Genomic DNA, 72,089 nt, shown 5'->3' on the forward strand with positions numbered 1-72,089 from the left:
TAATTCTTTTAAAAATTTTAAATTTTGTATTGCTATGTCTTTTAGTTCTGGCTGTGCACCGCCCTGAGTCCACTTGGAGAAGGGCGGGATATAAATTGAATAAATAAATAAATAATAATAATAATAATAATAATAATAATAATAATAATAATAATAATAATAATAATTCTCAAGCTTCAGCCAATGATTCTTGGAGATTTGAAAATGCCTCCAAACCTCTCAGCCTTTGAAGGATTAAAAATACAATTTTTGAAAGAATAGTTAAATAACATGTCACTGCACTTCCCTGCACTCTTTCAAGAGTCTCAACATCTTTTTTACATCGTGGCAACCAAAACTGGATGCAGTATTCCAAGGTCAGGCCACACTTAACAAGGGACGGGCACACTCCTCCCAACGTTGCTGCAGCCAGCTGTCACTGATCGGAATCTTTGTTCTGTTGCTAGGCAACTAACCTAACGGAACCTCCCTTCTGCTCTCCTTCCTCCATGAGAAGTCAACACTTCAAGAGCCAAAATAAACAGCAAAGAGGACCAAGGAAAACTTTGATTTGTCCCCTTATGGATATCACAGGATTTAGTTAGAACACCATTAACCTTAAGTTCAGCCTTCTGACACTAAATTTTCAGCAAGGCTCATATCTTTCAGAACATTAAGCAAAAAAGGCCAATGCAAATGATCAAAGGCTTTCTCTGCATCTAAGAAGAACTATGCGACTTGTATTTTGTTATGTTGTTGTAAAAGTACTATGACAACCAACACAGTTCTCACATTGACTTTTGTCATTTAATAAAAAGCCACATTGATCTTCATGAATAAACTCTTGGAAAATGTTTTTAGACTACCAGCTAAATTTAATCTGAACACTTTATCATTACCATTCATAAGTGAATGGTGATTATAAACATGCAATCAGCATCTCCCTGTAGGCGATTCTCTACAACTCTGAGGAAGATGCATCCTGAGGGTCCCTCATGGCCCCTCCAGATGCTCCAGCCAAATTCTCCCCTGAAGCCACTGCTCCCACTTGTCCCAAAGGCTCCACTTGGGGAGAATCCAGGGGTGAAATGGTACCAGTTTGGCCGGTTCACCCAAACTGGTAGTAAAAAATGCTATTGGTTCGCTGAACTGGCAATGAAAAAATGTAAAAGAAAAGTTCCGATGATCAGCTGAGTGACGCACAATCGTCGGAACTTTTTTTTTTTTTTTTTTTTACTTTTTAAGCATTTTTTTACCAGCAGTTCGGGCAAATAGGTAGTAAAAAAAATGCTTTAAAAAAGTGAAAAAAGGACGCTCAGATGATCGCATGAAACAACTGTTATATTTCACATGACTGTAGTGTGGACAGTGAGCTTACAAAAAATAGAGAGCTGAAAGCTCCATTAATAAAAATGCATGTATTACCAAAAATATTATTTTTATTTCAAACTATACCAATAAAACTGGAGAAAAAATATTTTGAAGAGTTGAAGAAAATAACGTGGAAATATGTGTGGCAAAGAAAGAGAGCAAGGATTAATATAAAAATGCTACAAGATGCAAGAATTAGAGGTGGGTTTGGCCTTCCAAATTGGAAATTGTATTATCAAGCGGCAGCGTTAAAATGGATTAAAGAATGGATTTTATTACGGAATACAAGATTATTGACATTGGAGGGTCATGATTTACAATTGGGTTGGCATGCCTTTTTATGGTATGAGAAACAAAGGATACATGGATATTTCCAAAGACATTATGTAAGAAATGGTTTGTTATCAGTGTGGGAGAGAGTAAAAGAAAAACATTATTTAAATATTCTAATGTGGCTTTCTACAATAGAAGCAGTGACCGGAGACTTCCGGTTTGCGAGCCTCGGCCACGGCGGTGTTTCTTTAAAGACCGCCAGCCCCGCCGCCTGTAGAGCCGCCCCGCGATCGAGGAGCAGCTCGAAAACTCCAAAATCTTGAAGATTGAAGGAGAAGAGATAGCAGGGTACAGGTCGAGCCCCTGTAACCCCCCAGGGAATTGTTTCTGGGGAGGAAACAGGCGTGGCTCCCTTCCAACCTGCTTAAACTCCGGGCGGCGTGGGACGTTTCTGCTAATTAGCAGAACAAGCCGGCAGCAGCAAACTTTTAAAGCGAAAGGAACTAAACTTAACAAACAGCGGAAATATCAACTTGAATCCAGAAACTTGAGAATTGCAAGTATTAGTGCTTTGTTGACTTTCTAATTCAAAAGAGAAAGTGAGTGAGTGAAAGTGATTTGAAAAAATATGGCGCCCAGCATTTGAGTTAACGAGCTAGTGAAAGTGGATTTGTGAAGCCTTCCTGCTTTGCTACAAAGTTATAAAGCTGCTACAAAGTTGCTCTATCTAAAGAAAAAATTTCTTTTTCTAAAATTTGACTTTGCTTTACTTCAGTTTCACTTGATTAAATCTGGGGGACTTTTTTAGAAGTTTCTGTGGAAGAGGGAAAGGAAAAAGAATTTCCCTCTTCAGAAAAACTAGCTTACGTGGCACGATGGCTTCAAAGAAGCAGGAAGGGAAGGCAACAGGGGGGGGGATCCCCCACACACAAACATGAAACGCAGCTTCCCCCTGCTCAACAGTTACAGACTCAAAAAAGAGAATTTGATGTGGGAGATTTAAAAGAATTCATTTCTAAAACTCTGGATGATAAATTTCAAAAATCTCAACAGGAGATAGATGACAAACTTCAAAAATCACATCAGGGGATAGATGATAAACTTCAAAAATCACACCAGGAATTTATGCAGGAAATTAATGAAGTTAAAGATATGGTGAAACAGAATCAAAATAAGGTGACCAAAAAAATATCAGAAGTGGCATCTGGCCTGGCAGAATTTATTGGGAAAGTTGATTTTAAAGTTGAAGAATTTAAATCAGAAGTTAATGTAAAGATGAAAGACAATGACTATAAAATTGCTGATGTTGACAATAAAATGCAGAGAGTTGAAGATGAGATTGTTATGATACAATTCAGGGCAATGGAGTTCGCTATACGGCTTCGGGGAATTCGAGAGGAGGAAAGACAGGATTTGAGACAAGTCTGTTCTGAGGCCTTGGCTAAGATTCTACAAGTTAATCCTGATGTGGTTTTTCATAAAATAGACAAAATTTACAGAATGAACTCTTGGGTGGCCAGACAAAGACAATTACCTAGAGATGTGGTCATATATTTTACAGAAAGAGAAATAAGAAATGATATCCTGCAAAAATCCTTTTACACTTCTGTACAAGTCGGGGGCTCACGAATTGGAATTTATAAAGAATTACCTCCTAAAATGTTGAAAGCTAGAAAAGAATTTGGCTTTCTTGTTAAGGAATTGCAAAATTTACAGATACCCTTCCGGTGGGACGCACCAGCTGGGATAATTTTCAGATACAAGGGAGAAAGATGCCGTTTGAATACCGTGGAGAAGGCACAACACTTTTATACTACTATTCTTAAGGTAAGAACACCATCTCCACGTACATCTACAGTTTTGGAGATTAAAGAGAGTGAAGAGAAGCAACCTCAACGAGAATTGCAAGAACAGTCCAAGCAGGAATTAGAAGGAGTGCAAGGTACAGAAGGAGGTTTTTTGGATGAGCCCTTGCTGGAATCTTCTCCAATTTTGGACTCGGTTCGGATGATTGAATTTAAGGATCAACGTATAACTAGAGCTCAATCTAAGTTACTTAAACAAAAGCAACAACAACAACAGGAAAGACAAGACAAGGAGGCAGTTAAGAGTACTGCACATGAGATCGGAGCTATGGGAGGAGCAAAATCAAAGCTTTCGGATGACCTTCAAGTATTTTGCTCTGTGCTCCGAAAAGAGGCTGATGACCTTTAAGTGTTTATCTTGGAATGTTAATGGGTTGAATTCAGCACAGAAAAGGAAGAAATTATTTACATATTTGAAACAATTTAATAATGATATAATTTGTTTACAAGAAACGCATATCACAACTCAAGATCAAAAATATCTGATAAACTCCAAACTAGGAATACATTTTATATCTTCAACTTCGCAAAAAAAGAATGGTGTGGTTATCTATGTAAATAAAAAATTAACAGCTAAAGTTATAGAAACAGATGAAGATGGTAGGTTTGTAGCAATTGAATTGCTTACGGCAAAGGGCCAAATTCTTTTGATTGGAATTTATGCTCCCAATCAACAACAGGACTGTTTCTACAAGATGCTACATACCAAAATACTGCAATGGGATTACAGATCTATTTTAATTATGGGAGACTGGAATGGAGTAATTGATTCTAAATTAGATAAAAAGAGTTTGGCAAAGTCTAGAATCAGACTACCACAGACCTTTTTTGACATGAAAGAAGATATGGAACTAAAAGATGTTTGGAGAATACATAATCCAAAAGAACTGGACTACACTTTCTTTTCTGATAGACACAGATCCTTCTCTAGGATTGACTTTATCTTGTTGTCAGATGATTTACTTGTCAAGACAAAAAGAACAAAGATTTTTCCAAGAACTTTGACTGACCACAGCCCAGTATGGATAGAAATTGAGATGGATAAGGTTGAGAGACGTTCCTGGAGATTAAATGAGAACTTGTTTAGATATGAAAAAAATACAACAGAACTTAAAAAGCATCTGAAAGAATTTTTTGAAATAAATCTGAATAAAGGTACCCCAATTGAAATTGTCTGGGACGCAAGCAAAGCTTATATGAGAGGGGTACTTATCTACATGAACTCTAAACATAGACTGTTTCGACAAAAGAAAAGATCTGAATTGGAAATAGAAATAAAGAATAAAGAACAGTTACTTATTAAAAATCCAACAGATGAAAGAATAAGCAGTGCTATAAAACTTTTGAAAGACCAATTTCAAATGCTTATGGCGGAACAAGTTGCAACAAACTTACAATATGCGAAGCATAATACATTTTGCAACGCTAATAAACCGGGCAGATGGTTGGCTTACACATTGAGGAAAAAACAAAGTATACGGACTATAGATAGTATTGATATTGGAGGGAAAGAAAATTTTCAACAAAAATTAATTAAAGAAGCTTTTGTGGACTATTATACCAAATTATATGCCAAGGAGGAGGTGCAGAATGGACTTATAGAAAAATATTTAAACGATAAAAGAGTTACAAAAATTACTGATCAACAAAAGGAAAGGATGAATTATCCTATAACTGAGGAGGAGATAATAGTAGCAATTAAACAGTTAAAAACAGCCAAAGCTCCTGGTACGGATGGTTTGACTGCAGTGTATTACAAAACCTTGCAAGCTGAAATGGTGGAACAACTTAGAGACTTATTTTGCAATATTCAACAAGGGGGTAAAATACCCCCATCATGGACAACAGCTTACATATCTTTGATACCAAAAGAACAAGTCGGTCCTAAAAAAACCAGAGAATTATAGACCAATATCTCTTTTGAATACAGATTATAAAATCTATGCAAAAGTATTAGCCAACAGGTTGATGCCAGTAATCCAAAAGGTGATTCATGAGGACCAAGCGGGATTTATCGAGGGCAGACACATGAAGGACAATGTAAGGCAAGTAATAGATTTATTGGAATATCTTGACAAGAATAAACAGATTCCTGCAATGCTGGTCTTTTTGGACGCAGAGAAGGCCTTTGACAGAGTTGATTGGAATTTTCTACTAAAGACTTTAAAAAAGATGGATTTTGGGGATCAATTTATACTGGCGATTTCAGCAATTTACCAAGAGCAAAAGGCACAGATCATCATTAATGGAAGTTTGACAACAGAGTTTAAAATTGAAAAAGGAACAAGACAGGGATGTCCGTTGTCCCCACTTTTATTTATTCTAACACTAGAAGTCTTGTTAAATACAATACGGGACTCTAATACTTTGAAAGGAATAAGGATTAGGCAAGAGGATTACAGAATAAAGGCATTTGCAGATGATCTGGTTGTTACCCTATCACAACCAATGGAATCAATAATCCTGATGAAGGACATTATACAAGACTATGGTAAAGTTTCAGGTTTTAGACTGAATCCAAAAAAGACTAAAATGATAGTTAAAAACATGACACAAGATCGTAAACATGAGCTTGAAAGGAGGGCAGGTTTTGAGACTGTACCTAAGGTAAAATATCTAGGAGTTCAGGTTGCAGAATCAAACATGAAATTGTTTCAAAATAACTATGAGGTGTTGTGGCGAGAGGTGCAGAAAGACATGGAGACTTGGAAAAAACTGCAGCTGCTTTACTTGGAAGAATAGCAGCAGTTAAGATGAACATTTTGCCAAGATTTCTTTTTTTGTTTCAAATGATTCTGGTGCTTAAAAGTGATAAACAATTGAAAGTTTGGCAATCTGGAGTGAATAAGTTTGTCTGGAACGAGAAGAAGCCGAGAGTGAAATTGAAAATTATGCAAGATGTTCCAGAAAGAGGAGGTCTTAAACTTCCAAACCTACAGTTATATTATGATGCAGCAGCTTTAACTTTAACAAGTGATTGGTTTGGAAGGAAAAAGACTGGAATACTGAATGCAGAAAGTTTTGATCTTGAATTTGGATGGCATGCTTACTTATTTTACGACGACAAAGTAGATAAAGTATTTAAAAGTCATATACTTAGAGACTCTTTGATGAGAGTTTGGAAGAAGCACCGATTCAAATGGGATTATAAAATACCGCTATGGCTGGATCTTGGTCATACTTTGTGGAATACAAATATAATGTCACTCGGGGGGGGTTTATATAAAGAGGTTCTTTTTACAGATGCGGGTAGATGGCAGCTGAAGACATTGCAGACACTGTTGGACGAAGGGATTAATTTAACTTGGTTACAATATAATCAATTACAACTGAGATGGAAAGAGGACCAAAAAACTGGTATTATGTTGCATGAGGAAGAATTGGTTAGACATATAAGAGAGAAAGGTCCAATGCATATCAAAAGGCTTTATAATGTTTTGCTAGAAAGAGATTCAGAAACTGAATTAGTTAAAGACTGTATGATTAAGTGGGCACAGAATTTTGAAGAACCAGTGATGCTGGAAACATGGGAAAAAATTTGGGTTCAGAATATTAAATTTACACAGTCGCAGAACCTGAGGGAAAATTTCTACAAAATGTTTTATAGATGGCATTTAGATCCCAAAAAGTTGTCATGTATGTACCCTAATGTTCAGCCAAAATGTTGGAGATGTGAATGTTTGGATGCTACATATTATCATGTCTGGTGGACCTGTAGGAAAGTTAAGGCTTTTTGGATAAAAATTTGGTGGGTCATGCAGAATGTTTTGAAGAAAAAAATTCAATTTTCTCCACAACTGTTTTTATTGGGTATAGTTAAGGGTTTTACATTGGGTGAAACAAAATTGATATTGTATATGATAACAGCGGCAAGATTGTTGATAGGTAAATACTGGAAGAATGAAGCTTTGCCCACTATTGAGGAATGGACTTTGAAGATGGCCAGTTTTGCAGAGATGGCGAAGATTTCAGTATATTTAAAAGACTGTTCACAAGAGACTTATGAGTGGGAATGGAAAAGGTGGATAGAATATGTTCAGAACAAATATCAAACTAGAAAGTATCAAATAGCTTTTACTTGAAAACAATGTACTAGAAATTTTTTAAAGTAATGAGATAAAGAGAAAAATTATACAGGGGAGGGAGGGGCTCAAGTTTATATATAAGTGTTATATTAGGGTTCTTCATGATTATGAGTATATTATAGGGAAGTCTGGGGGGAGGGGAGGGTTAGGGAGGGTTAGGGAGGTTGGGAAGTTTGGGGGGGGAGGTGGGGGGGAAAAAGGGGTGAAAATGTAATTGTAAAACTTTTGCAATAAAAAAAAAAAAAGAAGCAGTGACCTACCCAAATATTGTGTACATGGGGAATATTGTGAGATATAAAGACATTCTGACAGATCGGGGAGAGCTGAAACAAAAACAAGAACTAGAGAGTCAAGGGATTGAGATAGATTGGTATAGAAGATTGCAAATACAATCAAGATATGAAGCAGATTATAGACCAGTGATGGCTAACCTTTTTGCCATCACGTGCCAGGAGAGGGGGTGCCCATTTCCCAATTCTCGCTGGGACAGGAAGTGACATTTTTTGCTGTCCCCAGCCTCCAGAACCTCTCTAGGAGTCTGTAGGAGACTCTCTATGAGTCTCTGGAGGCCAGGGACAGGAAAAAATGTCACTTCCTGTCTCACCAGGAGTCGGGAAATGGGCCTTTCAGCCTTGTAGAGCCTCCAAGGGAGTGGGAAAGGCTGTTTTCGCCCTTCCCAGATACACAGAGAGGATCTGGAGCCAGGTAAGAAAGAAAAATGGGCCTTCCCCACCTCCCAGGCCCTCCAGAGGCAGGAAACAGCCTGTTTCCCTACTTCTGGTGGGCCCAGAAGGCCCGAAAATCAGCTGGACGGCGCGCGCATGCACCCCAGAGCTGAGCTGGCGTGCCCACTAATATGGTTCCGCGTGTCACCTGTGGTCATAGACAATGTGACTTTAACTTAGGGAAATCTGAACTGGATGAAATATTGACAGGAACAGATGAGAAAATGATTAAGAAACTATATAATTATTTATTGTGTATTAGACTAGAAGACAAAGAAGTAAAAGAAACAATGATAGCATGGACAAAGAATTTTGGATACACCATAGAATTGGATAAATGGCAACAACTTTGGGAAAGAAATGATAAATGAACAATGGCAACAGCCTATAAAGAAAACTTGTATAAAATGTTTTATAGATGGCATATGCCACCAGAAAGATTAGCTAAGATGTTTAAAGATAAATCAGCTAAGTGTTGGAAATGTCACCAGTTGCCGGGATCATACTATCATATGTGGTGGTTGTGTAAAGAAGCAAAACAATATTGGGTGAAAATACAAACATGGTTAGAGGGAATGTTGCAGCAACATATAGAGTTAAAACCAGAGATATTCTTATTGGGAATTTTACCAGAGAATTATAGTAAAGAAGATACATTTAATTTAATTTAATTTAATTTAATTTAATTTAATTTAATTTAATTTAATTTAATTTAATTTAATTTAATTTAATTTAATTTAATTTAATTTAATTTAATTTAATTTAATTTAATTTAATTTAATTTAATTTAATTTAATTTATTTAATTTAATTTAATTTAATTTAATTTAATTTAATTTAATTTAATTTATCAAATTTCTATGCCGCCCAACTCCCAAGGGATTCTGGGTGGCTTACAGCAAAAAAATAATACACCAAAGAACATACATATTTGATTATTCATATAATAACAGCGGCTAGAATTGTATTTGCACAAAACTGGAAAGCACATAAAATCCCGTTGGAAGGAGAGTCTTATTTCTGAGCTTGTTCATTCCTGGATGTATGACAAATTCTATTACTAATTGGTTTATTTTACTAATTGATGATTATGTTGGAATTTAACGTCATTAACATTATACTCTTCATATGTTTATTTCCTTCAGTTTTAAATAGCCTTAATTGTCACATTGATTCAAAGGAAGAATACAAAACACCAATAACTGCAATGAAAAAATTAAATTTGATAAGCCTAAGAAACAATTTCACTGTCATTTCTCTACTTTTATCATGAGATGTTCCTTAGTGTTTAGATCTGGCCTCAGAATAATAATGTAGCACTTTGGGAAGAAGATGCAGCCCAGCAGTCCAGCACTGGAGGCCAAGATGGAGAAGACCTGAACAATCACCATGGACTTTCCTTTGGTGCTCAGGTAGGTGGGCAAGAAGGAGACCCAGACACTGCAGAAGACCAGCATGCTGAAGGTGATCAGCTTGGCTTCATTGAAGGCCCCAGGGAGATTCCTGGCCAGGAAAGCTACAGTGAAGCAAATGGCAGCTAGGAAACACATATAGCCAAGGCCAACATAAAACATGGTGACAGAGCCTTCATTGCATTGAAGGATGATCGCTCCATGCTGGGAGTGGAGGTCAGAGTCAGGGAATGGGGGAGAAATTCCCAGCCATAAGGCACAGATGAAAATTTGGCCAGCAGAACCAGAAAGGATGATGGCATTGGCCAAGCTCTTCCCCAACCATCTTCTCACTTTGTTCCCTGGTTTTGAGGCTAAGAATGCCAGCACCACCGTGATTGTTTTGGCCAGCACAGATGACACAGCTATTGAGAAGACAATGCTGAACACAGTTTGTCGGAGAAGACAGGTGGCTTTCCTTGATCGTCCAATGAAGAAAAAGGAGGACAAGAAGCAAAGCAAGAGGGAGACCAGGAGAATGTAAGAGAGGTCCCGGTTGTTGGCTTTCACAATGGGAGTTTCTAGGTATTTAAGGAATATGATTAAAATGAATCCTGTGAATAGGAACAAGAGTAGGGCAATGGACACCAGGATGATGCCCAGAGGTTCTTCATAGGAGAGGAAGATTATTCTTTTTGGGATACATTGGACTCTGCTCTCGGTTGGATATTGATCATCTGGGCACTTGGTGCACTTTTCAGTATCTGAGAAAACAGAAAGTAATATTTCTTTTCTTTTCACCTTTCAAGAAAGATCTTCTTTGGATGTCAGATGATACTGACCAACCATGGCAGGTGCCAATATTGAAAAACCCAAAGGGGCAGGTTGACAATACTAACTGTGACTGTGGGATCATCCCACTAACTTTATATCATTTTATGACAGAATGCCCCCTCAGAAGGTTCTCTGGATCTCTGCTTGAAATACATCATCTCAAGGGCATTGCTGCCCAATGACTAAATGGTCCAGATATCCAGTAATAGGTTTAGCCACTCTAGTAACTCTTCATACATAATTTAATTTTATTCATAATTGTACCCATCATTTCTATTATGCATTTTTAAAATAATTTACTGCTCTGCTGTTTTATACTTTGATGCACATTTTATATGCTGTTTCTGCTAACTTTATGTATTAGTGTCGTATTCTGTTACACCGTATGAAATAAATACAATTGCATAGTTGGTTCTCTCTTCTTTTTTTATTAGATTTATATGCCGCCCTTCTCCGGAGACTCAGGGCGGCTTACAATGCGTTAAGCAATAGCCTTCATACTTTTGTATATTTTATACAAAGTCACCTTATTGCCCCCACAACTGGGTCCTCAATTTACCTACCTTAGAAAGGATGGAAGGCTGAGTCAACCTTGAGCCTGGGGAGATTCGAACATGCAATAATTGCAGACAGCTGAATGTTAATAACAGGCTTTTAGTCTGTTGAGCTATCCAGGCTTTCCCTGATTTCTGTTTAGATTGGTTTCCTTTTAATACCAATATGGAAATATAGCTTTCCTATTAGAACCACAACTATATCCCTTTTTTGTTGCTATTGTAACTATTTGTATTTCATTATTTTGAGGACATCTCCAAACTGGCAAAAAAAAAAATATATATATATATAGAAATTTCCTCTGGTGCATATTGTCTTGTATGATCCACCATGGTCTTCTATCTCTTCCTGCCTCATCCCTCAAAATCTTTTTCTTATTCCTCCCATTAGGAAGAAATTGGGAACCCTGAAAATTGAGAACCACAAAATTGTTAACCTTAGATGTCTCTTTTAAAATGCACATTGATCAAAATGCTCTGGATGAATCTAGTAGCCTTTTTTTTGGCGTCACTCACCTTCCTGAGTGGAGATGGTCCCCTCTGGACAAGGAATACAGTCATAGCAGCATACTGGCTCTCCTTTTCGAGCTTGCTTGAAAAATCCAGGATGACAATTTTCCACACATTTGGACCGAGGCAAAGACTAAACAGGAAAACCAGGAATGCCAAACAAAATACGTTAAAACTAACCCTTAATGAAAAATGGAGGTAGACATGAACATTAGTCAACTAGTTGCTGGACTTCACTTAGGTAAATAAGAACGTTTTAAGTAACTCTCAATGTTGCAGGAGATACAACGACTGACAGATTCTTCATTTAATTTCTCCCTTTTGCTGCTACAATATCTCTTTGCAATACAGGACATTTCTACTTAATAAATTCTGGACCAAAGCAATTGAGAAAAGATTTAACCATGAAGTGACAATTAGTGTCACATACATACATGCACACACACATACAAACACAGACATACACACATACACAAATACATACATACACATATATAAATACAACCACATGATTGTATTACCGTGCACTACTCCTTTCTTCATTTACCCATGAATTTAAAGTGAGATACTGGGTTCATATTAAAGCTTAGAATGAAATTTATTCTAAAATGTTAATGATTTTTTTTTATTTTACTAGATTTTTAAAAATTGAATAAAACTGTGATGAAGAAACCTGTGACCGGAACTGGAAAGTTTTTTCTGGACTACATGTATCATTGCAAGGCCATCCCCATTCAAAAGAAGTCCAGGACCACCTCCAATAAAGGAAAACTTCATTATAAACGAATGCATGGACATCGCAGATGAGTGAATTCCCATGTTGTTTGATGTCTCACGCATGTGGAGTGCACACTCACATTTCCGGTGCTGGGTGAACTGGTGGTGACAGAATGTGAAGCCCACTTCTTCATGAGAACATGACCCTCAAAAATCAGGCATTTTTTGCTGTATCACATGTGACATGAATATGAACCCTGTGACAGGGTCAAGCAAGGTTTTCAGAAAAAGGTTTTTTTTCTGTTTAGGAGACACCAATTAGCATGAAAAGGCAGAGCTACATTTATTATTGGTTAAATATGCAGTCTCCTTTTTTTCCAGAGAGAGACTTAAGGTAGCTGACAATCAAGATAAACAATTGCATTCAAGGATGTTTCATATGAAGTGATAAACTAAAGGCCAAATCTAAGTAACTCCCCCCCCCAAATTGTCCCTCATTTCTTCCAAAATGAGGAAGGGCTTTTCTTCAGGTCAATCCTTTTTTTAAAAAAAGTTTTTAATTAATCATTCAAAATTAAAAACATCAGTCATAGATATGACCTCAATGGTTCTAAATATCTTCCAACACTTTAAACTAATACAAATTATATTAATGTTAATATTATAATATAATTCTTTAACCTTATATGTTATTTATACATAACATCATACTAATAATCTATATGATATTTCTATACAATTATACATACTTGTCTATTAATCTATACCTGTACCTATTTATGCAATTTACATACATATTTATCTATCATAACGTATATATTTCTCATCTAACATTACACCTTTGTCTCAGCTATCTTCCTTTTATCTAGCCATTCATAAAAACATTTCCAGATTATATAGTACTGTGTTTCACATTTATCCTTTAGCTCCAAGGTAAGTCTATCCATTTCTGTGCAGTTAAGAATTTTTAATATTATTTCCTCTTCAGTTGGGGTATCTTTCTCTTTCCATTTCTGAGCAAAGGCTATCCATACCGCTGTGAGTATATGCAGTAATAGATAATTTATATCTTTCTTATATGTACCCTCTGTTTTCCCAAGAGGAAAAATTCCAGCTTAACTTCTATTTTATTAATAAAATTTCTTCAAGCCAATTCTTTATTAAATTCCAATATTTTTTTGCCTTTGGGCATTCCCACCACATTTGGTAGAAATCCCCCATATATGGTAGAAATTGGGTCAATCCTTGTTTCAGTGCTTCACTTTTCTGCATCATGTACCATCAGAACAGTCATTATGATTTCTTGTGAATGGAAAGCTTTGGACCTTCTCCCTAGGAGCAGAAGGCCTATTCTTCTATCCCCAAGGCATGAAAGACAAGTATGGAAAATTCTGACCACTATGATCTATTTAAGAATATAAACTTGCCCAGCCATGATAAGCTAAACCTGAATGCCAAAGCATATTTCCCAATGGTGTCAACAGGAAACATGTCCAGTCTTGGTTAGAGTTATCCTTGCCTCTTTCACTTCACTGGGAACCTGGGCTAATCTTAGGCAAGGAAACAAGACAGGTTGATGCTATCAGCACTTAAATCCCCAATAGATATACAAAATCTGTATATCTGTTTTATACAGATACCAGTTGCACAGGGGACACAAAATAGCCATATGTCCAGCCGGTTGACATCATAGCGGGAACGGACTGGAAAATAGTGGGCTCTGATGAGCCACGCAAAATCCAGCCAGATGAACCACTGGCGGGAGGCTTTCAAGCCATAGCTATCTTGTAGGGATGGTGAAGAAAGGAGAGGTGTTTTGTGGACCGTGAGGAATTGGCAATTTCCTTGCTGGAACAGGAACAGCTCTCCCGAAGCGGCAGCGGGGGCGGCGACCATCTTATGTTGGCCGCTTTGAAGCTGGGACAATTGGACCGAAGAATTGAGAAGGAGTGGCATTTGGATGGAGTGCCAGAACTGGGTGAGCTAACTGCCAATTTAAGCTAAGAAAAACGGGAATTGAAATCTTAAAAGAATCCCTGAATTTGGATTAGTGGCTATCTGGCACTCGGGGAGAAAAAACACAAACGTAGAAAAAAGAGAAAGCATGGGCTATAACATAAAGAATCTAAGAGAAAGTCTTGGATTTGGAAAATTGGGAAAAAGCAAAATATTTTTAAAAGGAAATCAACAGTGTTCGTGTCACGAGTGTTTCCAGGATTGCTGTGGCTATCTGCCTACTCACAAACAGTATGGTTTCAATCAAGCCATCTACTGTTGGCAATTACCTGCAAGCCTTCCCCGCCCTAGTTAATTGCAGGTTAACTCCCTATATAAGCAAGGACCTTTTGCTTGCTACTTGGGCCTAGTCTTCTAGGCCTAAATGCACAGCTCCTGCAGGAAGCTTGGTGCAACGCCGCAGATGGGAGAAGAATGCAGATAAGGACTCCAGACGTCGCCACAGAGAGACTCCCACGGATGCTTGCCTTTTGCTGTTTTGTAGCACGCAAGCTATCATCGGGACTGTTGTTGCTGGACCTTCTTCCTCCCACAAGCTTCAAGCAATGTTTGCTGTTTGAACTGTTTTTACTTCAGGTGACTTTCAGCTGTGAAGCTCGTGCTGCTCCCATTATGATTGCCTTGATGATGTATCGACGCCGAAGCTGCTTACCTTCATGCTAGCTTTATTCTTTTGTGAACTGTTTCGGTATTGTGGAGAGGGATCTAGGGAGATAGCCTTGCTTCACATACCCAGATAAGACTTTGTTTTCAATGTGTTTTCTTAAAGACATAGTGCTTTTTAAATGTTTTAAAGTAAATTATATTTTTACACAAGACGCCTCTGTCAGAATCATTTCAGTCTCAGTGTGTTTACTCATGAGCTGGTTCACGGTCCGGGGTACCCCTCAACCCCATTTCGTCACAGTTGGTAGCAGAGGATGGTTTAACAAACTTACGCTCATGTGGTAACACGCTAGACTGGAATGTCTGCAGTTGAATAGATGTTGACTAGGGCAGCAGCAGCAGCAAAAAGTATGAAGTCACAAACTGGACTGTCTGGGGCTCAGGCCAAAAATGTTTTGGCTGAAAAACCCCAAACTCTAATTGATTTAGAGAATAGTGGAGCTGTAAGTTTTGGAGCAGAGGCCTCAACTTCTGAAGGGCCTAAGATAGTGAGTAAACCATCATCACCTAAAGAAGTAGAGACTGGAAGAACGCCACTTCAGGTCTTGAAAACAAATACAGAGGTGGATGATGAGTTTAGGAAGGCAATCCTTCAGTTTTTAGGTTTGCCCACAGTAAGTCAGAACCCGACTGCTGATTCTAGCAAATTATTAAAGAATCCAGCCGTGAAAGGAAAGAAGATCGAAGTCCTACAAAATGCCGGATCGGTAAGAGACTTTCAATCTTTTCCTAAAACCCCCACCTCAGACCATAAGTGGAGAATGGGGGATAACAGACTGCCTGATTCAAATGTTCCTGCTTCTTTGTTAAACCAGCATGGCCAAGTTGATATTGCGCCACCTGCTGCTGAAGCCATCATAGATCAGGCCATAAAGACTTTAGCTCCCTTGATGACATCAATGACTTCTGCTAAAAATTTAAGAGACTCTCATGTTGAGCGTAAGGTTGCAAGTGTGATAGAAACTTTGGCAACCATTTTAGGCGATGGTTTGCAGGCACCATCGGCTCAACAAATAGTAGCTGCACATACCAAAGCACCCCTGATGTCTGCGACTAATTCAGCGCACGCCACGAGTGGGATATATCCATCCGTGATGACATCGACATCCAGGACGGTTCCGGAGGCTGCCTCAACTGAAGATAGGAATTTGGGAGCGCGTCCAAAAATTCCTATAGATGTGCACCAGAGAGGACCCTCGAGTTTTTATGATCAAGCCAGGATGAGCTTTGCATCCGCACAACCTGAAGTTTTAATCCCTCCCATTGGGGAGGAACGATTGCCAGAATGCCTGATGGAAGACACTGTGCTGTGTGCTTCCATTCCAATGCCTTATTGCCCGTTCCAGGATGGACCACATTTTGAACATCAATTAATGTCTGTTTCCATGTTTAATAATGTACAGGTCCTTCCTCCTAATTTTAAAAGTTTAAGTGTGGGTGGAGGAAATTTCAAGGAATGGGTTAAAAGTATTCAAGTAATTTTAATGAAAGAAAATGTTTTATCGTTGTTGTTAAAACCCCCACCTAGACCATGGTCCTTAGAAGTTGATCTTTTACATCATAAGGCCTTTTGTATTTTATTGATGTCTATTGACCCTGCACTATATCCCAGTTTACCTAGTAACCTGACCGTAACAGAAGTTTGGGTGAAACTACATAAGCTATTTTGTTCAAAAAGCTCCCATGTTACAAACAGAGTTTATAGGGAGTTCTATTCCGCAAGGTTGAAGGCGGGAGTAGATATTAATGAACACTTATGTGAGTTAAACAGGTTAAGGCAGGAATTGATGTTGAGGGGGGAAACAGTGTCTGAACAAACCCTCATTACTGTTATACTCAATTCCCTTGATCCTAGCTGGGATAATTTTATATCGCAACTGGATAATGTTGATTGTAATAACTTATCTTTAGAAGTGTTATCTGGCAGATTGATTGCAGAAGATAACTTGCGAAAATGCAGGGCGGCTTTTCACAAAAAGGAAAAACCTTTAAGAAGGCCCGATAGTTCAGATAGAGCATATACTATCAGAGAATGCTTCAGTTGTGGTTCAAGAGAACATTATAGAAGGGATTGCCCACAAAATGTGAATGCTAGGGCATGCTCAAAGGTACCTTCTGATAATAAATGTAAAAGGAGGCCATTACCTCCTGGTAGAAAGCCAAGTGTAGATGTTCCTAACCACAGAAGGGGTAAAAAGCCAAATAGAGGCAACAAAGGGAACAATCCCAGGTTTAATGATAGCTCTGTAGGTATAGTGGAAACTACTGAGTCAGAGCTTACAAGGGAACAGCGAGAGCAACTATGGTTGATGGACAGTGGGGCCAGTAACCATGTTGTCAGTGACCGAAGGTTGTTTGTTAATATGAGAAGGCATCAATCCATAGTCAAAGTTGCAAACGGTAAAAAGGTGAATGTTGTTGGCATTGGAGATGTTTATATTCCTGGGATAGGAAAGATTCATGGAGCATTGTATGTACCAGAGATAGATCATAATTTGCTAAGCCTAATGAGGATATGTGAGAACCCTAGAATGGAGATTCTGTTCTCAGGAGGAACAGCTGTGATCAAAAACAACAAATGTGTGATTGGGGAGGTTTTGAAGATAGGTGGCTTGCCTTATTATTCCCCCAATACAAATGCTGAGTCCTGCAGCGATAGCAATTATACTATCTCATTTGGTAGTAACAATGAATCACAGTTAGAACTAGGTGATGAGGATCAAGACTTTCACCAGAGGAAGCCTTGTAAAGACAAATGTAAAGTTAATAAAAAGTTTTTAAATTTTAATTTAGAGTCAGATAGTAGGGAACCTGAAAATGCTAATGCAATTGCTATAGGTGAGCCGTTGCACAATGAATGTGCTCACTTGATGCATCGCAGGCTAGGTCATGTGAGTTTTCCTATAGTGAAAAAGGTAACCGAACGCTCAAGGGGAACCAAGATCAATGATTGTAACACATTTCTAGATTGTTCAATTTGTAGGAGTGTAAAGTTGAAGGTGAAATCTGCGCCCAAGAGGTCTCAGAGGTACTCTGAACACCCGTTTCAGCTCATCCACATGGATTTGGTGGGTTCATTTGCATCTTCCGTGGGTAAGAGACGGTACTTTCTTACCATAGTAGACGACCATAGCAGATTTGGATTCGTTTTTCCCCTAATGTCTAAGAGTGAAACGTTGACTAAGTTTAAGGAATTTTGTAACTTAGTCCAGAACCAGCACCAGGTCAGAGTTAAGAAGATCTTAACTGACAAGGGGACTGAATTTAATTCCAGGCAGTTCTCCAGCTGGTTGAGGAGTAAGGGCATAGTCCACTTACGCACCGCACCTTACTCTAAGTTTCAAAATGGCGTTGCAGAACAGCGCAGCGACGTATTACAAACAATGATGCGGTGCACCCTAGAGGATTCCGGACTAGACTTCGCATACTGGGTAGAAGCAGTTAGATACACAAATTACACCTTGAACCGAGTGTGGTCTAGTGTGGTGCAGAAGACCCCATACGAGGTGCTATACGGCCATAAGCCTAGCTTGGCACACCTCCATGTTTTCGGGGTGATGGCCGATGTTCATGTCCCGAAGGAGCTCAGGAGAAAGGGAGACCCAATCTCTGTTAAACTGAGATTCGTTGGTTATGAGCAGGGCTCCAAGGCATTTAGGTTTGCCTACCCTAACGGGAAATTAATGATATCAAGGTCTGCCACTTTTCATGAAGGGGCCAATTGGAGTAAGATCCATGCCAATGAGATTCTTACTCAGAACCCTTCCCGTAGTTGTCATAGGCGAGCGGAGGATGTATCGGAGAACCTACCCGAGGATAGGGATACATCTGGTTCTGGGAAGCGTGCATCCCAGGCACCCTTGAAAGGGGTATTGAAGTGTAAGATGGGGGTAGCCAAGAAGGATAGGCACCCAGCTTCTGAGACGCATAGTGATAGTCACAAGGTAGATGACTCATCGGACGACTCTGATGTGAGTGACTCTCCTAAAGGCAGACCAGTTAGGGCTACCAGGGGCAATAAGCCTAAGAGGTACGACGACTTTGTTACCTCAGTCGACCAGGTTTTGGCCACCCCTCAGAGATATGAGGATGTGTTGGCCTTACCTGACCATGAACAACAGAAGTGGCTGGCCGCCATGGATACGGAATTAGACAGCCTGAAAAGGCTGGACGTATTCATGCCAACAAGATTGCCCAAGGACAAGAGGGTGATCGGCACCAGGTGGCTTTTCAAGTAAAAGCCCATTGAAGGTGGGGGTTTCGTCTATAAAGCGAGACTAGTGGCGCAGGGATTCTCGCAGAGATTCCCTGACGATTATGAGGACACCTTCTCGCCCATGGTGCGCCCTGACAGCGTGAGAACAGCTCTCACCATCGCTACCATGCGAGGCGAACATGTATATCAGTTCGATATTCAGACCGCGTACCTGCATGCCCAGTTAGACAAAGAGCTGTACGTGAAGATTCCTCAGGGAGTAAGCCATCGGGAAGACGATGTGTGGTTGTTGAACAAGAGCCTATACGGCTTAAAACAATCTGGTAAACGATGGTACGAGTGTCTCACAAAAAGCCTGAGAGAGATGGGCTTTTTACCATCATCGGCTGATGAGTGTGTTTTTGTCAAGGAAGATCAGGGCATTAGGGAAACAGTACTGTTGTACGTCGATGACATACTATATATTTGCAGATCAGAGAACAGGCATAAGAAGTTCTCTGAGGACCTAAGTAAGAGTTTCGCCTTAAAACCATTAGGTCACATTAGCAAATTTTTAGGGGTGCAATTCGTAAAAACCGAGAAGGGGTTTCGGCTCTCTCAGGAAGATAAGATTCAGGAATTGCTTAAAAAGTGTAGCATGGTAGAGGCGAAGCCATGCGATACCCCTATGGCAACAGACTTCCTTAAGAACATGTACACTGAGAGCACGGAGTTTGAAGATAAGACCCTTTACAAGTCCGTGATTGGGTCATTGTTGTACATTGCAAATTGGACTAGACCGGACATCAGTCTAAGTGTAAATGTGTTATCTAGACATTCTGAACATCCCACACAGTACCATTGGAGCGGAATCAAACGACTCCTGAGATACTTAAAGGGTACTGTGAACTATTCATTGTTATTGGAACCAGAAGCAACTAGAGAATTAAGATTGAGTTGTTTTTCGGATGCCGATTGGGCAGGGGATGTTAGATCTAGAAAAAGTACCTCGGGGTACATTGTATACCTAAATAGTAGCCCCGTGTATTGGTACTCTGGAAAGCAGAAGCTAATTGCAACCTCCACAGCAGAAGCTGAGTATGTGAGTTTGTCCAAAGCTTCCAATAACCTAGTTTGGTTTGACGATCTTCTGGTATGCTTATGGAGGCAGCCCATGCAACCTATAAAAGTCTATGAGGACAACATGGCTGCCATTAACATATCGGAAGCTGATGCTATAGGCCAGAGATCACGCCATATTGATATACAAAACAAACATGTGAGGCAATTGGTGAAAACAGGTTTCATTAAGACTGTGTATTGTGAAACCAAGGAACAGGTAGTGGATGTGTTTACCAAACCGCTGCCCCGTGACCAACACCTCTATCTTCTGGGTAAAATGTCGATGGCTATGTGAATGTACTTACCATTGATGTATATATGTACCCAATGTAGAATGTATGTTTGTTAACCAGTCAAATAGCCGCAGAGAAGGGGATTGTCACGAGTGTTTCCAGGATTGCTGTGGCTATCTGCCTACTCACAAACAGTATGGTTTCAATCAAGCCATCTACTGTTGGCAATTACCTGCAAGCCTTCCCCGCCCTAGTTAATTGCAGGTTAACTCCCTATATAAGCAAGGACCTTTTGCTTGCTACTTGGGCCTAGTCTTCTAGGCCTAAATGCACAGCTCCTGCAGGAAGCTTGGTGCAACGCCGCAGATGGGAGAAGAATGCAGATAAGGACTCCAGACGTCGCCACAGAAAGACTCCCACGGATGCTTGCCTTTTGCTGTTTTGTAGCACGCAAGCTATCATCGGGACTGTTGTTGCTGGACCTTCTTCCTCCCACAAGCTTCAAGCAATGTTTGCTGTTTGAACTGTTTTTACTTCAGGTGACTTTCAGCTGTGAAGCTCGTGCTGCTCCCATTATGATTGCCTTGATGATGTATCGACGCCGAAGCTGCTTACCTTCATGCTAGCTTTATTCTTTTGTGAACTGTTTCGGTATTGTGGAGAGGGATCTAGGGAGATAGCCTTGCTTCACATACCCAGATAAGACTTTGTTTTTAATGTGTTTTCTTAAAGACATAGTGCTTTTTAAATGTTTTAAAGTAAATTATATTTTTACACAAGAAGCCTCTGTCAGAATCATTTCAGTCTCAGTGTGTTTACTCATGAGCTGGTTCACGGTCCGGGGTACCCCTCAACCCCATTTCGTCACAGTTTGGAAGAAAGATAACAAATTATAAGAGGTTTTGAAAAATTACTGAATATTTTGATAAACAATTGGATTTAAAAGACTATTTTGCAATGTGTAGAAACTGAGAGTGCCATCTGCTGGAAAAAAGAAAAAGTACTGTGATACTGTATTCAAATAGACAAAACAGGAAGCAGCTGTTTGCAGAACAAAGGACTATTTTAAGAAGAAAAAGAGAAAAGGAGATATAAGAAAATTACATAAATTTAAATTTAAACGTTTAAGGATTGACTATGTTTTACATCTAGGAGGCTGTTTTATTTCCGTTCTCTTCTGGAAGAGAGCTTCATTCAAGAGAGCTGAATTTGAATAATAATAAATAATTGAGAATAACATTTTAATTTTAAAGAATAAAAGGAATAATCAAAGAAGGAGAAAGCAAAGAAGCGGAGATACAAGAAAACTATATAGTCCTTAAAATCTGGTTAAGTTCATAGAGAAATAATTGGGGAGGTATTAAATTGTTAAAAAATGGAGTTGCAGATGTATGAAGAGTTACTTTTGATGCTTAAAAGCATGCGTGAATTTTTAATAGGCAAAGAAGAAATGGAAAATTCATTTAAAAATACAGAAAAAGAAAAGGAAGAGGAGTTGACAGAGGAAAATTTAAACGAGAAGCAAGAAATTAATAATGTTGAAGAGCAAGTATTAAAAAATAAAAATGAGATAGAAAATTTCACAGAAATGTTTGGGAAAGTTAAAAGAGCAGAAAGGAAAGGGGAAAAATTCCCCCTTAAAAAGAAACAGACAAAAGGGAAAAAGGGGAATATCTGGAAGAGACAAGGGAAAACTTTAGTAAGGGAATTCAAACAACAACAACAACAAAAAAAAAAAGATAAAAGGAGCCAGAAGAAGAAATGTAACATATATAAAAAGAAAAAAAAAGAGAATTGAGAAATTAGAGCGAGATAAACGGTCGTGCAATAAACTATTAGAAAGGGGGATGTTAAAAAGATTTCGAGATGATGGTTAAAAATGAGATGATGAGGTAAACATTAGCAAATATACATAAAATAGATTAATAGATGGGAATGGGAAAGTAGACAATATAATAATAATGGTGTTTTTTAAAGCATTTTAAATTAGAATGAAATTTTAATTGTTATAGTAGTGGTAAGAGAGAAGAAGTATAGGATATACTGTGATGTTAGCTAGATGAAAGCATTAATGAATTGATAAAGAAATATGTGAGAATAACATGGCAGAAATTGAAAAAATAAGATATGATGGAAAATGGTTATAAGTGATTATATGATAAAGATAAATGAAGCCCAGCTGCTGTGGCCTAGAGGTGGAGCTCTTGCCTCACAATCAGGAGGTTGTGAGTTTGATCCTAGGTAGGGGCAGATGTAGGTAACCCTTCATCTGAATAGAATTTGTTTACATTAAATTCTAATAGATAGAAATACAAAAATAGGTAATTTGACAGTACTATTAATTTTGATAACAATGTAATTAAAATGAATATTTAAAATGCTAATTGTATAGAAAATAATAATGTTGAAAACATGAAAATGTTTCTTTTTGCAAAGAAGAAATAGAATATGTTGGTGATAAACCATAGCAGATGGAAAGGGGAAAATAGATAATTTAATCATATTATTAATTTTGATAATAAAGTAAATTAAGATGACTGTATTATTATTAATGAATGAGAAAAAGGAATTAGAGGGACTCTTCCGGAAATGAAGAAAGATGGTAAACAACTGGAGCAATTGTCATTGAGAAGAAATATAAGGCACAAAGTGATGTTATTCAAATATAAAATTGAAAATGATAAAAAATAATGGAGGGGGGAATTAATATGGAAGAAGTTGAAATAATAAGATATGGAGAAAAATAACCAAGGAAATCTCAAAACTAATCAATCCCTAGGTGGCCATACTTGCAGATTCAATCTAGGTACAAAAAAGATAAGGAAGAATTTGGCATTGAGGTGAAAACAAATAGATTAGACAAATTACTGACAGGCCCAGAAAAAAATAGTATTATCCAGATTATATAACTATTTATTAGAATTCAATAGGGCGGAAGAGGTAGTAAAAGAGCCGATGATAGCGTGGGCCAAAAATATTGGACATAATATAAATTTGGATGAATGGGAGACGATCTGGAATAGAAACCATAAATTAACATAAATTAGCAGCAACATACAAATAAAATCAATATAAAATGTTATATAGATGGTACCTAGCGCCCGCGAGATTAGCAAAAATCTATCCAAATGTAAGCCCCAAGTGTTGGAAGTGTGGATGTCACCAAGGTACCTTCTTTCATATGTGGTGCTCCTGTCCTGAAGTGAAAAGGTATTGGAGAAAAATTCAGAATTGGCTACAAGAAGTAATAAATGAAAAAAATGAATTGATACCTGACACATTTCTCCTGGGAATAGTAAAGATGAAATATGGAAAAAATAGAAGATATTTAATCATACATATACTCACTGCAGCCAGAATAGCCTATGCCCAGTACTGGAAAGGAAAGGATATACCATCAGAGGAACATATTATTCAGAAAGTTCTAGAATGTGCCGAAATGAACAAATTAACGTTAGAATTGAACAAGAAAGAAGACTCAGAATATTATACAGTGTGGGATGATTGGTACAGGTGGATTGATAATCGAGTAAAGAATAGATAGAAGTTAATACAAATTTTAAGATGCATATAGGAATACGGAACGATGAAATGTAAAGATAGAATCAATCTAACCTGTGTATAAAAATAACACTGTCTGATTGATTGTATTGTATTGTAATATAATAAATTTCAACAAAAATTTTAAAAAAAAGATATGGAGAAAAATGATAAATTTGGGATAAAGGATTACACAAAAGAGATAAATATTGGAAAAAATAAGAAGATTAAGAAGTATTATAATGATGATTTTGATTATGTATATGATGTATAAGATGTGAACTCTGTTCATAAAATATGCATGATGAAAGAATTTTTTTAAAAAAAAAAAAAAACAATAGCCATACATCTTAAAGCATTATCACCTAGCAACCCTCATAGGACACGGCTGAATCAATTTGAAACACTGTTCTATATTACAGCATCCGAAAGATACCTTGCCAAGTGTACTGAAGCGTCCCAAGCCTTTTAAGAAAATTATAAGGGTTCTATTCCCCACATTCAATTCTCACTGTATTGGTGCATAGGCTTAGCCACTTGAAAAGTCTCTCAAGGCTTTGGAAAACAGAGAAAAGACACCAATGTTTCACCCACCTTATTGAGCAACCTTAGCTGTGAAAGAGCATCTGGATTGATAATAAGTCTCTGTCTTTCAAAACTCCCCACTTGCTTTCTAACGGGATCCTCCCTGGACTGAACTATCAAGCTTACGAGGTTCAAATCTGCTGTCACATCCCCATTTTGGTCCAAGTACAGTTTCACGTGGGAAAGATTGCAAAACTCGTTCTTCTTCAGAAATGGATGGAACTAGAAGAGAAATATCCAGGAATGTTAAAAGCAGAAACCTTGGTTTTTCTATCACACGTTGTTGTTGTTGTTTTCAGATTTGAGTCTTTCAGCTACAGTGGTCTCACTTGAGTTGGGACAATGAGTGTTATCACTGTCCTCAAAAGGGGAAAAGAAAGGTTCAGCAAAATTTGTCAATCATATAAATATTGATAAAATAAATAATTGATGAAATTGGTAGGGTATAGGGAGCATTCTAGACTGGATCACAAATAAATTGAACAAACAAATGAAAAGATAATTCATAAAGCCCTTGAAAACAAGGAGAGATTCTGACTGAATGAAAACCATCCTAAAGGGAGGAATAATTTTACAGCTGATCCCGTGAACCAGAGAAGTTTCCCCTTCACTGATTGTTTTAATGCAAAACAGCCATCACTTAGAGAAGATTTAACTGGGATTCCTGCAGACAGAAAGGGTTATGCTGTATCAGTGATGGTGAACCTTTTTGGCACCAAGTGCCCAAATCAGAGCACGCACCACAGCTCTAGAAACCCGAAGACCAGCTGGCCAGCATACACAAGCGGCGGCCACCTGGTTTTTTTGTTTCCACCAAGCACATGTGCACTGGCCAGCTGGTATTGGGGTTTCTGGCATGCGCGAAGACTAGCTGTGCTCCAGAAACCCGAAGAGCAACAGCCAACAGTGTGCATGCCTGCAGAGAGGGCTCTGCGTGCCACCTCTGAAATGCGTGCCATAGGTTCGCCATAACGGTGCTAGGGTCTCCTTCAAATGTATGAACATACAACTCTAAAACGCTAATCACAAATTCATAAAGATAGGAATTTACTTCAAATGCATACATATTTTATAAAATTAACTGTTTAATATCAAAATATAAATGTCATGGTAACCGCTCTTTGGAAAATTATCCAAAAGTGATTAGATGGACCAAACTTGTTGGCCTTTTGAAGCACAAAAAGGTTGAGATAGTTTCCTTTTCCCCTTTGTATTCCTTATCCAAAGAAAGTAACTTTGATGGATCATTGTCAGGACCCCATACCTGCCATGTCTGCAGCCTTTGAGTCCCCAGCCTCTCTTCTCCCTCTTTTCTTCTCCTCTTCGATATGGAGGAATATGCAGCATTCAAGGCATGGGCCAGAGTATTAATCAAAGCGTAAACATGGTAGTTATGTCGGTACAAGAGCCAATTTCTTTCCACTTTGGTCTTCAGTGGAGATTTCTGAGTGCATCTTCTCCGGCCTTTGACAGAAATGATGTCTTCTGAAAAAGAACAGAGAAAAGATTGATCTCCTAACTGTGGTTGCACAAAGAGATCTGGTTCAAAGGAACTGTCCTTTGGCCTTTTTTTCAACTGGAAAATGTAGATCCAAACACTATGGATATATTTCAGGAATATGTGTCTTTTTATTTGCCTTTCCCCAAGGACTGCAATTATCCAGACTTTCCCTTCAATGGGTTCTGGCAAACTTTTAAGTGTTGAATGGAAAAGATGAATTCTGTCCCAAACAGCAAAAAATTCTACGATGTGAACAAAGACACTGACTTGTCTCCACTTGGAAATGGCAACCCTGAGGGGTGCTGTATGTCCAGCGGGTGAAATTTGTTCTGATATAACAGCACAAATTCCATTCCTGACCAGCATAGGACTCAATGTCCTCATGGAATTCTCTCCCTTCTCTGTGTCTGAAGCAAAGAGACCAATCAAGGTCCATCTGAAATGGAGGAGCAGTTGGACAATTCCTGGGTAGTGGATCCCTTCTTTGGGGAGCATCCGGTAAAAAAATGAGAATTGACTTTTATCACTCAGAGCCGCTGAAACAATGTTAGAAGTGATCTGAAAAAGCAATGAACAATGCCGTCATTCTTTCAATAAATCCAACTTTTTCCTCATCAAGGTATTAGAATATTGTATTCCTGATTAGCTAATATTACAGACAGAATATTAGCAAGACCAGATAAAAAATACAAGAAAAGAAAGGAAGTAATTAAAAAAACAATCAGAATAAAGAATGCAAATGATATTTCTTGATTACTCCCTTTTTTTCTGAAATCAGACCCACATTTGCAGATTCAACTGAATTGTTTTGTTCAAATAAAGAGGCATACTTTATGTAAGATTTTTAAATTCTGTCCACAAAGGTTATATGTTGTTTTAATATAAGGATTTTGACCTCCTCCTTATTTTCACAGGTGTGCAGTAGAAGCCCCCAAAGCAACGGGGATGGTGTCATGAGATGATAGGGCTGCTTTGCTGCTTTTCCCCTCCCCAGTATCAATCCCATCCATCACTAGACAATATACCTACACTGGCCACAGAGGAAAGCAACTCTTGAATGCCCTAGAATGGATATGATTGAATGCATTGCTTACCCATCCTACCGATTCACTCTTTTTACTAGATAGAAAGGCACACACACAAACCTGTGGGACTTTGTAGGTGTCTGCTAATGTTGACATCTGGATGGAGATGTCCCTGACAGCTGCATCAACAACAGCCAAAAGGTGGTCCTTCCTTCCACAGCTGTAGTTGGGAACATTGGCTTCTCCAGTGGAGAGCATGTCCAGCAAGGCATCTGAAGTGCCAATAGTGTTCATATAGTTGTCATGGATGTCGTAGCCAAGTGTGAGATTTTGCAGGAGCTGGGAATTCTTATTGACCACTTGAATAGCGAAAATAAAGCGTAGGATTTTAGACCGATCAGAAGATATGCTACTGTAAAAGAATGTTCATTTTTATCATCACCATTACCATCATCATGAATAGCAAAATATATTTTATATTTTTGATATATTTTTGCTTGACTAATCAAAATAAAGCATAGCATTTTTCAATGAGTATTAGATAAACTCTTGTAAAAATGAACAAACAAACTGTTGTAAATATGATCATGTCATTATCATCAACAGAACCAACAATATACTTCTTTTCAATCTAAACCACTTTCTCTTTTGAAGCCTACTGTAATTGAATAATTACGGTAGAACTGCCATAAAAGGAAGAGGATGCTTCAAAAGTGATCCAGAAACCAATTCTAAAACTAAGTTATCCTGTATTTCTATAAGGATCTGGAAGTAAATATCAATGAGTAGTTGTATTTGAAATGAGCTGGGCAGGGGAAAACTACAAGAATCACTAATTTAAATAAAAATCAGTATTCAAGTCATGAATTCAAGATTAAACAGGCAGAGGAAAATAACGTGGACTTGTTTCATATTATTTTTCTGTTCCATCTTTGGATTTGAATCTGTTCCTCAAAATAAGACAAAGAAAGCATACAAATTTCAATGATTTAGGAAATTAGACAGGAGAGGTGCTGCCATATCCATCTGGAATAAGTGGAATAAGGAGAAAAAAGAATGAGCTGTTAGAATTATAAATGAAGGGAATGCAACTCCATTATCCTGAATGACTTACGAATTAGACTGACTAGAAGGAGCTGCATTGAAAGCGAACATTACAGGAGATATTTTTGTTTCACTGGTGATAACAGCAATGAGATGGTCTCCTGGTCTGTAATAGCTCCATGGTTTTTCTCCATCCTGGTGTTCCAGAGTCAGTGGACATTTCATTCTAAGCTTCCCAGAGATTGGCTGGGGCAGCAGTAGCATCAGAAGCAGAAGTAGGAGGTTCATAATTCATGGGGCTGAATCAATTCCCTTCCTGTTTCTAAACAAGAACAAGAAGAGTTGAAGAATTAAAAGCCCTGAGAATTAAAAGAGACAAATCATGCTTCACCTGGAAAGGAGAGAAAAGGACATTTAACAGCACAGCACCTGACTGTCCTAAAATTCACATAACACAGTGTGACTTAAAGCATTTATCCTTTTCTGATGCAAGATCCCCTCCACAGTACTTCAGTCTGATGTTTACATCAAAGGCAGTCACTAGAGAAGTAGAAGGAGACATCTCAAAGAGCAGGATGATGATAATTACAGTGAGAAGCAACTTTTCCTCTGGGGACCCTGAACTTATTCCTGATATACAGCATGTTTGTGAAAAAATACAGACATACCCCTGAGGGCAGTGTTCTTTAATGGTTGTGGTCTTTCCTGTCAGGACCTGTCCAGAAAATGATGCTGGAGGGAAATGCAGGATTTCAACACCTATGTATTTGATTTCTGCTATCCTTCAATATGGACTCTTTTCTCCAGAGACTGCTGAGTAAGGTCACCCAGAAACATGGAGTTTGGTGCCACTCTAGGTTGAGGACACTGAATATTTTTGGATTATATCATTGTATAAATATGAAGAAAGATATAGGGCTAATAGATCTTTTTTCCCCTTGACACCAATTGTTGTGACCTAGGCCCAAGTAGTTATTACCAGACACAATCAGTCCTAAACAAACCTGTTTTATTGAAACAGCTGAGAGTTACTTCATTCTCAGTTTAGTTAAAATTAAGGGGCCAATCATCTCCTGGCCTTACTCCCGAGTCGTCCTTTTTGCTTTAGCTGCTTTTGCCTTCTGGCAGCTCTTCACATGCGTGCACTAGGATCAGGCTCCTCCTGTTCCTCTGCCTCTCTGTTACGTGCTTCTGGAGGCTCCGGAGTCCGCTCATCACTCCCAGATGGCCCTGGCCCCATCTCTGCCTCTAATGCAGAGCCCTCGTCTGGACTTTCCCCTGACTCCAAGACTGGCCCATTTCCCTCCCTTTACACTTCAAGAGCCAAAATAAACAGCAAAGGGGACAAAGGAAAATCTTGACTTGTCCCCTTCTGGATATCACATGGTTATGACACTAAATTTCTTGAATAAAATTTTCAGCAAGACTCATATCTTCCAGAACATTAAGCAAAAAAGGCCAATGCAAATGATCAAAGGCTTTCTCTGCATCTAAGAACTATACAGCTAGTTTTTTGTTATGTTGTTGTAAAAGTACTATGGCAACCAACACAGTTCTCACATTGTCTTTTGTCATTTAAGTAAAAAGCCACATTGATCTTCATGAATAAATTCTTGGAAAATGTTTTTAGATTACCAGCTAAATTTAATCTGAACACTTTATCATTACCATTCATAAGTGAATGGTGATTATAAACATGCAATCTGCATCTCCCTGTAGGCGACTCTCTACAACTCTGAGGAAGATGCATCCTGAGGGTCCCCCATGGCCCCACCAGACCCTCCAGCCAAATTCTCCCCTGCAGCCACTGCTCCCACTTGCCCCAAAGGCTCCACTTGGGGACACTCCAGGGGTGAAATGGTATCAGTTCGGGCCGATTCACCCGAACCAGTAATAAAAAATGCTACTGGTTCACCGAACCGGTATTAAAAAATGTAAAAGAAAAGTTCCGATGATCAGCTGAGTGACGCACAATCGTTGGAACTTTTTTTTTTATTTTACTTTTTAAACATTTTTTTACAACCAGTTCAGACAAATACATAGTAAAAAAATGCTTTAAAAAAGTGAAAAAAGGACACTCAGACGATCGCGTGAAACAGCTGTTATATTTCACATGACTGTGAAACCAAATCACTTGTTCAAGTTTCCAGTGATTTTTGGAAAATTCAGTCTGTATCAATCTAGTTATTGGTGGTTCAAAATAAAAGAAAGAAAGAAGGAAGGAAAATGGAATTTTCAACAATTGGTGGCAGAGATGGGATTGCCTCAGATTCTGGATACCCCTAAGTGGCATCAGTGAAGAAGAAGAATGAATTGTCTATTGGAGAGAATTTAGTTCAGGGAGATCTCAAACCCTCCAGGCACCGGCCTCAGAAATGACCTGATCTTTGATTAGGTAATTGGAGATGGAAAAGCTTGAATCCTTTTCCCTCACACTTGGTTTGGGCAGAAATAAAGGTAAAGGTACACCTTGCACATATTTGTCAGTCATTCCCAACTGTAGGGGGCGGTGCTCATCTCCATTTCAAACCCGAAGAGCCAGCACTGTCTGAAAACATCTCCGTGGTCATGTGGCTGGCATGACTAAATGCCAAAGATGCATGGAAGGCTGTTACCTTCCCACCAAGTGTGCTCCCTATTTTTCTACTTGCATTTTTTACGTGCTTTCGAACTGCTAGGTTGGCAGAAGCTTGAAATTTTTATTTCAAACTATACCAATAAAACTGGAGAAAAAATAATTTGAAGAGTTGAAGAAAATAATGTGGAAATATGTGTGGCAAGGAAAGAGAGCAAGGATTAATATAAAAATGCTACAAGATGCAAGAATTAGAGGTGGGTTTGGCCTTCCGAGTTGGGAATTGTATTATCAAGCGATGGTGTTAACATGCATTAAAGAATGGATTTTATTAAGGAATACGATATTATTGACATTGACAGGCTCAGACTTAACCCAGACAGGACCGAATGGCTGTGGGTATTGCCTCCTAAAGACTATGTTGACTGTCCATCCTTGGTTCTGGGGAGGGGGAGAAACTGTCCCCCTCAGAATGGGCTCGCAATTTGGGTGTCCTCCTAGACTCACAGCTTAGATTAGAGCAACATCTGACAGCTGTGGCTAGGGGGACCTTTGCACAGGTTCGCCTGGTGCACCAATTGAGACCCTACTTGGATCGGGAGGCTCTCCTCACGGTCACTCATGCCCTTGTCACCTCACAGTTAGATTATTGCAAAGCGCTCTACATGGGGCGACCCTTGAAAAGTGTTCGGAGACTACAGTTAGTCCAGAACGCAGCCGCGCAAGCTGTCATGGGTGCACCTAGGTACACCCACATTACACCAATTCTCCGCAAGCTGCACTGGCTCCCTATTGTTCTCCGGTCACAATTCAAGGTGTTGGTTATTACCTTTAAAGCCCTACATGGCTCAGGGCCAGGTTATCTTTGAGACCGCCTTCTACCGCATAGCTCCCAGCGACCGGTAAGATCCCACAGAGTTGGTCTCCTCTGGGTCCCGTCAGCTAAACAATGCCGGCTGGCAGGCCCGCGGGGGAGGGCCTTTTCTGTGGCTGCCCCAGCTCTCTGGAACCAGTTACCTCCTGAGGTCCGGACCATCCCCACCCTATTGGCCTTCTGAAAAGCGGTGAAGACCTGGCTTTTCCGGCAGGCCTGGGGCCGTTGATCTTGCTCGTGCGATCCTGCGAGATCCAGCCATGAATGGTATGAATGAGTTTTAATGTTTTAATTTTAAAATGTTTTTTATTAGGATTTTAAATGCCGACCTGAGTCTTCGGAGAGGGGTGGCATATAAATTGAATTAAATTGAAAAAAAATGAAATGATTTACAATTGGGATGGCATGCCTTTTTATGGTATGGGAAACAAAAGATACATGGATATTTCCAAAGACATTATCTAAGAAATGGTTTGTTATCAGTGTGGGAGAGAGTGAAAGAAAAACATTATTTGAATATTCCAATGTGGCTTTCTACAATAGCAGCAATGACATATCCCAATATTGTGAACATGGGGAATGTTGTGAGATATAAAGACATTCTGACAGATCGGAGAGAGCTGAAACAGAAACAAGAACTAGAGAGTCAAGGGATCGAGATAGATTGGTATACAAATTTGCAATTACAATCAAGATATGAAGCAGATCGTAGGCAATATGGCTTTAACTCGGGGAAATCCGAACTGGATGAAATATTGACAGGAACAGATGAGAAAATGATTAAGAAAGTATATAATTATTTATTGTGTATTAGTTAGAAGACGAAGAAGTAAAAGAAACAATGATAGCATGGGCAAAGAATTTTGGATACACCATAGAATTGGATAAATGGCAACAACTTTGAGTAATAAATGATAAATTAACAATGGCAATAGCCTATAAAGAAAACCTGTATAAGATGTTTTATAGATGGCATGTGCCACGAGAAAGATTAGCTAAGATGTTTAAAGATAAATCAGCTAAGTGTTGGAAATGTCACCACTTTCCGGGATCATACTATCATATGTGGTGATTGTGTAAAGAAGCAAAACAATATTGGCTGAAAATACAAACATGGTTAGAGGGAATGTTGCAGCAACATATAGAGTTAAAAGCAGAGATATTCTTATTGAGAATTTAACAGAGAATTATAGTAAAGAACATACATATTTGATCATTCATATAATAACAGCGGCTAGAATTGCATTTGCACAAAACTGGAAAACAGATAAAATCCCATTGGAAGGAGAGTCTTATTTCTGAGCTTGTTCCTTCCTGGATGTATGACAATTTCAATTATTAATTGGTTTATTTTACTAAATGATGATTATGTTGGAATTTAATGTCATTAACATTATACTCTTCATATGTTAATGTCCTTCAGTTTTAAATAGCCTTAATTGTCACATTGATTCAAAAAAAGAATACAAAACACCAATAACTGCAATGAAAAAATTAAATGTGATAAGCCTAAGAAACAATTTCACTGTCATTTCTCTACTTTTATCATGAGATGTTCCTTAGTGTTTAGATCTGGCCTCAGGATAATAATGAAGCACTTTGGGAAGAAGATGCAACCCAGCAGTCCAGCACTGGAGGCCAAGATGGAGAAGACCTGAACAATCACCATGGACTTTCCTTTGGTGCTCAGATAGGTGGGCACGAAGGAGATCCAAACACTGCAGAAGACCAGCATGCTGAAGGTGATCAGCTTGGCTTCATTGAAGGCCCCAGGGAGATTCCTAGCCAGGAAAGCTACAGTGAAGCAAATGGCAGCTAGGAAACACATATAGCCAAGGACAACATAAAACATGGTGACAGAGCCTTCATTGCATTGAAGGATGATCACTCCAGGCTGGGAGTTTAAGTCAGAGTCAGGGAATGGGGGAGAAATTCCAAGCCATAAGGCACAGATGAAAATTTGTCCAGCAGAACCAGAAAGGATGATGGAATTCGCCAAGCTCTTCCCCAACCATCTTCTCACTTTGTTCCCTGGTTGTGAGGCTAAGAAGGCCAGCACCACCGTGATTGTCTTGGCCAAAACAGATGACACAGCTATTGAGAAGACAATGCTGAACACAGTTTGTCGAAGAAGACAGGTGGCTTTCTTTGGCTGTCCAATGAAGAAAAAGGAGGACAAGAAGCAAAGCAAGAGGGAGACCAGGAGGATGTAGGAGAGGTCCCGGTTGTTGGCTTTGACAATGGGAGTTTCTAAGTATTTAATGAATATGATTAAAATGGATCCTGTGGATAGGAACAAGAGTAGGGCAATGGACACCAGGATGATACCCAGATGTTCTTCATAGGAGAGGAAGGTTATTCTTTTTGGGATACATTGGACTCTGCTCTCGGTTGGATATTGATCATCTGGGCACTTGGTGCATTTTTCAGTATCTGAGAAAACAAAAAGCAATATTTCTTTTATATCTCTTTTCACCTTTCAAGAAAGGTCTTCTTTGGATGGCAGATGATACCAACCAACCATGGCAGGTGCCAATTTTGGAAAAAAAACAACAGGGGCAGGTTGACAATACTAACTGTGACTGTGGGATCATCCCAAAAACTTTATATCATGTTATGATGGAATCGGGATGCGGTAGCTCAGTGGCTTGTCGATCGAAAGGTTGGCAGTTCAGCGGTTCAAATCCCTAGTGCCACGTAACATGGTGATTTCCCTTTACTTGTCCCATCTTCTGCCAACCTAGCAGTTCGAAAGTACATTAAAAATGTAAGTAGAAATATAGGGACCACCTTTGGTGTGAAGGTAAAAGAGTTCTGTGTGCCTTTGGCATTTAGTCATGTTGGCCACATGACCATGGAGAAGTCTCCAGACAGTGCTGGCTCTTCGGCTTTGAAACGGAGATGAGCACTGCCCCCTAGAGTTGGGAACGACTAGCACATATGTGCAAGTGGAACCTTTACCTTTACCTATGAGGGAATGCCCCTTCAGAAGGTTCTCTGGATCCCTGCATGAAATACATCATCTCAAGGGCATTGCTGCCCAATGGCTAAATGGTCCAGATATCCAGCGATAGGCTTAGCCACTCTAGTAACTGCTCATATATAATTTAATTTCATTCATAATTGTACCCATCGTTCCTATTATTCATTTTTAAAATAACTTACTGTTCTGCTGTTTCATATTTTGATCCACATTTTATATGCTGTTTCTGCTAACTTTATGTATTAATACTGTATTCTGCTACACCGTATGAAATAAATACAATAGCTTAGTTGGTTCTCTTTTTTCCCTGATTTCTGTTTAGATTGGTTTCCTTTTAATACCAATAGTTAATAGTCCTTATTAGAACCACAGCTATATCCCTTTTTTTGTTGCTGTTGTATTTCATTATTTAATATCCAAGAAAATTGGAAAGATAAGACAAAGAGGGAAGATTCAGTAACAATCCAACCGAGGAAGCCATGATGGTGGCAATGCTGAATCTGGGAATGTTGAACTGGCCTATAAACCATATTTGTGTTTTACCTCTTAATCCGTAATATGGACAATTAAATTAGGCAAATTTTACCCCTACTAATGGTAAATTTAATTTACATCCCTTCTTTCACAGAAAACTACTCCAAGTCTTTTATGGTGAGTCTTTTGTATATATTTCTCTTGTCCCTTGAACCCAAATCCTCTCCCTCTGTGGTCCCCTGAATTACTTCTTCCTGCTTATGTGGTTCCATGACCTTGATAAAGATTGATTGATTGATTGATCGATCGATCAATTGATTTATGTACAATATTCAAGGTAAGTCACAGTAGCAGTCCAACCAAGGAAAACAAGGAAACCATGGTTATGCTAAATCTGGGAATGGTAAACTGGGCTATAAACAATATTTGGGTTTTACCTCTTAATCCATAATATGGAAAAATAAAGCACTAAAAATAAAAGAGGCAGATTTTACCCCTAATAATGGTAAATGTAATTTATGTCCTTTCTTCCACATCATTTATGGCAAGTCTTCTGTGTGTATTTCCCTCGTCTCTCCATGGTTATCTGAATTAGATCTTTCTGCTTTTCTGGTTACATGACCTTAATAAAGATTGACTGATTAATTAATTGATTGATTTATATATCTTTTGGCCTGTAATACAAACTGGTTTGGGTAAGCAAAAGTCATTGATCTGAAACCATTTCTCAATTTCAAAGAATGCAGATGTTCCTAAGAGCAGTAATGATGGGAGGACAGCTCCAAACTAGCAAGAAAAGAGAAATGTCCTCGGATGCAAATAATCTTGCAGAATCCACCATGTTCTTCTATCTCTTCCTACCTTATCCCTCAAAATCTTTTTCTTATTCTTCCCCTTAGGGAAGAAATTGGGTACCTTGAAAATTGAGAACCACAAAATTGTTAACCTTAGATGTCTCTTTTAAAATGCACATTGATCAAAATGCTCTGGATGAATCTAGTAGCCTTTTCTTTGGCGTCATTCACCTTCCTGAGTGGAGATGGTCCCTTCTGGACAATGAATACAGTCATAGCAGCATACTGGCTCTCCTTTTCGAGCTTGCTTGAAAAATCCAGGATGACAATTTTCCACACATTTGGACCGAGGCAAAGACTAAGCAGGAAAACCAGGAATGCCAAACAAAATATGTTAGAACTAACCCTTAATGAAAAATGGAGATAGACATGAACATTAGTCCACTAGTTGCTGGACTTCACTTAGGTAAATAAGAACATTTTAAGTAACTCTCAATGTTGCAGGAGATACAACTACTGACAGATTCTTCATTTAATTTCTCCCTTTTGCTGCTAGAATATCTCTTTGCAATACAGGACATTTCTACTTAATAAATTCTGGACCTAAGCAATTGAGAAACGATTTAACCATGAAGTGATAATTAGTGTCACATAAATACATACACACATTCACAAATACATACACATACATACATACATACACATATATAAATACAACCACATGATTGTATTATCATGACAGCAGGAACGGACTGGAAAATAGCAGGCTCTGATGAGCCACGCAAAATCCAGCCAGACGAACAGCTGGAAGGAGGCTTTCGAGCCACAGCCATCTTGTAAGGATGGTGAAGAAAAAGCTGTATACTGCCTTTATTGACCTTACTGCTGCTTTTGATTCTATAGATAGGAACCATTTGTGGAGGAAACTACAAGTTATGGGGATGGACCCCAGACTTATTTTGTTGATCAGGATTCTCTAGACTAATACGGCAATTAGAGTCAGATATGCAGCAAATGGGGCCTCAACAAACAGCATACCAACAACTAGAGGAGTGAGGCAGGGCTGCCTGCTGGGCCCTACTCTTTTTAACCTTTATATAAATGATATCCCAGCGCAGCTGGATAATCTTCTGACACACAGCCCCCAAATAGGCTCTAGATTTATTAATGTATTAATGTATGCCGATGACTTAGTGTTGTTTTCTAGAACCCAAATAGGAATGAGGAGACTTCTTGACAAGCTCACACGTTACTGTACTGCAAACCACTTGACTATAAATGTAGCTAAATCAAAAGTTTTAGTCTTTGGCAATAAGAATAAAAAGCATAATTGGCAGATTAATGACACAAAAATTGAGCAAGTTACCCAATATATTTATCTTGGAATTGTTTTTTCCAGTGCAGGAGGTTGGACTCTGCACCATCAATACCTTTCTCAAAAGGTCAGAGCAGGAGCAAGCCTTGTATCCAAATTAAGTAAACGAATCCAACCAACCTCCATTGTTCCTCTTCATAAAGTCTTTCAGGCTAAACTTGTTCCGATCATGCTCTATGGTGCTGAAATTTGGGGTCTTACAGAGGCCCCCATATTAGAGAGAACTCAAAATAATTTGTTAAGGATAAATTGCTTGGGGTAAACAATTCCACTTCAGCTGCAGCCGTCAGAGCTGAATTGGGACATTTCTCACTGTACACCTATACAATCACTAGGGCGGTAGCCTACTGGCTAAAAATGACCCAGATGGATGCCAGCAGACTCCCTAAAATATGTCTAGAGGAACAGCAGATTTCAAATCCTCAAAGGTATTCCTGGCTAACCTGGCTGTCAGAAATATTGAACCGATATGGCGTAGGGTTCCCGTTGTGTGACACACTGAACCAAGTTAAACAATGGATTAAAGATATACATGGGCAAATGGACATGGCAACCCTTTCAATGAATCATTCCCTTAAATTGCTGACAGCAGTTAAAACAACTTTCACTCTGGAAAAGTATTTACATTTAGAAATGCCATCAGTGGAGAGACAGTTATTTGTTAAGTTTAGATTCGAACTTCTAGATACCAACGTTAGATTCGGCCATTATCGGAAAATCCCGTATGACAAAAGAATATGCATATGTGGGGTAAACTTCGTGGAGGACACGGCGCATATAATATTCGAATGTAGTCTCTTTCAAGAAGTAAGAAAACAATATCTGTCCCCAATTATAAATAAATTTCCCCACTGGAATATAAGCCAAAAATTAGCATTTCTGTTGAGGGCTGACTCTCCTCCCCTGGTAAGAGCGATCACTCGATACTTTAAAAGAATGACGGCAATATGAGCCAGTTATATATAAAAAAAAAATTATCGATTGTAAGGAAGATGAGCTCAGTTAGAGAGGAGCTATCCTATTTGGGTTATCTAGTCTTGGCAATTTAGCTATTGAAATTTGATATTGTAAAATTTTAATGTCATCTATCATATATTTTTAGATTGCTATTTTTGTAACTTTTTTATCTTTTTCCCCTTTTTTTCTCTGTTTTGTTTGAAAAGGCCTTCGGGCTATTCAATAAACTATACTATAAATAGACAAAACAGGAAGCAGCTGTTTGAAGAACAAAGGACTATTTTAAGAAGAAAAGGAGAAAAGGAGATATAAGAAAATTACATAGACTTTAAATTTTGGCTAAGTGAGAACGTTTAAGGAGTGACTGTGTTTTACTTCTGGGTGGCTGTTTATTTCCCTTCTCTTCTGGAAGACAGCTTCATAATGGGATTTGACTGTTGCTGAATTTGAATAATAATGAATAATTGAGAATAACATTTTAATTTTAAAGAATAAAAGGAATAATAAAAGAGGGAAAAAGCAAAGAAGCGGAGATACAAGAAAACTATATAGTCCTTAAATTCTGGTTAAGTTCATAGAGAAATAATTGGGGAGGTATTAAATTGTTAAAAAATGGAGTTGCAGATGTAAAGGGAAAAGGGGGAATATCTGGAAGAGACAAGGGAAAACTTTAGCAAGGGAAGTTCAAACAACACAACAACAACAACAACAAAAACAACAACAACAACAACAACAACAACAAAAGATAAAAGGAGCCAGAAGAAGAAATGTAACATATATAAAAAGAAAAAAAGAGAGAACTGAGAAATTAGAGCGAGATAAAGGGTCGTGCAAAAAACTGTTAGAAAGGAGGATGTTAAAAAGATTTCGAGATGATGGGTAAAGATGAGATGATGAAGTAAACATTAGGAAATATACATAAAATAGATTAATAAATGGGAATGGGAAAGTAGACAATATAATAATAATGGTGTTTTTTAAAGCTTTTTAAATTAGAATGAAATTTTAATTGTTATAGTAGTGGCAAGAGAGAAGAAGTATAGGATATACTGTGACAATGTTAGCTAGATGAAAGCATTAATGACTTGATAAAGCAATATGTGAGAATAACATGGCAGAAGTTGAAAAAATAAGATAGGGTGGAAAATGATTATAAGTGATTATATGACAAAGATGAATGAAGCCCAGCTGCTGTGGCCTAGAGGTGGAACTCTTGCCTCACAATCAGGAGGTTGTGAGTTTGATCCTAGGTAGGGGCAGATCTAGGGTATCTTGCTTGGGCAGGGGATTGGATCCCTTCCAACTCTATTAATTGGAATAGAATTAGTACTTTAAATCCTAATAGATAGAAAGGGGAAAATAAGTAATTTGACAATACTATTAATTTTGATAACAATGTAATTAAAATGAATATTTAAAATGCTAATTGTATAGAAAATAATAATGTTGAAAACATGAAAGTGTTTCTTTTTGCAAAGAAGAAAAAATAGAATATGTTGGTGATAAACCACAGCAGACGGAAAGGGGAAAATAGGTAATTTAATATTATTATTATTATTATTATTATTATTATTATTATTATTATTATTATTATTATTATTATTATTATTATTTCTATGCCACCCACTCTCCGAGGACTCTGGGCGGCTTACACCAAAGACAGTATACTAAGTAGCATATTGCCCCCAACAATCTGGGTCTTCATTTTACCCACCTCGGAAGGATGGAAGGCTGAGTCAACCTTGAGCAGGTGAGATTTGATCTGCTGATTTGCTGAACTAGCAGTCAGCTGAAGTAGCTGCAGTACTGCACTCTAACCACTGCGCCACCTCAGCTCATTTTGAAATCAAGTAAATTAAGATGACTGTATTATTGCTAATGAATGAGAAAAAGGAATTAGAGAGACTCTTCTGGAAATGAAGAAAGATGGCAAACAACTGGAGCAATTGTCATTGAGAAGAAATATAGCGCAAAGTGATGTTATTTGAATATAAAATTGAAAACGATAAAAAATAATAGGGGGGAGGAATTAATATGGCAGAAGTTGAAATAATAAGATATGGAGAAAAATGATAAATTTGGGATAAAGGATTACACAAAAGAGATAAATATTGGAAAAAGTAGGAAGATTAAGAAGTATTATAAGGATGATTTTGATTATGTATAAAATGTGAACTCTGTTCATAAAATATGTATGGTGAAAGAATTTTTTTTAATAAAACTTTTTTTTTTAAAATAGCCATACGTCTTAAAGAATTATCACCTAGCACCCCACATAGGACACAGCTGAATCAATTTGAAACACTGTTCTATATTACAGCATCCGAAAGATACCTTGCCAATTGTACTGAAGCGTCCCAAGAAAATTATAAGGGTTCTATTCCCCACATTCAATTCTCACTGTATTGGTGCATAGGCTTAGCCACTTGAAAAGTCTCTCAAGGCTTTGGAAAACAGAGAAAAGACACCAATATTTCACCCACCTTATTGAGCAACCTTAGCTGTGAAAGAGCATCTGGATTGATAATAAATCTCTGTCTTTCAAAACTCCCCACTTGCTTTATAACGGGATCCTCCCTGGACAGAACTATAAAGCTTACGAGGTTCAAATCTGCTGTCACATCCCCATTTTGGTCCAAGTACAGTTTCAGTTGGGAAAGATTGCAAAACTCGTTCTTCTTCAGAAATGGATGGAACTAGAAGAGAAATATCCAGGAATGTTAAAAGTCTTTCTGCTACAGTTGTCTCACTTGAGTTGGGACAACGAGTGTTATCACTGTCCTCAAAAGGGGAAAAGAAAGGTTCAGCAAAATTTTCAATCATATAAATATTGATAAAATAAATAATTGATGAAATTGGTAGAGTATAGGGAGCATTCTAGACTGGATCACAAATAAATTGAACAAACAAATGAAAAGATAATTGATGAAGCCCTTGAAAACAAGGAGAGATTCTGGCTGAATGAAAACCATCCTAAAAGGAGGAACAATTTTACAGCTGATCCCTTGAACCAATCCCTTCACTGATTGTTTTAATGCAAAACAGCCATCACTTAGAGAAGATTTAACTGGGATTCCTGCAGACAGAAAGGGTTATGCTGTATCAGTGATGGTGAACCTTTTTTGCACCAAGTGCCCAAATCAGAGCACGCGCCACAGCTCTAGAAATCCGAAGACCAGCTGGCCGGCATACACAAGCGGCGGCCACCTAGTTTTTGGGTTTCCACCAAGCACATGTGCACTGGCCAGCTGGTATTGGAGTTTCTGGCATGCACGAAGACTAGCTGTGCGCCAGAAACCCAAAGAGCAACTGCCAACAGTGTGCATGCCCGCAGAGAGGACTCTGAGTGCCACCTCTGACACGCGTGCCATAGGTTCGCCATAACGGTGCTAGGATCTCCTTCAAATGTATGAACATACAAATGCATACATATTTTATAAAATTAACTGTTTAATATCAAAATATAAATGTCATGGTACCCGCTCTTTGGAAAATTATCCACAAGTGATTAGATGGACCAAAATTGTTGGCCTTTTGAAGCACAAAAAGGTTGAGATAGTTTCCTTTTCCCGTTTGTATTCCTTATCTAAAGAAAGTAACTTTGATGGATCTTTGTCAGGACCCAATACCTGCCATGGCTGCAGCCTTTGAGTCCCCAGCCTCTCTTCTCCCTCTTTTCTTCTCCTCTTGGATATGGAGGAATACGCAGCATTCAAGGCATGGGCCAGAGTATTCATCAAAGAGTAAATATAGGAGTTATATTGGTTCCAGATCTTATTTCTTTCCACTTTGGTCTTCAGGGGAGATTTCTGAGTGCATCTTCTCCGGCCTTTGACAGAAATGATGTCTTCTGAAAAAGAACAGAGAAAAGATTGATCTCCTAACTGTGGTTGCACAAAGAGATCTGGTTCAAAGGAACTGTCCTTTGGGCTTTTTTTCAACTGGAAATTGTAGATCCAAACACTATGGATATATTTCAGGAATATGTGTCTTTTTATTTGCCTTTCCCCAAGGACTGCAATTATCCAGACTTTCCCTTCAATGGGTTCTGGCAAACTTTTAAGTGTTGAATGGAAAAGATGAATTCTGTCCCAAAGAGAAAAATATTCTACGATGTGAACAAAGACATTGACTTGTCTCCACTTGGAAATGGCAACCCTGAGGGGTGCTGTATGTCCAGCGGGTGAAATTTGTTCTGATATAACAGCACAAATTCCATTCCTGACCAGCATAGGACTCAAAGTCCTCATGGAACTCTCTCCCTTCTCTGTGTCTGAAGCAAAGAGACCAATCAAGGTCCATCTGAAATGGAGGAGCAGTTGGACAATTCCTGGGTAGTGGATCCCTTCTTTGGGGAGCATCCGGTAAAAAAATGAGAATTGACTTTTATCACTCAGAGCCGCTGAAACAATGTTATAAGTCATCTGAAAAAGCAATGAACAATGCCGTCATTCTTTCAATAAATGCAACTTTTTCCTCATCAGGGTATTAGAATATTGTATTCCTGATTAGCTAATATTACAGACAGAATATTAGCAAGACCAGATAAAAAATACAAGAAAAGAAAGGAAGTAATTAAAAAAAATCAGAATAAAGAATGCAAATGATATTTCTTTATTTTTTCTGTAATCAAACCCACATTTGCAAATTCAACTGAATTGTTTGGTCAAATAAAGAGCCATATTTTAGGTAAGATTTTTAAATTCTGTCCACAAAGGTTATATGTTGTTTTAATATAAGGATTTTGACCTTCTCCTTATTTTCACAGGTGTGCAGTAGAAGCCCCCAAAGCAATGGGGATGGTGTCATGAGATGATAGGGCTGCTTTGCTGCTTTTCCCCTCCCCAGTATCAATCCCATCCATCACTAGACCATATACCTACACTGGCCACAGAGGAAAGCAACTCTTGAATGCCCTAGAATGGATATGGTTGAATTTATTGCTTACCCATCCTACCAATTCACTCTTTTTACTAGATAAATAGCCATACACACAAACCTGTGGGACTTTGTACGTGTCTGCCAATGTTGACATCTGGATGGAGATGTCCCTGACAGCTGCATCAACAAGAGCCAAAAGGTGGTCCTTCCTTCCACAGCTGTAGTTGGGAACATTGGCTTCTCCACTGGAGAGCATGTCCAGCAAGGCATCTGAAGTGCCAATAGTGTTCATATAGTTGTCATGGATGTCGTAGCCAAGTGTGAGATTTTGCAGGAGCTGGGAATTCTTATTGACCACTTGAATAGCGAAAATAAAGCGTAGGATTATAGACCGATCAGAAGATATACTACTGTAAAAGAATGTTCATTTTCATCATCACCATTACCATCATCATGAATAGCAAAATATATTTTATATTTTTGATATATTTTTGCTTGACTAATCAAAATAAAGCATAGCATTTTTCAATGAGCATTAGATAAACTCTTGTAAAAATGAACAAACAAACTGGTGTAAATATGATCATGTCATTGTCATCAACAGAACCAGCAATATTCTTCTTTTCAATCTAAACCACTTTCTCTTTTGAAGCCTACAGAGTCTTAAGCCATTACTGACTCCAAACCCAGAGACAAATGATACTCACCCATCTCCATTCAATTTTAATGAACATTGGGAAGATGGAATTGATGGAGTCCTCCACATGGGATAAGAATCGCAAATACACTATTCTTGGGGGCAGTACTAATTTTCATCTGCCCAATAATCAGGATTCAAAATAATTGAATAATTACAGTAGAACTGCCATAAAAGGAAGAAGATGCTTCAAAAGTGACCCAGAAACCAATTCTAAAAATAAGTTATCCTGTATTTCTATAAGGATCTGGAAGTAAATATCAATGAGTAGTTATATTTGAACTGAGCTGGGCAGGGGAAAACTACAAGAATCACTAATTTAAACAAAAGTCAGTATTCAAGTCATGAATTTGAGATTGAACAGGCAGAGGAAAATAATGTGGACTTGTTTCATATTATTTTTCTGTTCCATCTTTGGATTTGAATCTGTTCCTCAAAATAAGACAAAGAAAGCATGGAAATCTAAATGATTTAGGAAATTAGACAGGAGAGGTGCTGCCATATCTATCTGGAATAAGTGGAATAAGGAGGGAAAAAATGAGGTGTTAGAATTATAAATGAAGGGAATGCAACTCCATTATCCTGAATGACTTACGAATTAGACTGACTAGAAGGAGCTGCATTGAAAGGGAACATTATAGGAGATATTTTTGTTCCACTGGTGATAACAGCAATGAGATGGTCTCCTGGTCTGTAATAGCTCCATGGTTTTTCTCCATCCTGGTGTTCCAGAGTCAGTGGACATTTCATTCTAAGCTTTCCAGAGATTGGCTGGGGCAGCAGTAGCATCAGAAGCAGAAGTAGGAGGTTCATAATTCATGGGGCTGAATCAATTCCCTTCCTGTTTCTAAACAAGAACAAAAAGAGTTGAAGAATTAACAGCCCTGAAGAATTAAGAGACAAACCAGGCTTCACCTGGAAAGGAGAGAAAAGGACATTTAACAGCACAGCCCCTGCCTGTCGTAAAATTCACATAACACAGAGTGTGACCTGAAGCATTTATCCTTTTCTGATGCAAGATCCCCTCCACAGAGCTTCAGTGTGATGATTACATCATAGGCAGTCACTAGAGAAGTAGAAGGACACATCTCAAAGAGCAGGATGGTGATAATTACAGTGAGAAGCAACTTTTCCTCTGGGGACCCTGAACTTATTCCTGATATACAGCATGTTTGTGAAAAATTACAGATATACCCCTGAGGGCAGTGTTCTTTAATGGTTGTGGTCTTTCCTGTCAGGACCTGTCCAGAAAATCATGCCGGAGGGAAATGCAGGATTTCAACACCTATGTTGTTGACTTCTGCTATCCTTCAATATGGACTCTTTTTTCCATAGACTGCTGAGTAAGGTCACCCAGAAACATGGAGTTTGGTGCCACTCTAGGTTGAGGACACTGAATATTTTTGGATTAGGCTGGCCTCGCCTAAATCTTCTCCCTTTTAAGTGCAAATTTTAAATTTTAATGTGTTTTAAAATATGGGTATTTTAAATCATGGGTATTAATTCAGCCAAATTTATTGAATTCATTTTATTCGATTTTAAATTTTTATATGTATGTGTTTTATTTCGTGGCTGTTCACCGCCCTGAGTCCTTCGGGAGTAGGGCGGTATAGAAATTCAATAAAATAAAATAAATAAATAAATAAATTATATCATTGTATAAATATGAAGAAAGATATAGGGCTAATAGATCTTTCTTCCCCTTGACACCAATTGTTGCGACCTAGGCCCAAGTAGTTATTACCAGACACAATCAGTCTTAAACAAACCTGTTTTATTGGAACAGCTGAGAGTTTCTTCATTCTCAGTTTAGTCCAAATTAAGGGGCCAATCATCTCCTGGCCTTACTCCAGAGTCGTCCTTTTTGCTTTAGCTGCTTTTGCCTTCTGGCAGCTCTTCACATGTGTGCACTAGGAACAGGCTCCTCCTGTTCCTCTGCCTCTCTGTTATTCGCTTCTGGAGGCTCCGGAGTCCGCTCATCACTCCCAGATGGCCCTGGCCCCATCTCTGCCTCTAATGCAGAGCCCTCGTCTGGACCTTCCCCTGACTCCAGGACTGGCCCATTTTCCTCCCTTCACACTTCAAGAGCCAAAATAAACAGCAAAGAGGACATAGGAAAATCTTGACTTGTCCCCTTCTGGATATCACATGGTTATGACACTAAATTTCTTGAATAAAATTTTCAGCAAGACTCATATCTTCCAGAACATTAAGCAAAAAAGGCCAATGCAAATGATCAAAGGCTTTCTCTGCATCCAGGAACTATACAGCTTGTTTTTTGTTATGTTGTTGTAAAAGTACTATGACAACCAACACAGTTCTCACATTGTCTTTTGTCATTTAAGTAAAAAGCCACATTGATCTTCATGAATAAACTCTTGGGAAAAAAATTTAGACTACCAGCTAAATTTAATCTGGACACTTTATCATTACCATTCATAAGTGAATGGTGATTATAAACATGCAATCTGCATCTCCCTGTAAGCGACTCTCTACAACTCTGAGGAAGATGCATCCTGAGGGTCCCCCATGGCCCCACCAGACCCTCCAGCCAAATTCTCCCCTGCAGCCACTGCTCCCACTTGCCCCAAAGGCTCCACTTGGGGAGAATCCAGGGGTGAAATGGTACCAGTTCGGGCCGGTTCACCGAAACCGGTAATAAAAAATGCTACTGGTTCACCAAACCAGTATTAAAAAATGTAAAAGAAAAGTTCTGACGATCAGCTAAGTGACGCACAATCGTTGGAACTTTTTTTTTATTTTACTTTTTAAGCATTTTTTTACAACCAGTTCAGGCAAATAGATAGTAAAAAAATGCTTTAAAAAAGTGAAAAAAGGACACTCAGACAATTGCGTGAAACAGCTGTTATATTTCACATGACTGTAGTGTGGACAATGAGCTTACAAAAAATAGAGAGCAGAAATAGAAAACAATTCCTTTTTGAAAAAAAATGTGTAAGCATTCCTTTTGTTGAAGGAAAATGTCTCCCCAGCAACTGCAGACAGAGAACCGAAATCACTTGTTCAAGTTTCCTGTGATTTTTGGAAAATTAAGTCTGTATCAATCTACTTATTGGTGGTTCAAAATAAAAGAAAGAAGGAAGGAAGGAAAATGGAATTTTCAACAATTGGTGGCAGAGATGGGATTGCCTCAGATTCCGGAGACCCCTAAGTGAAGAAGAAGAATGAATTGTCTGTTGGAGAGAATTTAGTTCAGGAAGATCTCAAACCCTCCAGGCACCGGCCTCAGAAATGACCTGATCTTTGATTAGGTAATTGGAGATGGAAAAGCTTGAATCCTTTTTCCCTCACACTTGGTTTGGGTAGAAATAAAGGTAAAGGTACAACTTGCACATATTTGTTAGTCATTCCAAACTGTAGGGGGCGGTGCTCATCTCCATTTCAAACCCGAAGAGCCAGCACTGTCCAAAAACATCTCCGTGGTCATGTGGCTGACATGACTAAATGCCAAAGATGCATGGAAGGCTGTTACCTTCCCACCAAGGGTACTCCCTATTTTTCTACTTGCATTTTTTACGTGCTTTCCAACTGCTAGGTTGGCAGAAGCTTGCAATTTTTATTTCAAACTATACCAATAAAACTGGAGAAAAAAATATTTTGAAGAGTTGAAGAAAATAATGTGGAAATATATGTGACAAGGAAAGAGAGCAAGGATTAATATAAAAATGCTACAAGATGCAAGAATTAGAGGTGGGTTTGGCCTTCCGAATTGGGAATTGTATTATCAAGCGGCGGCGTTAACATGCATTAAAGAATGGATTTTATTAAGGAATACAAGATTATTATTTTTTTTATTGAAAAAGTTTTTCAAATACAAATTTCCCCCCTTTCCCCCCCCTCCTCCCTAACCCCCCCTCGCCCTCCCCTCCCCCTGTGGCTTCTTCAAAGTACAACCCAAATTCATAACAGATTATATAATACTTTACGATCCCCTTGCTCCATCCCCCATATGCTGACCCTTTCTTTCTAATAATATTATTATATCCCCCTTATACTATACATTTCAAAATAACATTCTACTATAACATTATATAATAACTCCTAATTTAGCATAGTAATATTATTATATCCCCCAATTTAACAATTTCTACTCATGATCTACTCTTTTACTCCTCCCCCATACATATATCTCTTAAATCAAATCTGACATTTCAAAGCAACCTTCCACTATAAAACTATATAATAAATCCTAATTTAACATTTATTCAACTCATAGTCTGCCCATTTCCTCCACCCCCATAGATCTATCTCTTAACTCAAATCTTTTACATATATTCATATCTAAACATAATATCCCTTTTCTTCAACTAAACAATCAATAACTAACCTATCTGCACCCACTTTCCTATGGAACTACCATACATAATAGTTCTTGATATCTTTATTCTTCTGCCCACACCACTAAGAAGTATTCCTTTATATAAATAAAATCCTCAAATAACTTTAAGCTTGTAATCCATATAATATCTTCTGTAGTGTCTTTCAGCTGGATTGTTAACTCCATCACCCATATTAGGGTAACATCACATCCTAATTCCAACAGTATGTTCAGTATCTTCAATTACCATCTGCCCCCGTCAACAATAGATGTCTTGATATATAAAAAACAACCACCCGAGTGACTTTATATTTGTATTCCATATAGGGTCTATAGTAGTGTCTTTCATCTAAATTATTAATTCCAACCACCGTAATAGGATAACAACCAGATCTTCTGCGTGCCCCAATCCCATAACTCTCTTGCCTTGTAGCTCAACATAAACGTAATACATTTATCAAAGAATCCAAAATAGATAATTCCAATCCATTCAATTTAAGGCCCTTTTCACATCCCAAAAATTAGAGCACTGCAGAGGTCTGTCACTGTCCTCAGGATAATATAAATCAATACTTTGCCTCAGCTATCTTTTCATATATTCAATCATCTCTTAGATAACTGGCATTGCACTCTTGTTTAGTTTAAAAGTTTTTGTTTTTGTAAGACCTGCTTCTTCTTTTCTTGACTTTTTGTGGGTTAGATCTCCATCCTGATTTCCTTTCTATAAATTGTGTATCAACTATTTGGTTTTCATGCTGATCTATAACTTGATCTTGTTGGTTTTGCTTTTGTGGCTTAAGTCTCCATTCTGGTTTCTTTTCTTTGAGTTGTATGTCAACTGATTGATTTCTATGCTGGTCTGTAACTTGATGAATCATCACATTAGAATCCAAAGCCGCCTCTCTTGTATTTATATATAGTCCAGGTGTAACCTCTGAAGGAGAATCCAGAAACTGCTCATCTACAAAGTCCTCTGTAACTTGTTGTTTTTCCATTACTTCCATCTCTTTCTGCTTATTCTGAATTTCTATCTCTTGTTGATTTTGCTTTTCTTTATTCCACTCATGTATTATACATGAAGATGTTGAACCCATTTTAAGAACCTTATAGTAAAATTCTTCCGCTTTTTCAACAGAATTTAGTTGGTATCTTTCTCCTTGATATCTCAATATTATGCCAACTGGGACATCCCACCTGAATGAGATGTTTTGTTTGTTTAGCTCAGTCACCAAAAATCTGAATTTCTTTCTATCTTTTAATATCTTGGGCGGCAACTCTTTATATATCCAGATCTTTCTTCCATACAATTGTAGAGTGGAATTAAAAGATTTTTGCACAATATCATTTCTTATTTCTTTATCTGTAAAATAAATCACCACATCTCTAGGCAATTGCCTTTGCTTTGCAATCCAAGAATTTACTCTATAGGCCTTGTCGATCTTACAAGATACCTCCTCTGGATGAATCTTTAAAATCCCAGCCAGAACTTCAGCAGATATTTTTCTTAAATCATCTCTATTATCTTCCTGTAACCCTCTCATTCTAACCGCAAATTCTGTAAGCCTGTATTGCATCATTGTAACTTCTTTTTCAATCCCTTGTTTTATATTTTCTGCATTGTAAGTCTTGTGATCAGCTTCCTTTTTAGACTTTACTTCAGAGCTATTGTCTTGAATATTTATCAAATCATTTTCCATTCTTTGTATTTTATTGTTCAAATTATAAATCTTATCATCAACTTCCTCCATTTTAGACTCTAATAACTTGATATTTGTATCCATCTTTATAACTATTTCTGAAAAAGCATTAGTCACTGTTACAATCTTTCTTTGTAAGTTATCATACTTTAATTGTATGAATTCTTTAATTTCCTGCTTAAATTTTTCAAAATTCTGGTTCACAATCTCGTCATGTCTTGCCATTTCCTTCAAAACAAATTCTTTTAAATTAAAACCATTCTTCTGAGTCTGTAAACTTGAAACTTATTCACATAATTGTAAATGGGGGAAACCCCCCCACCCCCCCGCTGCTTGTTTGTCTGGCTTTGTTAATTTTGACGCCATCCTGCCACACAGACAAACTCTTTTTGAAGAAAGAGGACTTCTCTCCAACAAGATCAATATCAGATCTCCAAGAAAAAAAAGAAACTTAGAATAGAATTTTTTTCTTTTCTCTATTCTAGCCAGCACTGTTTGGTCCGCTACTTTGTAACTTGTTACGGAAGGACTTTCACTTTCGGCTACTTCTCAAGCCTCAGCGGTCGCCATTTTAAGCTTTAAGGAATACAAGATTATTGACATTGACAGGCTCAGACTTAACCCAGACAAGACCGAATGGCTGTGCGTATTGCCTCCTAAAGACTATGTTGACTTTCCATCCTTGGTTCTGGGGAGGGGGAGAACTTGTCCCCCTCAGAACGTGCTCGCAACTTAGGTGTCCTCCTAGACTCACAGCTAAGATTAGAGCAATATCTGAAAGCTCTGGCTAGGGGGACCTTTGCACAGGTTCGCCTGGTGGACCAATTGAGACCCTGCTTGGATCGGGAGGCTCTCCTATGGTCACTCATGCCCTTGTCACCTCACAGTTAGATTATTGCAAAACGCTCTACATGGGGCGACCCTTGAAAAGTGTTCTGAGACTACATTAGTCCAGAACGCAGCCGCACGAGCTGTCGTGGGTGCACCTAGGTACACCCACATTACACCAATTCTCCGCAAGCTGCACTGGCTCCCTATTGTTCTCCGGTCACAATTCAAGGTGTTGGTTATTACCTTTAAAGCCCTACATTGCTCAGGGCCAGGTTATCTTCGAGACTGCCTTCTACCGCATAGCTCCCAGCGACAGGTAAGATCCCACAGAGTTGGTCTCCTCTGGGTCAGGTCAGCTAAACAATGCCGGCTGGCAGGCGGTTGGGGGAGGGCCTTTTCTGTGGCTGCCCCAGCTCTCTGGAACCAGTTACCTCCTGAGGTCTGGACCATCCCCACCCTATTGGCCTTCCAAAAAGCGGTGAAGACCTGGCTTTTCCGGCAGGCCTGGGGCCGTTGGTCTCGCTCTTGCGATCCGGTGAGATCTGGCCATGAATGGTATGAATGAGTTTTAATGTTTTAATGTTTTAATTTTGAAATGTTTTTTATTAGGATTTTAAATGTATTGTGAGCCGACCTGAGTCTTCGGAGAGGGGTGGCATATAAATTGAATTAAATTGAAAAAAACTGAAATGATTTACAAAGGATTCATGGATATTTCCAAAGACATTATCTAAAAAATGGTTTGTTATCAGTGTGGGAGAGAGTGAAAGAAAAACATTATTTGAATATTCCAATGTGGCTTTCTACAATAGAAGCAGTGACATATCCAAATATTGTGAACATGGGGAATATTGTGAGATATAAAGACATTCTGACAGATCGGGGAGAGCTGAAACAAAAACAAGAACTAGAGAGTCAAGGGATCGAGATAGATTGGTATACAAGATTGCAATTACAATCAAGATATGAAGCAGATCGTAGATAATATGGCTTTAACTGGGGGAAATCCGAACTGGATGAAATATTGACAGGAACAGATGAGAAAATGATTAAGAAACTATATAATTATTTATTGTGTATTAGTTAGAAGACGAAGAAGTAAAAGAAACAATGATAGCATGGGCCAAGAATTTTGGATACACCATAGAATTGGATAAATGGCAACAACTTTGAGTAAGAAATGATAAATGAACAATGGCAACAGCCTATAAAGAAAACCTGTATAAGATGTTTTATAGATGGCATGTGCCACCAGAAAGATTAGCTAAGATTTTTAAAGATAAATCAGCTAAGTGTTGGAAATGTCACCACTTGCCGGGATCATACTATCATATGTGGTGATTGTGTAAAGAAGCAAAACAATATTGGCTGAAAATACAAACATGGTTAGAGGGAATGTTGCAGCAACATATAGAGTTAAAAGCAGAGATATTCTTATTGGGAATTTTACCAGAGAATTATAGTAAAGAAGATACTTATTTGATTATTCATATAATAACAGCGGCTAAAATTGCATTTGCACAAAACTGGAAAGCAGATAAAATCCCGTTGGAAGGAGAGTCTTATTTCTGAGCTTGTTCCTTCCTGGATGTATGACAATTTCAATTATTAATTGGTTTATTTTACTAATTGATGATTATGTTGGAATTTAATGTCATTAACATTATACTCTTCATATGTTAATGTCCTTCAGTTTTAAATAGCCTTAATTGTCACATTGATTCAAAAAAAGAATACAAAACCAATAACTGCAATGAAAAAATTAAATGTGATAAGCCTAAGAAACAATTTCACTGTCATTTCTGTACTTTTATCATGAGATGTTCCTTAGTGTTTAGATCTGGCCTCAGGATAATAATGAAGCACTTTGGGAAGAAGATGCAACCTAGCAGTCCAGCACTGGAGGCCAAGATGGAGAAGACCTGAACAATCACCATGGACTTTCCTTTGGTGCTCAGATAGGTGGGCACGAAGGAGATCCAAACACTGCAGAAGACCAGCATGCTGAAGGTGATCAGCTTGGCTTCATTGAAGGCCCCAGGCAGATTCCTGGCCAGGAAAGCTACTGTGAAGCAAATGGCAGCTAGGAAACACATATAGCCAAGGACAACATAAAACATGGTGACAGAGCCTTCATTGCATTGAAGGATGATCACTCCAGGCTGGGAGTTTAAGTCAGAGTCAGGGAATGGGGGAGAAATTCCCAGCCATAAGGCACAGATGAAAATTTGTCCAGCAGAACCAGAAAGGATGATGGAATTCGCCAAGCTCTTCCCCAACCATCTTCTCACTTTGTTCCCTGGTTGTGAGGCTAAGAAGGCCAGCACCACCGTGATTGTCTTGGCCAACACAGATGACACAGCTATTGAGAAGACAATGCTGAACACAGTTTGTCGAAGAAGACAGGTGGCTTTCTTTGGCTGTCCAATGAAGAAAAAGGAGGACAAGAAGCAAAGCAAGAGGGAGACCAGGAGGATGTAGGAGAGGTCCCGGTTGTTGGCTTTGACAATGGGAGTTTCTAAGTATTTAATGAATATGATTAAAATGAATCCTGTGGATAGGAACAAGAGTAGGGCAATGGACACCAGGATGATACCCAGATGTTCTTCATAGGAGAGGAAGGTTATTCTTTTTGGGATACATTGGACTCTGCTCTCGGTTGGATATTGATCATCTGGGCACTTGGTGCATTTTTCAGTATCTGAGAAAACAAAAAGCAATATTTCTTTTATATCTCTTTTCACCTTTCAAGAAAGATCTTCTTTGGATGGCAGATGATACCAACCAACCATGGCAGGTGCCAATTTTGAAAAAAAACAACAGGGGCAGGTTGACAATACTAACTGTGACTGTGGGATCATCCCAAAAACTTTATATCATGTTATGATGGAATCGGGATGCGGTGGCTCAGTGGCTTGTTGATCGAAAAGTTGGCAGTTCAGCGGTTCAAATCCCTAGTGCCGTGTAACGTGGTGAGTTCCCTTTACTTGTCCCATCTTCTGCCAACCTAGCAGTTCGAAAGTACATTAAAAATGCAAATAGAAAAATAGGGACCACCTTTGGTGTGAAGGTAAAAGAGTTCCGTGTGCCTTTGGCATTTAGTCATGTTGGCCACATGACGATGGAGATGTCTCCAGACAGTGCTGGCTCTTCGGCTTTGAAACGGAGATGAGCACTGCCCCCTAGAGTTGGGAACGACTAGCACATATGTGCAAGTGGAACCTTTACCTTTACCTTTGGGGGAATGCCCCTTCAGAAGGTTCTCTGGATCCCTGCATGAAATACATCATCTCAAGGGCATTGCTGCCCAATGGCTAAATGGTCCAGATATCCAGCGATAGGCTTAGCCACTCTAGTAACTGCTCATATATAATTTAATTTCATTCGTAATTGTACCCATCATTCCTATTATGCATTTTTAAAATAACTTACTGTTCTCCTGTTTCATATTTTGATACACATTTTATATGTTGTTTCTGCTAACTTTATGTATTAATGCTGCATTCTGCTACACCGTATGAAATAAATACAATAGCTTAGTTGGTTCTCTTTTTTCCCTGATTTCTGTTTAGATCAGTTTCCTTTTAATACCAATAGTTAATAGTCCTTATTAGAACCACAGCTATATCCCTTTTTTTGTTGCTGTTGTATTTCATTATTTAATATCCCAGAAAATTGGAAAGATAAGACGAAGAGGGAAGATTCAGTCACAATCCAACCAAGGAAGCCATGATGGTGGCAATGCTGAATCTGGGAATGTTGAACTGGCCTATAAACCATATTTGTGTTTTACCTCTTAATCTGTAATATGGATAATTAAAGCAGTAAAAATAAAAAAGGAAATTTTTCCCCTACTAATGGTAAATTTAATTTACATCCCTTCTTTCACACAAAACTGCTCCAGGTCTTTTATGGTGAGTCTTTTGTATATATTTCTCTTGTCCCTTGAACCCAAATCCTCTCCCTCCATGGTCCCCTGAATTACTTCTTCCTGCTTATGTGGTTCCATGACCTTGATAAAGATTGATTGATCGATCGATCGATTGATTTATGTACAATATTCAAGATTAGTCACAGTAGCAGTCCAACCAAGGAAAACAAGGAAACAATGGTTATGCTAAATCTGGGAATGCTAAACTGGGCTATAAACAATATTTGGGTTTTACCTCTTAATCCATAATATGGAAAAATAAAGCACTAAAAATAAAAGAGGCAGATTTTACCCCTAATAATGGTAAATGTAATTTATGTCCTTTCTTCCACATCGTTTATGGAAAGTCTTCTGTGTGTATTTCCCTCGTCTCTCCATGGTTATCTGAATTAGATCTTTCTGCTTTTCTGGTTACATGACCTTAATAAAGATTGACTGATTAATTAATTGATTGATTTATATATCTTTTGGCCTGTAATACAAACTGGGTTTGGGTGAGCAAAAGTCATTGATCTGAAACCATTTCTCAATTTCAAAGAATGCAGATGTCCCTAAGAGCAGTAAACATGGGAGGACAGCTCCAAACTGGCAAGAAAAGAGAAATGTCCTCGGATGCAAATAATCTTGCAGAATCCACCATGTTCTTCTATCTCTTCCTACCTTGTCCCTCAAAATCTTTTTCTTATTCTTCCCCTTAAGGAAGAAATAGGGCACCTTGAAAATTGAGAACCACAAAATTGTTAACCTTAGATGTCTCCTTTAAAATGCACATTGATCAAAATGCTCTGGATGAATCTAGTAGCCTTTTCTTTGGTGTCACTCACCTTCCTGAGTGGAGATGGTCCCTTCTGGACAAGGAATACAGTCATAGCAGCATACTGGCTCTCCTTTTCGAGCTTGCTTGAAAAATCCAGGATGACAATTTTCCACACATTTGGACCGAGGCAAAGACTAAGCAGGAAAACCAGGAATGCCAAACAAAATATGTTAGAACTAACCCTTAATGAAAAATGGAGGTAGACATGAACATTAGTGAACTAGTTGCTGGACTTCACTTAGGTAAATACGAACGTTTTAAGTAACTCTCAATGTTGCAGGAGATACAACTACTGACAGATTCTTCATTTAATTTCTCCCTTTTGCTGCTAGAATATCTCTTTGCAATACAGGACATTTCTACTTAATAAATTCTGGACCTAAGCAATTGAGATACGATTTAACCATGAAGTGACAATTAGTGTCACATACATACATACACACATACACAAATACATACACATACATACATACATACACATATATAAATACAACCACATGATTGCATTACCATGCACTACTCCTTTCTTCATTTACCCATGAATTTAAAGTGAGATGCTGGGTTCATATTAAAGCTTAGAATGAAATTTATTCTAAAAAGTTAATGATTTTTTATTTTATTTTACTAGATTTACTAAAATTGAATAAAACTGTGATGAAGAAACCTGTGACCGGTTGGAACTGGAAAGGTTTCTTCTGGACTACATGTATCATTGCAAGGCCATCCCCATTCAAAAGTGGTCCAGAACCACCTCCAATAAAGGAAAACTTCATTATAAATTTGGGCTGTCAACCTTAATGCATCTGTTCTTTGTTTATTTGTATGTTTATTTGCTAATTTTATATGGCCACCATGATGATGAACCAAGGCTAAAACTGACTGCCTAGTTTCTAGAACTAGAGTGAGATGAAATGGAGGTTAGTCATGAGAATAGAGCTGGTATTCAGCCGGTTCGGACTAGTTTGGGTGAACCGGTAGTAGCGATCTGCGGGTGGGTCCACCCACCCACCCAAGTGCAATCCTATATCGCTGTGGTTTTGATGTTGCACAAATGCATGGACATCGCACGTGAGTGAATTACCATGTTGTTTGATGTCTCACACACGTGGAGCGCACACTCACATTTCCGGTGCTGGGTGAACTGGTGGTGACAGAATGTGAACCCCAATTCTGCATGAGAACATGACCCTCAAAAATCAGGCATCGTTTCTTTTCGAGCCTATATGAGCGGAGCTGGAGTGGAAAGGGAGGGGAAGATGGCGCTGGCTCGTTAAGACAAAGAGACGAAAGTGAAACTTAAGAAGAAAGTTGTTACAGGCTTGTTAACTCATTAATGCCTACCAGTTAACAACTCCGCTTAAAAATTTTTTGGATTTAATCTTATATCCTGGACTTTGGGAATTAAAATTTAAAGATTTTAAAGATTTTCTGATTTTTTCTCGCTGGCTATAAGAACTGTTCCTGAGACTGTGTAATTTTAAAATGGCTTCAAAGCAGACAAAATTGGTGTTGCCTAAAGCAGCGAGTGCGGGAAGCTCCCCAGCTCAAACTAGTAGGTTGCAAACCTTCTTGCCTCCGGCAGATACACAAGCTCAATTACAACCACAGTTACAACCACAAGCACAAATGTTAACACTTGAGATGTTTCAGGAAGCCATGAAAGAAATCAAAGAAGGTTTTAAAGAGGACATTGCATTTGCATTTAAAGGAGTCTCAGATCAAATGGAAGAAATGAAGGACATAATTAAGACAAGAAATCAACATATAAGGGAAGATATAGTCTTTGCACTCCAGGGACTGGCAAAACATGTTAGTTATGTAGAAGATAGAATTGATGAGGTTGCTCAAGCTAATGAGATTTTAGATGGTAAAGTTGAGGAATCACAAACCAAGATTGACAAAGCAGAAGCTGAAATGTTGTTGACACAATATAAGATGATGGAATTTGCCGTGAGAATAAGAGGCTTGAAAGAAAATCCGAAGGAAAATCTGAAAGAGATCTTTGAAGATGCTCTGGCACAATTTATAGGAGTGTCCAGAGGTGAACTCGAATGGCAAATGGATCGGATCTATCGTGTTAATTCATGGGTAGCTAGACAAAGGAAATTACCAAGAGATGTTGTGATTTATTTTGTTACTAGAAGGATTAGAAATGAGATTTTACAAGCTGCCTACAAAAATAAGTTGCAAGTGGCAGGACAAGAAGTTGCAGTATTTAAAGAAATACCACCCAAAATGCTGAAATCCAAGAAAGAGTATGCTTTTCTGGCAGATGAGCTGAGGAACCGACAGGTACAATACAGATGGGAAGTCCCAGTCGGATTATCAGTGGATTATGCAGGAGAGCGATATCGCCTTAATACAATTTACAAAGTAAGAGATTTTTATAGTAATATATTAAAGGCTGGACAACCACCAGTGCCAGGAGGCAAAAAAGCAAGAGAGGCGACAGAGGGAAGAAAAGAGGATCTGCAGAAGCAATCGGAAGGCGGAGCTATGAGTATGCAGGAGGAAGTACTGCAACTTTCAAGTGCTGTCCAAGCATGGGATATAGTTGAAAAACAAGAAGAAGGCAAAGATCAAAGACAGACCAGAGCAGCTACTAAACGTAAAGTTGAAGAGTTAAAAAAGTTACAAGAGCAGGCTTTATCACAAGAAGTGAATACTGGTGTAGAAGCTGTGGGAGGGGCGAGACCTAAAAGAAAATTCCAAGAGGATTATCAAGCGGTTCTCGCCAAGCTTCGAGATTCTGAGGATGGCTTCTAGGTTCTTAACCTGGAATGTTAACGGTTTAAATTCACCACAAAAAAGGAAGAAAATATTTCACCATTTGAGACAATTTAAAAATGAAATAATATGCCTGCAGGAAACACATATAAGGACAACTGACCAAAAATATTTAATAAATACAAAATTGGGAACACATTTTGCTGCATCAGCCCCGGAAAAAAAGAATGGAATAGTGATTTACTTGAAAAGAGATTTGATGGCTAAATTAGTTGAGGCAGATCAACAAGGGAGATTTCTGGCAATTGAGATAATGATAGAAGGAAAGAAAACACTCTTATTGGGGATATATGCTCCCAATCAACAGCAAGAGAAATTTTATAAGTTGATACATACAAAATTATTACATTGGGATTATAATTCATGTATACTGATGGGAGATTGGAACGGAGTGTTAGACCCTAGTATTGATAAGAAAAGAATAGTACAATCTACCAAATTGCGATCTAGACTGCCTAAGACTTTTTTTGATATGATGGAGGATATGGAATTAAGAGACATCTGGCGTGAAAGGAATTATAGAGAACAAGATTTTACATTTTTTTCAGATAGACATCAATCCTTTTCAAGAATTGATTTTATATTAATTACAAATGATTTTTTTTCCAGGGTAAAGAAGATAAAGATTTGTCCCAGAATTTTAACTGATCACAGCCCAGTTTGGATGGAACTGGAGTGTGGGGAAAGAGTTAGGAGATCTTGGCGGTTAAATGAAAACCTTTTCAGATATGAGAAAAATGTAATAGAATGTAAAAAACTAATGAAGGAATTTTTTGTTTTTAATATGAACAAGGGAACATCTATGGATATGGTATGGGATGCTAGTAAAGCATATATGAGAGGAGTTCTGATAAATATGAATAATGCTTATAGGCGTAAACAAGTGGAGAAAAGGAGGGAATTAGAAGAAGAGATTAAGAAAAAAGAAAGGGTGTTAATTGATAACCCAGGGGATAAGAAAATTAAAGAAGAGATCAGTTTATTACGTGGGCAATTTAATATGATGCTTTCAGACCAAGTGGCAACCAATCTACAATATGCTAAACATAATACTTTTTGTAATGCAAATAAACCAGGTAGATGGTTGGCATACATGCTGAGGAAAAAACAAAAATCTCGTACCATAGAGAAAATAGAGTATAAAGGTAGAGAGCTGTATCACCAAAATATGATTAAAAAGGCATTTTTAGAATTTTATGCAAGATTGTATACTGCAGACAAAATACAAGGTGCAGAGGTAGAGACATATCTGGATAGACAGAATATTCCAATAGTTACAGAGGAACAAAGAGAACGGTTAAACCAATTAATAACAGAGGAGGAGATCCTCTCAACAATTAAACAGTTAAAAACTGGTAAGGCTCCTGGTACGGATGGATTAACAGCTGTGTACTATAAATATTTACAATTGGAGATGGTTTTACCTCTTAAAGAATTATTCAATAGAATTCAGCTGGGTGAAGGGGTACCACCTTCATGGAAAACAGCTTTTATTTCGTTAATTCCAAAAGAAGATCAAGATTTGACACAACCCAAAAATTATAGACCTATATCCTTATTGAATACAGATTATAAAATATTTGCTAAGATATTGGCAAATAGGTTAATGCTAGTAATGCAGAAGACGATTCATGCTGACCAAACTGGTTTTATACAAGGTAGACAAATGAAAAATAATGTAAGACAAATTGTTGACATATTGGAACATCTGGAAAGGAATAACCAAATCCCTGCGGTGCTTATATTTCTGGATGCGGAAAAAGCTTTTGATCGATTAGATTGGCAATTTTTATTGAGAGTGGTCAATAGGATGCAATTTGGGAATTGCTTTATGCAGTCCATAAAAGCAATATATCAGGAACAGACAGCTCCGATAATTATTAATGGCAATTTGACAGAAACTTTTAAAATTGAAAAAGGCACGAGGCAGGGATGTCCCTTATCGCCATTATTATTTATATTAACTTTGGAGTTGCTGTTAAATAAAATACGTAATGCAGATGGGATAAAGGGAATCAAAGTTAGAGATTATGAATATAAGATACGGGCATTCGCAGATGATTTGGTTATGACCTTAACTCATCCAGTGGAATCAGCAAAGGTTTTGATTGATATAATAAAACAGTATGGTCAAGTATCTGGGTTTAAGATAAACATTGGAAAAACAAAGATGATAGTTAAAAATATGACAGCTAATCAAAAAGAGGAGTTACAAAGGGTAACGGGATGTGAAATAGTTAAAAAAGTCAAGTATTTAGGAGTTTATATTGCATCTTCTAATGGCAAATTGTATAAGTATAATTATGAATTGATATGGCATAAAATACAAGTTGAAATGGATAATTGGAAAAAACTACAATTGTCCTTGTTGGGTAGAATAGCAGTTATAAAAATGAATGTGTTGCCTAGGTTTTTGTTCCTCTTTCAAATGATACCAATACTAAAAAAGGATGCCAACCTGGAAGAGTGGCAGAAAGGTATTAATAAGTTCGTATGGCAAGGTAAGAAACCAAGGATAAAATTGAAAATAATGCAGGACATACGAGAAAGAGGAGGACTGAAAATGCCAAATTTAAAATTGTACTATGAAGCAGCTGTTTTATCAGCAATTAGTGATTGGATTAATTTAACAAATGGAAGGATATTGAATATTGAAGGGTATGATCTGGTCTATGGTTGGCATGCTTATTTAGTGTATGAAAAAAGGGTGGACAGAGCATTTAAGAGTCATATACTGAGAAATGCTTTATTGCGTGTCTGGAAGAAATATCAATATAAGTTAAATGAAAAAATACCTATATGGAGAGCACCCAGGCACGCAATAGAGAATACGAGTATAGAATGCAGACAGGATGTAATTACGTATAAAGATATTCTCATTATGGAGGGAGGTATATTAAAATTAAAATCTGTGAATGTGTTGAAAGAGGAGAAAATAATTCAAACATGGTTTCAATATGTACAGTTACAAGCCAGATGGAGAAAAGACCAGAAAACTGGTGTTATACAAAGTGACGAAAATTTAATTAAACAAATTAGAGATCAAAGCCCAATGCATATAAAAAGATTGTATAATATACTGATAGAGATGGACTCGGAAACAGAGCTAGTTAAGGACTGTATGATAAAATGGGCGCAGAATTTTGAACAGCCAATAATGATGGAAACGTGGGAGAAAATATGGGTAACAAATGTGAAATTTACCAAAGCGCAAAATTTAAGGGAGAACTTTTATAAAATGTTTTATAGATGGCATCTAGATCCAAAAAAGTTATCTCGTATGTATCCGAATGTACAACCAAAATGTTGGAGATGTAATTGTGAGGATGCTACTTATTTTCACATTTGGTGGACATGTAAAAAGGTTAAAGCGTTTTGGATTAAAATCTGGTGGATTTTACAAAATATTCTTAAAAAGAGGTTGAAATTTACACCACAGCTGTTTCTTTTGGGTATAGTTACGGATTGTACAGTTATAGAGACTAAATTGATTTTGAATTTAATAACTGCAGCAAGACTGTTGGTGGCACAATATTGGAAGAAGCAAGGTTTACCTACAATCCAAGAGTGGACAATGAAAGTTATAAATCTAGCGGAAATGGCAAAAATCTCGGCGTACCTGAAGGATCATTCAAATGAAAGATATTTAAGAGACTGGAGAAGGTGGATAGATTATATTCAAAATAAATATCGGAATAAGAAATTGCAGATAGGTTATGAATGATTATATAGATATTTAGTGTGTCTTTAAGTAATAAAGCTAGGCGGGTAATTAGGGAATTGAAGAAACAAGAGATGTGAAATGTCATAATTGTTTAGATTAGGATTGATTATGATTGTTGAAGTTTATACCCTGTATTTTGTTCTGGGAAGGGGAGGGGGGGAGGGGGGAGGTTGAGGTAGGGAAGAGGGGGGGGGAATATGTAAACTTTTTGTAAAACTTTTCAATAAAAAAAAAAATCAGGCATTTTTTGCTGTATCACATGTGACATGAATATGAACCCTGTGACAGGGTCAAGCAAGGTTTTCATAGCTATGACATCACTGGTTCTAAATATCTTCCAACACTTTAAACTAATACAAATTATATTAATGTTAATATTATAATTCTTTAACCTTATATGTTATTTATACATAACATCATACTAATAATCTATATCATATTTCTATACAATTATACATACTTTCTACTAATCTATACCTGTACCTATCTATGCAATTTACATACATATTTATCTATCATATCATATATATTTCTCATCTAACACTACAGCTTTGCCTCGACTATCTTCCTTTTATCTAGACTTTCCTAATTTTTTTTCCAGATTATATATATATATTCTATTATATTATATATATATTCTGACCAGTATGATCTATTTAAGAATATAAACTTGCCCAGCCATGACAAGCTAAACCTGAATGCCAAAGCATATTTCCCAATGGTGTCAACAGGAAACAAGTCCAGTCTTGATTAGAGTTATCCTTGCCTCTTTCACTTCACTGGGAACCTGGGCTAATCTTAGGCAAGGAAACAAGACAGGTTGATGCTATCAGCACCTAAATCCCCAATAGATACACATAATCTGTATATCTGTTTTATACAGATACAGATCTGTTTTATATAGATACAGGAGTTCATTGGTGGCGTGATTCATGGGTCAATTCTTTTACAGCCCAATTTCACATCCATGTTATATGCACCTTTAATTTGCTGTATGGCCAATTTAAAACTGATACTTCCAGATAAATAAATGTTAGCTGATTAATTCATTGGTGAAAATAGAATCTTTCAGCTCTTTATACATCTTAATTAATGAAGACTGGGAATTAAAAATGGTTTTGTTTTGTATTTCTAGCTGATAGTTTTGGAACAGTGTTGTTCCAAAATAGGGAGACAAAATAGCCATACGTCCAGCCGGTTGACATCACAGCAGGAACGGACTAGAAAATAGCAGGCTCTGATGAGCCATGCAAAATCCGGCCGGACGAATTGCTGGGGGGAGGCTTTCGAGCCACAGCCATCTTGTAGGGATGGTGAAGAAAGGAGAAACGTTTCGTGGACCGCGAGGAATTGGCAATTTCCTTCCTGGAACAGAAACAGCTCTCCCGAATCAGCAGCCAAGGCAGCGGCCATCTTATGCTTTAAAACTGGGACAACCGGACCGAAGTATTTAGCAGGAGTGGCATTTGGATGGAGAGACAGAACTGGGGGAAGATAACTGCCATTTTAAGCTAAGAAAAACGGGAATTGAAGTCTTAAAAGAATCCCTGAATTTGGATTAGTGGCTATCTGGCACTTGGGGACAAAAAACACAAATACAGAAAAAAGAGAAAGCATGGACTATAACACAAAGAATCTAAGAGAAAGGCTTGGATTTGGAAAATTGGGAAAAAGCAAAATATTTTTAAAAGGGAATAAACGATGTTCAGAAGAAAGAGAACAAATTATAAGAGGTTTTGAAAAATTATTGAATATTTTGATAAACAATTGGATTTAAAAGACTATTTTGCAACATGTAGAAACTGAGAGTGCCATCTGCTGGAGAAAAGAAAAAGTACTGTGATACTGTATTCAAATAGGCAAAAAAGGAAGCAGCTGTTTGAAGAACAAAGGACAAAAGGGATACGGGATGGAAGGGTGAAGAAATTTCTTTAGATCCTCAATTCCAATATATTCTGCCTATTAGATGTACCTTCAGGGGGATGGACTTAATCTTAATTAATGTATATATCGCTCCATTTTCATTCCACCTTCTAGGAAGGGATTTGTGGGATGAATTAGATTCAGTATTAGCTACCTTAAAGGGACGCTTTCCCCAAGCAAAAATTATATTAGCTGGAGATACTAATGCAAGACTAGGTCCCTCAATGAAGAGCTATGCTAACAGAGGCCTGGTACCAACTGGTTACTTTTATAATGAGTTCACTTGTCCACTCAATGGACAAGAGGACCAATAAATATGCCCAGAGGTTAATTTCCCTGCTGTTTATGAATGATATGCAAGTACTTAGTGGCTCGAGTGATGGGTATATATATCCCTATACTTTCTCGTCCAACAAAACCTCAACCTCTATCGATTATATCTGCACTTCCTCTAGTTTAGTACACCATTTTTCAGAAGTAAGAGCTATATTTAGAGAGGAAAGTGACCACTTTCCCATCACGGCTCTGGTTTCACTCTCTTCAGAAGTTAGGCCTCATTCAAGAGAGGAAATTGACACCTTAGCAAACGCCCGGGTTTATAACTATAAAAGGTTACATTGGCACAGACTTGATGTCAAATCTGTCACCACTTATTTGGGCTCAGACGAAGCCAGACACCTAGCAAGGGAAATCTCCCAATCTAAGCCCGGAGACAACACCCCAATGCCAGCTTATACAGAGCTAACTTCTACTCTTAGGAACTTAATGATCCAGAACGATAGAAAAGTAGATGGGATCTCTAGAAAGTGGTTTGATGATGATTGCCATAACTTGAGGTCAAATCTAAGAGCCACAGTTAAGAAAGTTAATCAATCCAGACAGGATGGTGATTATTCAAATATGGTTCAACTCAGGAGAGCATACAAATCCCTCCTGAAAAACAAGAAAAGTAGCTATAACACCAGGATGTGGAAAGAGGTAGAAATGGCAGCGAAATCCCAATTCCCTATGATTTTTTGGCATAAGATAGCCGGTATATTAAAACAACGTTCCCCATTTATGGACACTGATATATCAGCAGTAAAATGGGAGAAGCACTATCTTGTTTTATTTGATGGTAACAATACAACAAATGTCTTGCAATTGGATATCCTCCAGCAAGAATTAAGGAAATGTCCGGAATGGACACCAGTTACCCCTACCGAAGTTAAGCACATAATTCAATCCTTAAAGGCCGGGAAGGCCCCTGGAGAGGACTTGTTGCCTCCTGAACTCTTTAGGTCCAACATTGACTTTTGGGTACCGGTGCTGGTAGCACTGTTTACTTATATCAATAAAGTAGGGATAATCCCTGAAGGGTGGAGGTTAGTTATAGTTTTTCCAATTTTTAAGAAAGGTGACAGAGCTGCCCCATCCAGCTACCGACCCATCAGTCTTCTTAATATAATTTCAAAAATGTATACGAAACTTCTCCTAAATAAAATAGAGGACTGGTGCTTGGATAAGGAAATTCTGGCAAATGAGCAGGCAGGTTTTAGATCAGGTAGGTCTACCATAGACAATTGTTTTGTCCTTTCCCACTTAATTAATAAATACAAGACCCAGGGGAAAAAGCTGTATACCGCCTTTATTGACCTTACTGCTGCTTTTGATTCTATAGATAGGAACCATTTGTGGAGGAAACTACAAGTTATGGGGATGGACCCCAGACTTATTTTGTTGATCAGGATTCTCTATACTAATATGGCAATTAGAGTCAGATATGCAGCAAATGGGGCCTCAACAAACAGCATACCGACAACTAGAGGAGTGAGGCAGGGCTGCCTGCTGGGCCCTACTCTTTTTAACCTTTATATAAATGATATCCCAGTGCAGCTGGATGATCTTCTGACGCACAGCCCCCAAATAGGCTCTAGATTTATTAATGTATTAATGTATGCCGATGACTTAGTGTTGTTTTCTAGAACCCAAATAGGAATGAGGAGACTTCTTGACAAGCTCACACGTTACTGTACTGCAAACCACTTGACTATAAATGTAGCTAAATCAAAAGTTTTAATCTTTGGCAATAAGAATAAAAAGCATAATTGGCAGATTAATGACACAAAAATTGAGCAAGTTACCCAATATACTTATCTTGGAATTGTTTTTTCCAGTGCAGGAAGTTGGACTCCGCACCATCAATACCTTTCTCAAAAGGTCAGAGCAGGAGCAAGCCTTGTATCCAAATTAAGTAAACGAATCCAACCAACCTCCATTGTTCCTCTTCATAAAGTCTTTCAGGCTAAACTTGTTCTGATCATGCTCTATGGTGCTGAAATTTGGGGTCTTACAGAGGCCCCCATATTAGAGAGAACTCAAAATAATTTCTTAAGGATAAATTGCTTGGGGTAAACAATTCCACTTCAGCTGCAGCTGTCAGAGCTGAATTGGGACATTTCTCACTGTACACCTATACAATCACTAGGGCGGTAGCCTATTGGCTAAAAATGACCCAGATGGATGCCAGCAGACTCCCTAAAATATGTCTAGAGGAACAGCAGATTTCAAATCCTCAAAGGTATTCCTGGCTAACCCGGCTGTCAGAAATATTGAACCGATATGGCGTAGGGTTCCCGTTGTGTGACACACTGAACCAAGTTAAACAACGGATTAAAGATATACATGGGCAAATGGACATGGCAACCCTTTCAACGAATCATTCCCTTAAACTGCTGACAGCAGTTAAAACAACTTTCACTCTGGAAAAGTATTTACATTTAGAAATGCCATCAGTGGAGAGACAGTTATTTGTTAAGTTTAGATTCGAACTTCTAGATACCAACGTTAGATTCGGCCGTTATCGGAAAATCCCGTATGACAAAAGAATATGCATATGTGGGGTAAACGTCGTGGAGGACACGGCGCAAATAATATTCGAATGTAGTTTCTATCAAGAAGTAAGAAAACAATATCTGTCCCCAATTATAAATAAATTTCCCCACTGGAATATAAGCCAAAAATTAGCATTTCTGTTGAGGGCTGACTCTCCTCCCCTGGTAAGAGCGATCACTCGATACCTTAAAAGAATGACGGCAATACGAGCCAGTTATATAAAAAAAAAAATTATCGATTGTAAGGAAGATGAGCTCAGTTAGAGAGGAGCTATCCTATTTGGGTTATCTAGTCTTGGCAACTTAGCTATTGAAATTTGATATTGTAAAATTTTAATGTCATCTATCATACATTTTTAGATTGCTATTTTTGTAACTTTTTTATCTTTTTCCCTTTTTTTTTCTGTTTTGTTTGAAAAGGCCTTCGGGCTATTCAATAAACTATACTATAAATAGACAAAACAGGAAGCAGCTGTTTGAAGAACAAAGGACTATTTTAAGAAGAAAAGGAGAAAAGGAGATATAAGAAAATTACATAGACTTTAAATTTTGGCTAAGTGAGAACGTTTAAGGAGTGACTGTGTTTTACTTCTGGGTGGCTGTTTATTTCCCTTCTCTTCTGGAAGACAGCTTCATAATGGGATTTGACTGTTGCTGAATTTGAATAATAATGAATAATTGAGAATAACATTTTAATTTTAAAGAATAAAAGGAATAATCAAAGAAGGAAAAAGCAAAGAAGCGGAGATACAAGAAAACTATATAGTCCTTAAATTCTGGTTAAGTTCATAGAGAAATAATTGGGGAGGTATTAAATTGTTAAAAAATGGAGTTGCAGATGTATGAAGAGTTACTTTTGATGCTTAAAAGCATGTGTGAATCTTTAATAGGCAAAAAAGAAATGGAAAATTCATTTTAAAATACAGAAAAAGAAAAGGAAGAGGAGTTGGAAGAGAAAAATTTAAATGAGAAGCAAGAAATTAATAATGTTGAAGAGCAAGTATTAAAAAATAGAAATCAGATAGAAAATTTCACAGAAATGTTTGGGAAAGTTAAAAGAGCAGAGAGGAAAGGGGAAAAATCCCCCCTAAAACAGAAACAGACAAAAGGGAAAAGGGGGAATATCTGGAAGAGACAAGGGAAAACTTTAGTAAGGGAAGTTCAAACAACACAACAACAACAACAACAACAACAACAACAACAAGAAAAGATAAAAGGAGCCAGAAGAAGAAATGTAACATATATAAAAAGAAAAAAAGAGAGAACTGAGAAATTAGAGCGAGATAAAGGGTCGTGCAAAAAACTGTTAGAAAGGAGGATGTTAAAAAGATTTCGAGATGATGGGTAAAGATGAGACGATGAAGTAAACATTAGGAAATATACATAAAATAGATTAATAAATGGGAATGGGAAAGTAGACAATATAATAATAATGGTGTTTTTTAAAGCCTTTTAAATTAGAATGAAATTTTAATTGTTATAGTAGTGGCAAGAGAGAAGAAGTATAGGATATACTGTGATGTTAGCTAGATGAAAGCATTAATGACTTGATAAAGCAATATGTGAGAATAACATGGCAGAAGTTGAAAAAATAAGATAGGGTGGAAAATGATTATAAGTGATTATATGACAAAGATGAATGAAGCCCTGCTCCTGTGGCCTAGAGGTGGAACTCTTGCCTCACAATCAGGAGGTTGTGAGTTTGATCCTAGGTAGGGGCGGATGTAGGGTATCTTGCTTGGGCAGGGGATTGGATCCCTTCCAACTCTGTTAATCAGAATAGAATTTGTTTACATTAAATCCTAATAGATAGAAAGGGGAAAATAAGTAATTTGACAATACTATTAATTTTGATAACAATGTAATTAAAATGAATATTTAAAATGCTAATTGTATAGAAAATAATAATGTTCAAAACATGAAAGTGTTTCTTTTTGCAAAGAAGAAAAAATAGAATATGTTGGTGATAAACCACAGCAGACGGAAAGGGGAAAATAGGTAATTTACTATTATTATTATTATTATTATTATTATTATTATTATTATTATTATTATTATTATTATTATTATTATTATTATTTATTGGTTAATCTTTAGTGAGATTCACAGCCTTTGAGGCTGGTTAATAGCTCAGCAGCTCGAGTCCTAACCAAGGACCTAGGAACTGTTAAGGTATCGTCGGAGGATGTAAGCTGTTCCGAGTAAGGTGGTTTTTTGTAAAGTCAAAATGTTCAAGTCCGGCAAATTTAGAATTTCTAAATAGCGCGGTAGCCCTTTGGGTATTGCTCCGAGGGCTCCAATTACAATCGGGACAACACACGATTTCTTTTTCCACAGTCGCTCAACTTCAATTTGTAAGTCCCGGTACTTTGTGATTTTTTCTTGCTGCTTATCTTCAATTCGTGCATCACCAGGTATTGCAATGTCAATGAACCATACTTTTTTCTTTTCAACTATTGTTATGTCAGGTGTGTTGTGGACCAAGTGCCTGTCAGTATGAATCCTAAAGTCCCACAAGATCTTGAGTTTCTCATTCTCTAAAACTTTCTCAACCTGATGTTCCCAGTGGTTTTTGCTGTACTCAAATCCAAACTTCTGGCACAATTTCCAGTGAATGATTTTAGCAACACGGTCATGGCGTTGTAGGTAGTCAGTTTGTGAAATTTTGCTGCACCCACTGATCAGGTGGTCAACTGTCTCTTCTTTTTCATTGCAGAGGCGGCATTTACTGTTGGTGGTAACATGTTCAATTTTTGCCTTCATACAGTTTGTGGCTAGGGCTTGTTCTTGAGCTGCCAAAATAAAGCTTTCTGTTTCTTTTTTCAGTACTCCTGATCTTAACCAGTTCCAAGTTAGTTTCTGGTCAGCTTTGCCTTCAATACTTTTCAGGTATTGGCCATGCAGAGCTTTGTGTTTCCAATTTTCAGCTCGCTGCTCAGTTACTTCTTTCTTATATTCTGCTTTTGTTTTAGTTGTCTTTAAAAGGCCTCCTTTATTTACTTCCTTAATCATTGGTTCTTCACTTTTTAGGATGTAATCATTCAAGCTGCATTTTTCTTCTTCCACAGTCTGCTTTACTTGTAGGAGTCCTCGACCACCCTCTGCTCTTGGTAAATATAATCGGTCAACATCACTTTTAGGGTGCAAGGCATGATTCATTGTCATAAGCTTCCTTGTTTTTCTGTCCAAATTGTCTAACTCCATCTGGGTCCAGTCAATTATTCCTGCAGAGTATCTAATCACAGGTATAGCCCAGGTATTTATGGCTTTTATGATGTTTCCTCCACTCAATTTGGACATTAATATCTTACGAATTCGTCGAATGTACTTGGCTGAAGTTAATTCCTTGACTTTATTATGCATTAAGTCAGAGGCTTCTAAAATTCCCAAGTACTTGTAGCCTTCTTCTGATTTTACTGCCTTTATCATTTCTTCATTCTCTAGTTCTATTCCATCCTCTTCTATGATCTTGCCTGCTTTGGTTGTTATTGTTGCACATTTGTCAATTCCAAACTGCATACCAATGTCTTGGCTGAATTCTTTTGTGTTTTCAATTAATAAATTCAGTTCAGCTTTTGTTTTACCAAACAGCTTCAAATCATCCATGTACATCAAGTGCGAGATTTTCAGTCCTTTCTTTGCAAGTTCGTATCCACAGTTCATCTTCTTCAAAATGATTGTCAGTGGTAGCATTGAGAGTATAAAAAGTAGGGGTGAAAGGGAATCGCCCTGGAAAATGCCTCGTTTAATTTCAACTTCACCCAGTTCTTCTTCATTAGCCATAAGTTTTGTTTTCCAGAGGTTCATTGAAGATTCCATGAATTTTTGTATGTTGCTGCTGATGCCTAATATTTCCAGGCATTTCTTGATCCAGCTATGGGGAACTGAATCAAATGCTTTCTTATAGTCTATCCAAGCCATGAACAGGTTGGTTCGTCTTTTCTTTGAGTTCTTTAGGATTATCTTGTTGATTATTATTATTATTATTATTATTATTATTATTATTATTATTATTTCTATGCCGCCCACTCTCCGAGGACTCTGGGCGGCTTACAACAAAGACAGTATACTAAATAGCATATTGCCCCCAACAATCTGGGTCTTCATTTTACCCACCTCCGAAGGATGGAAGGCTGAGTCAACCTTGAGCAGGTGAGATTTGATCCGCTGATTTGCTGAACTAGCAGTCAGCTGAAGTAGCTGCAGTACTGCACACTAACCACTGCGCCACCTCAGCTCATTTTGAAATCAAGTTAATTAAGATGACTGTATTATTGTTAATGAATGAGAAAAAGGAATTAGAGAGACTCTTCTGGAAATGAAGAAAGATGGCAAACAACTGGAGCAATTGTCATTGAGAAGAAATATAGCGCAAAGTGATGTTATTTGAATATAAAATTGAAAACGATAAAAAATAATAGGGGGGAGGAATTAATATGGCAGAAGTTGAAATAATAAGATATGGAGAAAAATGATAAATTTGGGATAAAGGATTACACAAAAGAGATAAATATTGGAAAAAATAGGAAGATTAAGAAGTATTATAAGGATGATTTTGATTATGTATAAAATGTGAACTCTGTTCATAAAATATGTATGGTGAAAGAATTTTTTTTTAATAAAACTTTTTTTTTTAAATAGCCATACGTCTTAAAGAATTATCACCTAGCTGAATCAATTTGAAACACTGTCCTATATTACAGCATCCGAAAGATACCTTGCCAATTGTACTGAAGCGTCCCAAGCTTTTTAAGAAAATTATAAGGCTTCTATTCCCCACATTCAATTCTCCCTGTATTGGTGCATAGGCTTAGCCACTTGAAAAGTCTTTCAAGGCTTTGGAAAACAGAGAAAAGACACCAATGTTTCACCCACCTTATTGAGCAACCTTAGCTGTGAAAGAGCATCTGGATTGATAATAAGTCTCTGTCTTTCAAAACTCCCCACTTGCTTTATAATGGGATCCTCCCTGGACTGAACTATCAAGCTTACGATGTTCAAATCTGCTGTCACATCCCCATTTTGGTCCAAGTACAGTTTCAAGTAGGAAAGATTGCAAAATTCGTTCTTCTTCAGAAATGGATGGAACTAGAAGAGAAATATCCAGGAATGTTAAAAGCAGAAACCTTGGTTTTTCTATCACACGTTGTTGTTGTTGTTTTCAGATTTGAGTCTTTCTGCTACAGTGGTCTCACTTGAGTTGGGACAACAAATGTTATCACTGTCCCCAAAAGGGGAAAAGAAAGGTTCAGCAAAATTTGTCTATCATGTAAATATTGATAAAATAAATAATTGATGAAATTGGTAGGGTATAGGGAGCATTCTAG

The 72,089-nt window shown here is 37.9% G+C and overlaps 3 protein-coding genes and 1 long non-coding RNA gene across 4 annotated transcripts in view; all 4 read right to left on the minus strand.

Moving 5' to 3' along the window:
• Positions 1-9,547: 9,547 nt before the first annotated feature.
• Positions 9,548-25,931, minus strand: LOC132709248 (vomeronasal type-2 receptor 26-like). Its single transcript, XM_087885307.1, has 5 exons — positions 25,925-25,931; positions 25,236-25,324; positions 24,670-24,882; positions 11,593-11,719; positions 9,548-10,452 (listed from the first exon to the last, which is right to left on the minus strand). The coding sequence occupies exons 1-5, from the start codon at positions 25,929-25,931 to the stop codon at positions 9,548-9,550; spliced, it is 1,341 nt and encodes a 446-aa protein (XP_087741433.1).
• A 595-nt stretch (positions 25,932-26,526) lies between these two features.
• LOC148115937 (uncharacterized) lies at positions 26,527-28,823 on the minus strand. Its single transcript, XR_015732718.1, has 3 exons — positions 28,301-28,823; positions 27,307-27,545; positions 26,527-26,719 (listed from the first exon to the last, which is right to left on the minus strand). It is a non-coding gene; the product is annotated as an uncharacterized LOC148115937 (long non-coding RNA).
• A 7,246-nt stretch (positions 28,824-36,069) lies between these two features.
• On the minus strand, positions 36,070-44,757 carry LOC132710372 (vomeronasal type-2 receptor 26-like). Its single transcript, XM_087888182.1, has 5 exons — positions 44,445-44,757; positions 43,262-43,553; positions 41,892-42,686; positions 40,746-40,958; positions 36,070-36,288 (listed from the first exon to the last, which is right to left on the minus strand). Exons 1-5 carry the CDS (start codon positions 44,651-44,653, stop codon positions 36,154-36,156), a joined length of 1,644 nt encoding a protein of 547 aa, XP_087744308.1. The 5' UTR covers positions 44,654-44,757; the 3' UTR covers positions 36,070-36,153.
• A 7,669-nt stretch (positions 44,758-52,426) lies between these two features.
• Positions 52,427-72,089, minus strand: part of LOC148115938 (vomeronasal type-2 receptor 26-like) — a 20,672-nt gene continuing 1,009 nt past the window's right edge. Inside the window, exons 2-4 of the mRNA XM_087888183.1 lie at positions 71,638-71,850; positions 55,463-55,589; positions 52,427-53,408 (exon numbers count right to left, since the gene is read on the minus strand). Of these exons, the coding sequence (XP_087744309.1) occupies positions 52,504-53,408; positions 55,463-55,589; positions 71,638-71,850 (1,245 nt within the window). The 3' untranslated portion in view covers positions 52,427-52,503. The remainder of the gene's footprint in view (positions 53,409-55,462; positions 55,590-71,637; positions 71,851-72,089) is intronic.

Source organism: Pantherophis guttatus, chromosome 2 (assembly GCF_059756535.1).
Source record: "Pantherophis guttatus breed Tessera chromosome 2, ASM5975653v1, whole genome shotgun sequence".
NCBI lineage: Eukaryota > Metazoa > Chordata > Lepidosauria > Squamata > Colubridae > Pantherophis > Pantherophis guttatus.

What these genes read in the sequence shown, in the direction of transcription:
- LOC132710372 (XM_087888182.1), bottom strand. Translation starts at nt 44,653, where the DNA reads ATGAACCTCCTACTTCTGCTTCTGATGCTACTGCTGCCCCAGCCAATC. An exon ending in ACACGTACAAAGTCCCACAG is followed by an intron (nt 42,687 to 43,261) that starts GTTTGTGTGTAT and finishes TTGCTTTTTCAG; the next exon opens with ATGACTTATAACATTGTTTC. An exon ending in AGCTAAGGTTGCTCAATAAG is followed by an intron (nt 36,289 to 40,745) that starts GTGGGTGAAATA and finishes TTTCCTGCTTAG; the next exon opens with TCTTTGCCTCGGTCCAAATG.
- LOC132709248 (XM_087885307.1), bottom strand. An exon ending in TCTGGTTCACGGGATCAGCT is followed by an intron (nt 24,883 to 25,235) that starts GTAAAATTATTC and finishes TTTCTCTTCTAG; the next exon opens with TTCCATCCATTTCTGAAGAA. An exon ending in GACCATCTCCACTCAGGAAG is followed by an intron (nt 10,453 to 11,592) that starts GTGAGTGACGCC and finishes CTGTTTTCTCAG; the next exon opens with ATACTGAAAAGTGCACCAAG.